The sequence below is a fragment of the Arachis hypogaea genome, chromosome 2 (assembly GCF_003086295.3).
Source record: "Arachis hypogaea cultivar Tifrunner chromosome 2, arahy.Tifrunner.gnm2.J5K5, whole genome shotgun sequence".
Lineage (NCBI taxonomy): Eukaryota > Viridiplantae > Streptophyta > Magnoliopsida > Fabales > Fabaceae > Arachis > Arachis hypogaea.
The window spans coordinates 98,944,398-99,016,486 of NC_092037.1; the positions used below are offsets into that span (position 1 = coordinate 98,944,398).

General features: G+C 30.5%; 5 protein-coding genes and 3 non-coding genes across 9 annotated transcripts; 5 read left to right on the forward strand and 3 right to left on the reverse strand.

Annotated features, from left to right (window-relative positions):
• Positions 1-4,594: 4,594 nt before the first annotated feature.
• Positions 4,595-4,698, reverse strand: LOC112764293 (small nucleolar RNA R71). Its single transcript, XR_003183084.1, has one exon. It is a non-coding gene; the product is annotated as a small nucleolar RNA R71 (small nucleolar RNA).
• A 9,273-nt stretch (positions 4,699-13,971) lies between these two features.
• On the forward strand, positions 13,972-20,000 carry LOC112755717 (nuclear transcription factor Y subunit B-8-like). 2 transcript variants are annotated; one of them, XR_003179068.2, is made up of 3 exons: positions 13,972-14,425; positions 18,884-19,304; positions 19,539-20,000. XR_003179068.2 is itself a non-coding variant. In XM_072221607.1 (2 exons), the coding sequence occupies exons 1-2, from the start codon at positions 14,046-14,048 to the stop codon at positions 19,176-19,178; spliced, it is 675 nt and encodes a 224-aa protein (XP_072077708.1). In that variant the 5' UTR covers positions 13,972-14,045; the 3' UTR covers positions 19,179-19,430. The 2 variants fall into 2 exon arrangements, 1 of the variants encoding a protein (XP_072077708.1); XM_072221607.1 differs by lacking the exon at positions 19,539-20,000 and having other exon boundaries at positions 18,884-19,430.
• A 6,426-nt stretch (positions 20,001-26,426) lies between these two features.
• Positions 26,427-33,710, reverse strand: LOC112755724 (potassium transporter 5). The gene is made up of 8 exons (XM_025803992.3): positions 33,343-33,710; positions 31,859-32,084; positions 31,209-31,460; positions 30,347-30,397; positions 29,521-29,781; positions 29,279-29,446; positions 28,181-28,435; positions 26,427-27,475 (listed from the first exon to the last, which is right to left on the reverse strand). Exons 1-8 carry the CDS (start codon positions 33,490-33,492, stop codon positions 26,583-26,585), a joined length of 2,256 nt encoding a protein of 751 aa, XP_025659777.1. The 5' UTR covers positions 33,493-33,710; the 3' UTR covers positions 26,427-26,582.
• Positions 33,711-36,546: 2,836 nt separating this feature from the next.
• Positions 36,547-36,618, forward strand: TRNAD-GUC (transfer RNA aspartic acid (anticodon GUC)). The gene has a single exon. It is a non-coding gene; the product is annotated as a tRNA-Asp (tRNA).
• A 3,368-nt stretch (positions 36,619-39,986) lies between these two features.
• LOC112755726 (glutathione S-transferase-like) lies at positions 39,987-42,170 on the forward strand. Its single transcript, XM_025804006.2, has 3 exons — positions 39,987-40,304; positions 40,875-40,923; positions 41,333-42,170. The coding sequence occupies exons 1-3, from the start codon at positions 40,155-40,157 to the stop codon at positions 41,776-41,778; spliced, it is 645 nt and encodes a 214-aa protein (XP_025659791.1). The 5' UTR covers positions 39,987-40,154; the 3' UTR covers positions 41,779-42,170.
• A 4,999-nt stretch (positions 42,171-47,169) lies between these two features.
• On the forward strand, positions 47,170-50,074 carry LOC112755737 (glutathione S-transferase). Its single transcript, XM_025804017.3, has 3 exons — positions 47,170-48,708; positions 48,942-48,990; positions 49,388-50,074. The coding sequence occupies exons 1-3, from the start codon at positions 48,559-48,561 to the stop codon at positions 49,831-49,833; spliced, it is 645 nt and encodes a 214-aa protein (XP_025659802.1). The 5' UTR covers positions 47,170-48,558; the 3' UTR covers positions 49,834-50,074.
• Positions 50,075-59,442: 9,368 nt separating this feature from the next.
• Positions 59,443-61,031, forward strand: LOC112755742 (glutathione S-transferase PARB). The gene is made up of 3 exons (XM_025804029.3): positions 59,443-59,950; positions 60,065-60,113; positions 60,467-61,031. The coding sequence occupies exons 1-3, from the start codon at positions 59,801-59,803 to the stop codon at positions 60,916-60,918; spliced, it is 651 nt and encodes a 216-aa protein (XP_025659814.1). The 5' UTR covers positions 59,443-59,800; the 3' UTR covers positions 60,919-61,031.
• Positions 61,032-62,117: 1,086 nt separating this feature from the next.
• Positions 62,118-62,188, reverse strand: TRNAG-CCC (transfer RNA glycine (anticodon CCC)). The gene has a single exon. It is a non-coding gene; the product is annotated as a tRNA-Gly (tRNA).
• Positions 62,189-72,089: the final 9,901 nt, after the last annotated feature.

Consider the following 72,089-nt stretch of genomic DNA (forward strand, 5'->3'; position numbering starts at 1 on the left):
GTTCCTTTGTACATCTGTGTTGTATTTCATGATTCTGTAGGAATCCCCTTGCAAGTTGGGTTAGCACTTAGCAGTTGAAAGCTTGGTGGGTTACCAAGTCAAGTTCAGTTTTAGAAATAGATTCTGGACTTGTCCTAGATAGGAAGGGTAGTTCCTATGGAGAATTGGTGTTTGTAATCAAAGATGATTATAGTAAAATTCTATCATTATTATGATAGAGACTGGATGTAGGCTGCACTGCACTTAGCAGCTGAACCAGGATATATCTGGGTGTAATTTTCTCTCTCTTTTACTCCATTTGTTTCTGCTGCACAGGAGATAAAACCGAAAAATATCTCGTGTCGGGTCACGAGATAAAAAGAAAAAGTCTAGTGGCTGGGTACGAGACAAAAATAAAAAAGTCTCCAGAAGTTGTTCCAAAGACCAGCAAGTGTTATTAAGTGAAAAATGGGCTAAGATTCAACCCCCCTTCTCTTAGCCACTGAAACCATCAATTTATATAAAGATAGAGGTTCATAGTGTTCGAATTGTAGGCTAAAAGGACATTGGTCAAGTTAAATCTATAGGAACCTCATTCTTGAACCAGCGAGAAAATTCTGCATGCACAATACTGCCTATCTTAAATTGCGACCTTGTTTGAGTCCGTAATCTTTGTTTTGTTTCTACCTTAAATTTACTTTATGACACAATAGAAAATTAGTCCAATTACGCAATGGGTGAAAATAGTTATGCTCGTGTTTAGGAAATACATGTGCATACTTACTCAAGAAACAGAGCGACAACCTCGCAATTGACTAGCACATGACGATGTGCCTGATGTTTTTCTATTGGAGTGAGTCCAAAATGTGAAACAGCCTCTGAAGCCTTTCCAATTTCTGGAAACATAGTTTTCCTTAAATGTTGTGTGACATTGATGAGCGGATAATTTGTACACTTTTTGGCATTGTTTTTAGTATGTTTTTAGTAGTTTTAGTTGAGTTCTTAGTATATTTTTATTAGTTTTTAGTTAAAATTCACTTTTCTGGACTTTACTATGAGTTTGTGTGTTTTTCTGTGATTTCAGGTATTTTCTGGCTGAAATTGAGGGACCTGAGCAAAAATCTGATTCAGAGACTGAAAAGGACTGCAGATGCTGTTGGATTCTGACCTCCCTGCACTCGAAGTGGATTTTCTGGAGCTACAGAAGCCCAATTGGCGCGCTCTCAACGGCTTTGGAAAGTAGACATCCTGGGCTTTCCAGCAATATATAATAGTCCATACTTTGCCCAAGATTTGATGGCCCAAACCGGCGTTCAAAGTCACCTACAGAAATTCCAGCGTTAAACGCCGGAACTGGCACCAAAATGGGAGTTAAACGCCCAAACTGGCATAAAAGCTGGCGTTTAACTCCAAGAAGAGTCTCTACACGAAAATGCTTCATTGCTCAGCCCAAGCACACACCAAGTGGGCCCGGAAGTGGATTTTTATGTCATTTACTCATCTTTGTACACCTTAGGCTACTAGTTTTCTATAAGTAGGACCTTTTACTATTGTATTTTCATCTTGGTTCTTCTGGTTCCCTCTCTGGGGCCGAAACCAATGATCACTTTTGTTCTTATGTATTTTCAACGGTGGAGTTTCTACACACCATAGATTAAGGTGTGGAGCTCTGCTGTACCTCGAGTATTAATGCAATTACTATTTGTTCTTCTATTCAATTCCACTTGTTCTTGTTCCAAGATATCACTTGTTCTTCAACTTGATGAATGTGATGATCTGTGACACTCATCATCATTCTCACCCATGAACAAGGTGACTGACAACCACCTTTGTTCTACAAGCAACCAAGGCTCTAGTGAATATCTCTTGGATTCTTTAACCGGAATCCTTGTGGTATAGGCAAGAACTGATGGCGGCATTCAAGAGAATCCGGAAGGTCTAAACCTTGTCTGTGGTATTCTGAGTAGGATTCAATGATTGAATGACTGTGACGTGCTTCAAACTCCTGAGGGCGGGGCGTTAGTGACAGACGCCAAAAGAATCACTGGATTCTACTCCGGTCTGATTGAGAACCGACAGATGGAATGCCGTGCCGTGACAGGGCATTAGGAATCGTTCCAATGAGAGGATGGGAGGTAGCCATTGACAACGGTGAAACCCTACACAAGCTTGCCATGGAAAGGAGTAGGAAGGATTGGATGAAGACAGTAGGAAAGCAGAGAGACGGAAGGGAAGGCATCTTCATTCGCTTATCTGAAGCTCTCACCAATGATATACATAAGTATCTCTATCTTTATCTTTATGCTTTATTCGTTTATCACTATACCCATTTGAGTCTGCCTGACTGAGATTTACAAGGTGACCATAGCTTGCTTCATACCACCAATCTCCGTGGGATCGACCCTTACTCGCGTAAGGTATTACTTGGACGACCCAGTGCACTTGCTGGTTAGTTGTGCGAAGTTGTAGTGATCACAATTTCGTGCACCAAGTTTTTGGCGCCGTTGCCGGGGATTGTTCTTGTGTATGGACAACTGACGGTTCATCTTGTTGCTTAGATTAGGTATTATTTTTCTTCAGAGTTCTTAAGAATGAATTCTAGTGTTTCAAGGTGATGTTCTTATCATCACCAAAGCTGATTGATCATCATCAATTTAGCTCTTGAATGCAATGTCCTGCTGAAGCTTAGCTAGCTATGTCTAATTCCTTTAGACTAAAGCTTTAGACTAACATTGCATGATTCCTGGAATTCTCATTTAGAATTTTGATACTTTTATTTTCTTTTTCACTTAATTTTCGAAAAATCCAAAAAAAAAAATTTTCAAAATCATAAATACCAAAAATATTTCTTGTCTAAGTCTAGTGTCTCATTTTAAGTTTGGTGTCAATTGCATGTTTTTGTTCTTCTTGCATTTTTCGAATTCATGCATGTGTCTTCATTAATCTTCAAGTTGTTCTTGATGATTTCTTTGTTTTGATCTTTAAATTCTATTGACTTGAGTGTTTTGTTGTTTCTCATGTGCATTATCATCTTGTTAGTGTCAGTAGTATACAAACTGCTAAGTTTGGTGTCTTGCATGCATTATTTGATTTTAGTTGCATTATTCCTTATTATTAAAAAAAAATCCAAAAATATTTTTAATTTGTGTCTTTTCAAGTCAATAATACAGAGAATTAAAGATTCAGAACATACTGCAGAGGAATCACACAGAAAAAGCTGGGCATTCAAAAATGCCCAGTGAAGAAGACAGACTGGCGTTTAAACGCCAGCCAGGGTGCCTGGCTGGGCGTTTAACGCCCAAAAGGGTAGTAGTTTGGGCGTTAAACGCCAGAATGTGCACCATTCTGGGCGTTTAACGCCAGGATGGCAAAGGGGGAAGATTTTGTTTTCAAAATCAATTTTTTCAAGTTTTCAAAGTTTTTCAAAATCGAATCTTTTTCAAATCATATCTTTTCAATCAAATGTTTTCAAAATCAATTTCTTTCCTTTTTCAAAGATACTTACTAACAATTAATGATTTGATTGAACATTTTTTGCCTTTTCTGTTGAGGAAGGTTTTATGTTTGAATCATATCTTTTCTTGTTAGGCAAGTCATTAATTTTTAAAATCATATCTTTTCAAATTGTTTTCAAATCATATCTTTTAAAATTGTTTTCAAATCATATCTTCTCAATCACATCTTTTTAAAACCATAACTTTTCAATCATATCTTTTTAATCACATCTTTTTCAAAATAAGTTTTCAATAAAATCTTTTTAACTTCTAATTTCAAATCTTTTTCAAAAATCACTTGATTTCTTTTCACTTTGAGTTTTCGAAAATTATCAATCAATTCTTCAAAAATGTTTTCAAAATATTTTAATTAATTTTCGAAAATTACTTCCCTCCTTCTCACATCCTTCTGTTTATGGACTAACACTATCCCTTAATGCAAAATTCGAACTTCATCTCCTTTGTTAAGTTCGAATTTTCTACTTCTATCTTCTACTCTTCTTTTCCTCTGACACCTAAAGGAATCTCTATACTGTGACATAGAGGATTCCACATTTTCTTGTTCTCTTCTCTTTCTTATGAGCAGGAGCAAAGACAAAGGCATTCTTGTTGAGGCTGATCCTGAACCCGAAAGGACCTTGAAGAGAAAGCTAAGAGAAGCCAAAGCACAACTCCCTTTAGAGCACCTGAACGAATTCTTCAAGGAAGAAGAAAACATGGCAGCCGAAAACAACAACAATGCCAATAATGCAAGGAAGGTGCTTGGTGACTTTACTGCACCTACTCCCGATTTCTATGGGAGAAGCATCTCTATCCCTGCCATTGGAGCAAACAACTTTGAGCTTAAGCCTCAATTAGTTTCTCTAATGCAACAGAATTGCAAGCTCCATGGACTTCCATTGGAAGATCCTCATCAGTTCTTAGCTGAATTCTTGCAAATCTGTAACACAGTCAAGACTAATGGGGTAGACCCTGAGGTCTATAGACTGATGCTATTCCCTTTTGCTGTAAGAGACAGAGCTAGAATATGGTTGGACTCTCAACCTAAAGAAAGCCTGGACTCTTGGGAAAAGCTAGTCAATGCCTTCTTGGCAAAATTCTTTCCACCTCAAAAATGGAGTAAGCTTAGAGTGGAAGTCCAAACCTTCAGACAGAAGGATGGAGAATCCCTCTATGAAGCTTGGGAAAGATACAAACAATTGATCAGAAAGTGTCCATCTGACATGCTTTCTGAATAGAGCATCATAGGTATTTTCTATGATGGTCTCTCTGAACTGTCCAAGATGTCCTTGGATAGCTCTTCTGGAGGATCTCTTCATCTGAAGAAGACGCCTACAGAGGCTCAAGAGCTAATTGAAATGGTTGCAAATAATCAATTCATGTACACTTCTGAAAGGAATCCTGTGAACAATGGGACTAGTCAGAAGAAAGGAGTTCTTGAGATTGACACTCTGAATGCCATATTGGCTCAGAACAAAATATTGACTCAACAAGTCAATATGATTTCTCAAAGCCTGTCTGGAATGCAAAATGCACCAAGCAGTACTAAGGAGGCTTCATCTGAGGAAGAAGCCTATGATCCTGAGAACCCTCCAATGGAAGAGGTGAATTACATGGGAGAACCCTATGGAAACACCTACAACCCTTCATGGAAGGATCAACAGAGACCTCAACAAGGTTTCAATAACAATAATGGTGGCAGAAACAGGTTTAGCAATAGCAAGCCTTTTCCATCATCTTCTCAGCAACAGACAGAGAATTCTAAGCAGAACCCCTCTGACTTAGCAACCATGGTCTCTGATCTAATTAAAACCACTCAAAGTTTCATGAATGAAACAAGGTCCTCCATTAGAAATTTGGAGGCACAAGTGGGACAGCTGAGTAAGAAAATCACTGAACTCCCTCCAAGTACTCTCCCAAGCAATACAGAAGAAAATCCAAAAGGAGAGTGCAAGGTCATCAATATGACCGAATTTGGAGAGGAAGGAGAGGAAGTGGACGCCACTGAGGAAAGCCTCAATGGGCGTGCACTGACCTCCACTGAGTTCCCCAATGAGGAACCATGGGAATCTGAGGCTCAAAATGAGACCACAGAGATTCCGTTGGACTTACTTCTGCCTTTCATGAGCTCTGATGAGTATTCTTCCTCTGAAGAGGATGAGTATGTCACTGAAGAGCAAGTTGCTAAATACCTTGGAGCAATCATGAAGCTAAATGACAAGTATTTGGAAATGAGACTTGGGAGAATGAACCTCCTGTGCTCACCAAAGAACTGGATGACTTGTCTAGGCAGAAACTGCCTCAAAAGAGACAGGACCCTGGAAAGTTTTCTATACCTTGTACCATAGGCACCATGACCTTCAAGAAGGCCTTGTGTGACTTAGGGTCAAGTGTAAACCTCATGCCCCTCTCTGTAATGGAGAAATTAGGGATCTTTGAGGTACAAGCTGCAAAAATCTCACTAGAGATGGCAGACAATTCACGAAAACAAGCCTATGGACTTGTAGAGGATGTTCTGGTAAAAGTTGAAGACCATTACATCCCTACTGATTTCATAGTCCTAGAAGACTGGGAAGTGCATGGATGAATCCATCATCCTTGGCAGACCCTTCCTAGCCACAGCAAAGGCTGTGATTGATGTTGATAGAGGAGAGTTGATCATTCAAGTGGATGAAGAATCCTTGGTGTTTAAGGCCCAAGGATATCCCTCTGTCACCATGGAGAGGAAGCATGAAGAGCTTCTCTCAAAACAGAGCCAAACAGAGCCCCCACAGTCAAACTCTAAGTTTGGTGTTGGGAGGCCACAACCAAACTCTAAGTTTGGTGTTGAACCCCCACATTCAAACTCTAAGTTTGGTGTTGGGAGGTTCCAACACGGTTCTGAGCATTTCTGAGGCTCCATAAGAGTCCTTTGTCAAGATAGTGACAATAAAGAAGCGCTTGTTGGGAGGCAACCCAATGTTTTATACTTAATTATTTTCTTTTGTTATTTTATCTTTTTTGTAGGTTGATGATCATAAGAAGTCACAAAAACAATGAAAAAAGCAAAAACAGAATGAAAAACAGGAAGAAAAAACAGCACACCCTGGAGGAAGATGCTGCTGGCGTTTAAACGCCAGTAAGCCTAGCAGTTGGGCGTTTAACGCCCAGTCTGGCACCATTCTGGGTGTTTAACGCCAGAAAGGGGCACCAGACTGGCGTTAAACGCCAGGAAAGGGCAAGAACCTGGCGTTAAACGCCAGGAATGGGCACCAGCCCGGCGTTTAACGCCAGAAATGGCTCAAAACGTGATTTTGAGTGCCATTTGGTGCAGGGATGACTTTTCCTTGACACCTAAGGATCTGTGGACCCCACAGGATCCCCACCAAACCCTACCACTCTCTCTTCTTCTTCACCCATTCACCAATCACCTCTACCAATCTCCCTCTCCTCCATTTCTTCTTCTTCTACTCTCTTTTTTCTTCTTTTGCTCGAGGACGAGCAAACCTTTTAAGTTTGGTGTGGTAAAAGCATTGCTTTTTGTTTTTCCATAACCATTTATGGCATCCAAAGCCGGTTCAACTGAGAAGGCATGACCTCAAGCCCATCACTAAGAAAAAAAAAGATGGAGCAAACAAGAGACCCCTCTCATCATGAGATCCCTGAGATACCTCAAGGGATGCACTTTCCTCCACAAGACTATTGGGAGCAACTAAACACCTCCCTAGGAGAATTGAGTTCCAACATGGGACAACTAAGGGTGGAGCATCAAGAACACTCCATCATCCTTCATGAGATTAGAGAAGATCAAAGAATCATGAGGGAGGAGCAACAAAAACAAGGAAGAGACATTGAGGAGCTCAAGCACTCCATAGGATCTTCAAGAGCAAGAAAGAGCCGCCATCACTAAGGTGGACCCGTTCCTTGATTTTCTTGTTATTTATTCTTCTGTTTTTCGAATTTTATGCTTATGTTTATCCATGTTTGTGTCTTGTGATCATTAGTGTCTTAGTGTCTATGCCAAAAAGTTATATGAATCCATCACCTTTCTTAAATGAAAACTGTTTTTATCACAAAAGAACAAGAAGTACAGGATTTCGAATTCATCTTTAAAACTAGCTTAATTAGTTTGATGTGGTGGCAATACCTTTTGTTTTCTGAATGTATGCTTGAACAGTGCATATGTCTTTTGAATTTGTTGTTCATGAATGTTAAAATTGTTGGCTCTTGAAAGAATGATGAAAAAGGAGACATGTTACTGAGGATCTGAAAAATCATAAAAATGATTCTTGAAGCAAGAAAAAGCAGTGAATACAAAAAAAGGGAAGGAAACGAAAAAAAAAAAGAGAGAAGGAAATAGAGTTGTGATCCAAGGCAAATAAGAGTGTGCTTAAGAACCCTGGACACCTCTAATTGGGGACTTTAGCAAAGCTGAGTCACAATCTGAAAAGGTTCACCCAATTATGTGTCTGTGGCATGTATGTATCCGGTGGTAATACTGGAAGACAGAGTGCTTTGGGCCACGGCCAAGACTCAATAAGTAGCTATGTTCAAGAATCATCATACTTAACTAGGAGAATCAATAACATTATCTGGATTCTGAGTTCCTAAAGAAGCCAATCATTCTGAATTTCGAAGGATAAAGTGAGATGCCAAAACTGTTCGGAGGCAAAAAGCTACTAGTCCCGCTCATCTAATTTGGAGCTTAGTTTCATTGATAATTTGGAGTCTATAGTATATTCTCTTCTTTTTATCTTATTTGATTTTCAGTTGCTTGAGGACAAGCAACGATTTAAGTTTGGTGTTGTGATGAGCGGATAATTTGTACACTTTTTGGCATTGTTTTTAGTATGTTTTTAGTAGTTTTAGTTGAGTTCTTAGTATATTTTTATTAGTTTTTAGTTAAAATTCACTTTTCTGGACTTTACTATGAGTTTGTGTGTTTTTCTGTGATTTCAGGTATTTTCTGGCTGAAATTGAGGGACCTGAGCAAAAATCTGATTCAGAGACTGAAAAGGACTGCAGATGCTGTTGGATTCTGACCTCCCTGCACTCGAAGTGGATTTTCTGGAGCTACAGAAGCCCAATTGGCGCGCTCTCAACGGCTTTGGAAAGTAGACATCCTGGGCTTTCCAGCAATATATAATAGTCCATACTTTGCCCAAGATTTGATGGCCCAAACCGGCGTTCAAAGTCACCTACAGAAATTCCAGCGTTAAACGCCGGAACTGGCACCAAAATGGGAGTTAAACGCCCAAACTGGCATAAAAGCTGGCGTTTAACTCCAAGAAGAGTCTCTACACGAAAATGCTTCATTGCTCAGCCCAAGCACACACCAAGTGGGCCCGGAAGTGGATTTTTATGTCATTTACTCATCTTTGTACACCTTAGGCTACTAGTTTTCTATAAGTAGGACCTTTTACTATTGTATTTTCATCTTGGTTCTTCTGGTTCCCTCTCTGGGGCCGAAACCAATGATCACTTTTGTTCTTATGTATTTTCAACGGTGGAGTTTCTACACACCATAGATTAAGGTGTGGAGCTCTGCTGTACCTCGAGTATTAATACAATTACTATTTGTTCTTCTATTCAATTCCACTTGTTCTTGTTCCAAGATATCACTTGTTCTTCAACTTGATGAATGTGATGATCTGTGACACTCATCATCATTCTCACCCATGAACAAGGTGACTGACAACCACCTTTGTTCTACAAGCAACCAAGGCTCTAGTGAATATCTCTTGGATTCTTTAACCGGAATCCTTGTGGTATAGGCAAGAACTGATGGCGGCATTCAAGAGAATCCGGAAGGTCTAAACCTTGTCTGTGGTATTCTGAGTAGGATTCAATGATTGAATGACTGTGACGTGCTTCAAACTCCTGAGGGCGGGGCGTTAGTGACAGACGCCAAAAGAATCACTGGATTCTACTCCGGTCTGATTGAGAACCGACAGATGGAATGCCGTGCCGTGACAGGGCATTAGGAATCGTTCCAATGAGAGGATGGGAGGTAGCCATTGACAACGGTGAAACCCTACACAAGCTTGCCATGGAAAGGAGTAGGAAGGATTGGATGAAGACAGTAGGAAAGCAGAGAGATGGAAGGGAAGGCATCTTCATTCGCTTATCTGAAGCTCTCACCAATGATATACATAAGTATCTCTATCTTTATCTTTATGCTTTATTCGTTTATCACTATACCCATTTGAGTCTGCCTGACTGAGATTTACAAGGTGACCATAGCTTGCTTCATACCACCAATCTCCGTGGGATCGACCCTTACTCGCGTAAGGTATTACTTGGACGACCCAGTGCACTTGCTGGTTAGTTGTGCAAAGTTGTAGTGATCACAATTTCGTGCACCAGACATCAACAGGTTGATCATCAACTCGCTCTGGTCGGTTAATTCTAGTCTCAATATTATCCAAATATCTAGAACAGAAAATCAAAATTTTCTCAGATAAAAAGCCCTCCGCAATTGAGCCTTCTGCTTGTGCCCTATTACGCACGTATTGCTTCTATCGACCTAGATACCTTTTATAAAAATAGGATATAATGCTCAGCATATATGCAAGTAAATGAATTGAATGTATTAAAGAGGTTTATTAGTGAGCTAACCTTTCTGTTGGATACATCCATCGATAATGTACCGAGCCACCAAATTTTATTTCATCAACGAGATGCACCGTAAGGTAAACCATGACAGTGAAAAAGAATGGAGGAAAAATCATTTTCATCTGACATAAAGTTTGCACAACATGATTTTAAATGTCACCAAGCTGCATAGAATTTATAGCTTTTCCACAGAACTCTCGAAAAAATGATGATAAATTTGCAATCACAGTCGACACCGGAATTGGCAATGCATTCTTCACTAAAATAAGAAGTAATTGTTCCATTATAATGTGGCAGTCGTGACTTTTCAGCCCAGACAACTTGCGTTGTTGCAAGTCAACACAACAAGCCGTATTACTAGAGTAACCATGTAGAGACACCACGTTCTGTAGAGTCTTCATGAATATATCCTTCTGTAAATTTGATATTGTGAATATTGCTAAAGGATATTTACCACCTTCGCCCAGCCACAATTCAGGCTTTACGCCCATGCTTTGTAAATTTTTGTGAGCTTTAAGATTATCCTTTGATTTTGCGCTATCGTTTAGGATAGTGAAGACCACAATATCACAAATATTTTTCTCTATATGCATTACATCAAGGTTATGACGCAACATGTGATCTTCCTAGTATGAAGATCAAAGAACGCACTCCTCTTTTTCTAGGGCGATTCATCTTAATCTGCATCTTGATCAATGCGTCTTTTTTTTTGCTGTCACTGTTGAATGCTTTCCAAATGAAACCTGTATGTTAGATTATTGTCTGAAGACATCTGTTCCAGATAACTTTTTTGGTGGATCTCTGCTTTTGACTTGCCTGTCAAATCTATTCCGATATAGTCTATATTTATGGCCCTGATCCAAAAAGCGTTGATAGCCCATATAACACCATTTTTGATTGAATGTCAGCCGCTAAACCTTAGCATCCACGTTACATGTAGGACACGCTAACCTAATGTGCGTATTTCACCCAGATAAAGTTTCGAACTCCAGAAAATCGCTGATAGTCTACATTAGTGCCGCGCGCATATCGAAAGTGTTTCTCTTGTTAGCATCATAAGTTTTAACGTCATCCCACAATTACTTTAACTCATCAACTAAGAGCTCCAAATAAACATCTATATTAGCTAAAAATAATCATAAATAGAATAATCAAAGATTATATTATATGTATATTAAAATTATTAATTAAAATTAATTATTAGTATAAAATACATATTAAAATATAAATATATATTAAAAATAATTTAAATTATATATATATATTAATAATTAATTTAATAATTAATTTTAATTTACGAATAATATTTTCTATTAATTAATTTAAGATTGTAATCTGTTCTTTTTAGGTCATAGTTTGGTAACACATGTACACATGTGCAACAATACTAGCAACGTGTGCACTATATTATCCACAAGCTCAAATAAATTAATTATTTACATATTTTATTATATATTTACTGTACTTCGAAATTATGGACAGCATTAATCGAAAGAAATTAATTATAATTATTCACACATACATTAGCAACAAAAGGAAAGTGTAGAGGTGGAGATTGGGGACCACTATCTCCATAATTGATAATTTATATGAATATATACACTTTGAGTCAAAATTTTCTTTAAGCTAAGGATCTTGGGAAGTTAATTATAATTGGCCCACGAACCCTATGATCCTTTATACGGTTATATCGAAACCTAACTCAACAACAAAGGAAATTGCCTGCCACTGTGTCCCCCTTTTCATAATTTGCCATGTCATCAATATATATCAAATTGTATTGGCTCATAGATACGTATATAATCTAGCAATTCATACTTAAATAGATACGTATATAAGTTCCAATTTTACATAGTTAGTTTCAAATACAATAATTCATTTTCAGTTTAATTTATTTTCAATTCAATTCATTTTAATTAATTATAGATGAAATAAATCAAATTTAAAATTATTTTGTTCAAAACATACTCGCCCTAAGATATTATGTGTGTGTTATCTTTATATAAAAAAATTATAATTTTTCTAACATTCTAATTAATTTAGTTTTGAACTAATCTATTTTTGAATAGAGGAATAGTTCGATGAAAGTGAAATTCTTCTCTGAGATAAGTAATGTTTTACATATAGTTGTTTTGAAACAAAAGAGAAAGAGACATTTTGGAGGAAGAAAAACATATATGTTAAAGTCCCGTATGGTTTAGAGATAAAGTTTAGATAGTTTTTAACGAGGGTTTTAGAATTGAAAAAATTATCAAAAATATCCATAAAATTTATTAATGTTGACAAAAGTACTTATAAATTAAGGAAATTAACGTTGTACTCATAAAATATAGATTACGTATGATAAAAATATTCAAATCTTAATTTTTTGTTGATATTTTAATAATAAAATTTTTAAACTACCCCACCCTCAGACTTAATCACTTTTTCAACCTTCTATAACTCAACCTGCACTTTTAAAACTCTTGCCATAGAGTCCAAAACTATTACTACAACAGACCAATTCGAAATCAATGGTGGTGATGGTGGTAGAGGATCGGATCTCAACAGGTTCAGTTATAAGTTTACAATCCATATCCAAACCAACTTAATCAAACATAAAAATTTTTAAATTCATTCATCCAATTTCAATTCACTTTAGCAAAATCAGAAGTAGAAACAGTCATCAACCATCAAAAATCAACAAAACCATTCATCCAATTTGAAATTTATTTCAGCAAAAATCAAAAACAAAATTAGCCATCAATCGGATTTTCTGTAAATCAATCTCAGCTTTCATAAAAAAGATAAGCAAATTTAAAAAAAAAATTAAAAAGTATATTTTTAGTAGCTAGTAACTAAATCAATATTGGAAAAGAAGAAAAATAAAATAAAAAATATTTTTAAAAAAATATTTTTTTTGGCTATAACATCGTCGATAGCAGAACTTCCATCCACAGTGCCGCCTTCTTTTCTTCTCCAATTTCTCTTTACCGAGCTCTCTTTCTGCATGCAGCAGCACCACGACCCCGCCCTTTCTCTTCTCAGGCGTGTGACGATGGTGTTCTCCTCAGCTGGGTCAGGCGCGCCACGATAACGTTCTCCTCAGCTAGGACGGCCACGCCACGGTAACGTTCTCCTCAGGTTGGGTCACAGGCGTGCGACAAAGGTATTGTAGTTAACTTAAGAGTGAGAGAAAGGGAGATTGGCGGTGACGGAGAAGGTGGGTGGCGGACAGCAATAAAGAAGTAGGAGGAGAGTTTTGTGATTCTGTGAAGATTTTTGAGAGAGGGAGGAGTGAGGAGAGAGAAAGAGTGAGAAGAGAGGGAGTGACGATAGGATGGGGTTAGGGTAGAGTAGTTTAACAATTTATTAAAAAATTAATAAAAAATTAAGATTTGGATACTTTTGTCGTACAGAACTCATTTTTTCATGAATACATCATTAATTTTCTTAGTTTATAAGTACTTTTGTCAGTGTTTATAAACTTCTTACATACTTTTGGTATTTTTTCTTTAGAATTTAATTAGATTAATGATTCAGCTTTAATTTGTCTCGTAAAATTTTTTTTTTAATTTGTCTTTATCTCTCGGAGGGTAGAACAATTTTTTTTAATATTATCATATAATATTATCGATCTTTAACATTATTTAATATGCTTCTATATCATTTTATTTTTATATTTATGTTATATCTCAACCATATATACCAATAACAAATATTGTTTAACTACTAATGTCAAACTATTATTTGAACCAAAGTATTGGGAGAGAATATTTTATACCCTATAAAATAATGCTGATTATACACATACACACACTTATTGAAAACTTTGCATAAGCATATGAAAGGCTCCAACTTCAATTATATATAGCTATATATATGCATACAAATTGAGTACTTGACAACCACTTAGAGCAACGTGTCTGTGTTTGAGAGGACTAAACTAAACTAAACCCCTCACACACATCTTTTAGGAAAAAAAAAAAAAGAAAAAAAATGAGTGATAACATAGTCTCATCAACACAAACCTTTAATATTAAGTACAACAATACTATCACATTTTCTTCAAGTGGAATCTCTTCTTCTTCTTCTCATCATCATAATCATCAAGATTATGGGGTTATCAAAGAGCAAGATCGGTTGCTTCCAATTGCAAATGTTGGGAGAATCATGAAGCAAATCCTTCCAACAAATGCAAAGATCTCAAAGGAAGCAAAGGAGACTATGCAAGAGTGTGTTTCTGAGTTCATAAGCTTTGTGACCGGTGAAGCTTCTGACAAGTGTCACAAGGAGAAGCGCAAGACCGTTAATGGTGATGATATTTGTTGGGCCTTGGCTACTCTAGGGTTTGATGATTATGCTGAGCCACTCAAAAGGTACTTGCATAAGTTTAGGGAATTGGAATGTGAAAAAGCTAATAATCAAAATCATAATAAGGTTATTAATACTACTAATAGAAATAATAATAATCTTATTGAAAAATATAATAGTTATGGGGGTGATGATGATGAAGACTAGAATAATAACCAAGAAAAGAAAACACTACTCCATATCTAGGACTAAAGAGAAAGGGTATCTATTTGTCACTACTCCAAGCTAAGCTTCTTGTTCTTTTTCTTACTTCATCTACTTCTCTAATTTTAATTTCTAGTAGTTTAATCTCTTTCTAACTTGTTTAATTTCATATATCATTAATCTATTAGGTGCTATATGGTGTTGTTAATGTGAGATCATGAACAATATTATGTATATTTATAAGCATGTATGAATTTCAGATCTTTTAATTTGTTAAGGGTTTGAAATATTTATTGAGTTTGATGATGGTATAGCTTGGGAATTAGATGATGAACTTAGTTGTTGAATTTTGGACTATCACAATAATAAAAAGGATGATGATTTAATATGTTTTTTTATTTCCTGTATTTTTTGGTTCATATATATTTGTGTGTCTACTACAGTAGTTTTAATTTCTGTTGTTGATGATGATATAGATCAAAATTTTTTAATTATCAATTCCTTCCAGATTTGCTTTTTGCCCTAATTTAGTAGTGGTGTACGGAAATATTACATTAAATAATCTTTCATCCATCTATCTGTAAATGAATATCATAGTTATCTTTAATTTCTTTGATATGATGTACTTTCTAATGAGTTGGTTTAGTTTTTTTGCTTCTTTGAATTTTAACCTTTTAATTTTTAATTTTAACACAGAAAGGAGGTCTAATTTGTCTAACATGTTAAATAAACAAATTAGATTAAGATTAAAAAAAAAGCTAAAAAAAATCACATTACAAGTTCTGTACGGAAAGGACATATGGCACATACTATAGACTTATTATTATTATTATTATTATTATTATTATTATTATTATTATTATTATTATTATTATTATAGTAATAAATATTTTGTTTGGACTATTTAAAACAGGATTTTAAAGTCTGTTCTAAAATATATATAATTCTTTGGTCTTATTTATTTTTGGAAAAGGGGGGGGGGGGGGGGGGATACGTACTTAGAAGTCTTTTAACCTAACTGGAAGTAATATTTTCACTTCGGTTTATAAATCATATTGTTAAATTGGCCTCTAAATAAGCATAGCTAGGAAATAAGACTTTTAAATACAGTTTTTAGTTTTTACTATATTTTTTATTTAAGAATAATACAAATTAAACTCTAAAAATTTTAATTATGGAAGTGTTTATACTATATTATAAAAGTATTTATTTTAAAAATATAAACAGAGATACTTAAATAATAATAATAATAATAATATATTTAATATGCATTCTTTTTAATCATCTACTTAAAGAAGTATATACGACCCATGAATTAACCGTATTAATAAAAGCAGTAAAATAAGTGAAATTTTAGGTCTTTTTCAAAATGAAAAATAATTAAAATATGTTGTGCTAGAATTGAAATTGAGTATAAATTTAACGTAATTTCAAAAATTAGTTCATAGATTAAAAAAGTCTCATACTTATAAATTTTTTAGAAATTTGATTTTTGAGATTAGGTTTATTGCTTGCATTTGTTCAAAGATTAATTTCTTGAGAAAATTAAAGTGCAGTTCTCTTTTTATATAATATATATATGTTATAATGCAATACATAAGAATGCCCAACTTAATTATTTTATTTTTAAACTAGCTCCTCAATTCAAAACATGCTTTTTCTTTTCTTCTTTTTTTTTTCTTTTTTTTTATTTTCAGAAACATACTTAGAACTAAGGGACTAGTCGCAGTAGTCCTTATTACAAGCCTATATAAGATGTTTTCCTTCTTTTAACCTTTTTTTTTTCACTAATAAATATCACGAAGGAAAAGAATTGGCATAATAAGTTATCACTACTGAAAAGAAAAACGCAAATAAATAAATAAGATACCGATTCAATCACTAAAAATAGTAGGTAAACCAACAAAACCGTTTATGATTTACCCTTTTTGCACTACCAACTTTATATTTTATTATAACAAATTTGTCTTCCCAATGGGACTAGTCGTATATACAGAGATATATTAAATATAACAATAAATAAAGCTATGATTAGCAAAAACAACGTTGAAGACAATATAATCCTCTATGTGATCATGCCCACGTGGCTAATGGTTTGTCTTTCTATACCTTGATGACTGCTTTTGTCGGAAATATATCATGAGTTATCTATATATAGTTATGTAGATAATAGATTATTTATAATAGAGTATATTATTTTAATTTTTGGATCAAATTTTAATTTAATTTTTAGCGTTTTAATTATTTTATTTTAATTTTAAAAGGTTTAAATATTTTATTTTAATTCTAAAAAATTTTAAACCAATTTAATATTATTAAAAATTAAATTTGATATGAACAATTAGCATATTAAAGAGTTAATAATATCTAATTTTAGTACGTAAGTAAAATTGATTTACTAACAATTATTAATATAATATTTTTAAATTATGGAGTGTTAGTAATTATTTGATAGGATTTAGGATTATTTACAAGAAGCATATTGAGAAGAAAAAGTATTATAAAATTTTTTTTATTATGTTTTCTAATACATAAAAAAAAGATGTGAGTTAATAATAATGTTATTGTTTATATCACTTATTTTGTTTATTATTTGTGTTAAATTTAATGGTAGAATAATATTAAATCTGTTTAAAAAATTTTGAGATAAAAATAAGAGTTTAATTTTGATGCATTGACAGTGTAAAATATTTTTGAATTATGCTACGTGTACATCAAAGTCAGCCACTAGTATAAAATATATGCTGAAATATAAATACACATTAAAAATAAATTAAATCACACATATATTTATACACAAATACATTAGTGACTAATTTTAGTGGCTAATTTTAGTGTACAAATAATATTTTTAAATATTTTATATAATCATATACTTAAGTTCATTTTTTTTATGACTATTTATGCGATCAATATAAAAAATAGTTGTTTTTATTGATATAATATTATATAATTATTAAATGCATAAAAAATTATTTTATATTTATTATATATTAAAATTAAACTTATAATTTTATATACTAAATTAAAATTTGTTCCAAATTAAATACCGGAATCAAAATAATAGTTGTGTTTATAATATTATCAAGTAGTTGATTAGCTGGATGCATATGTATATATATTCCTAGGTAAAGCACTCGAAAATTTTCAAAAACCCTAGCTAGTGAAATCTTGATTTGGGACCACTAATTAACTTTTTTTCTGTGTGGCTCTACCTTCCATGATGTTTTGTCGCATATTATTATGGATTTGATGAAATAAACTTTCAATAATGGCTAAGCTCGGTGAACCTGACACGTTTTAAGTAATCAAAAGAATTTGGATGTTATCTTTCCAACATGTGAGGATTATTACTCTTGGGGGCAAAAGTCCCTAAGCTAGCTAGTTGGAAGATTTTAATTAATATTTGAATAAATTAATTCTTAAAGGAGGCAATGCATTGCAAGTAGCCAGGGATTATGGCAAAATCTGTTGTTACTCACGAGAGATACTTTTTTAACGCTACTTTACATACATCATGATACAAATTCGTATCAAAGAATAGATGGAGTAAATATTTAATTCGATTTTTGTCTATTTTTATTTTTATGAAGGATAAAATAATTTTTATTTAACAAAAGGATATTTTGGTTTTTAATTTTTTTATTTTGGGATAATACGATTTTTCTGTTAAAAAATTTATTAAATAATAATAAAAATTAATTTTATGAATAATTTTATTTATATTTTGTAGAAATTTAAAAAGGTTGAGGATTGAAGTATTTTTTTTTAAATATGGATCGCTTTGTTCTTTAGAGAGAACAAAATAGAGATTTTTAGAAGTAGGATCAAGAGAAAAAATAAAATTTTTAATTATATTATAATTTTATTTATAGTAGTATAATTTTTTAATTAGACTATAAATTTAATACTAATCCTATTATTATCCTACTCTTCAAAATAACTTTATCCTCAAAATTATGAAAAAATATAAATATCGATGAAAATTGTAAAAGCTAATTACAATTAATAAAAAAATTTGTAAAAATTAAAATAATATTTTCTATGCTGCTGCTAAAAAAAGTTTACCATCACAATCTTATTGCTTAAAAAATTTTAATCCACCAATTATATAACATAATTTTGTTTATAAATTGGCTCAACTTTTGTCCCACAATAGAACCCTAACTCATTGTTAAGGTTTAGCATCTATTCCTCATTCTCATCGAGGAAGAGGAGAGGCACATTATTATTTCTCTGCCTTGGAGATACTATTGCGTCTAACCCGTAGCCACCCTTTCACAACGTGCATTAATTGCCATTTCTTTTGACCATCCCAGTCGCAGAACCCGCCACTACACCTACTTATTCGTCGTTCGAGTCTCCTCTTTGCGATCCCAGGGGAAGACCGCCGCAAGGAGAGGAGATGGCATGACCAAGATTGGAAAAACGTGCCGGAACCTTCCACCACATCTTCAAGGATCTTCGGTGCTAGTCGCTGCTGCCACTCCGTCAACTCAGGGAGTCGCGAGCATTTGCTCTCCCTTAATGGAGGTGCCGTCCTCGGTTCACTACCGAGGGTCAGCTCTGCTGGTGTTTTTTCATCGTCGCCGCTGCCTTTGTTCAGCGCATTGAAGCTTTATTGGAGCCGACTAAGACCTCCGCGTTCGAGTTAAGATGCGGTGGGTTTGGTGGTGGTTGCGGCACCCTCATTCACTGCTCGTACATCAATCTCGACACCGTCAATCACAATCGCGCTAGGTAATTTTAAATATGCCTTTGAATCTTCTACTTGTTGAATTGCTTGTGTTATCTTATCCTAAATTGTGATTGATGATACTAGAACTGGACCTTGAAATTTTGAATGAATTTCTAGATTTAAAATTATGATTGATTTATAAGTTTTGTTGATTCTTCTTGTTGCTGATGCGATTAAAATTCAAAATTGAAATATAATGATTCTCCTTATTCTCCTGTGATGTATTTTGCTTTTAGTTTGAATTTTGGACACATTCTGCGGCTGCATTCTCTGATTCTGCATCTTCATAATCTAAACCTGAAATATGAAATTGTAGAATTGTAAGTATTGAATTTTCTGCTTCTGGATATGTTGAATTATTGTTTATTGGTTGAAAATTTGATTCTAATTTGTCTTGAATTGTTAGATCTAGTTTGTCTATTGATGATTTTAGTTCTAGATAATCTGATGTTGCACAATTTGCTTCTTCTAGAATCCTCGCATTTAAGGTTGCACAAATTCTAGCGCAAATTCCTTTAATTTCTTCAAGTATCTTGGTCTGTTTTTGATAATTTGAATTCAAATATTATAAGCTAGTTTCTTCATGTATCAAGTCACTTGACCATTCGTACCCTAGTATCAAATGGGGTTGAGTTTTGTACCCTTGATCATCTAATAAAAGTGGTGTGAGAATGTTAGGAGGATTTGGATTGCCAGTATATTTCTTGAGTAAAGAAATATGAAAAACAAAGTGGATCCCAGCTGTGGTGGGCAATTCCAATTTATAAGCCAGATTTCCAATGCATGCCATGATTTTGAACGGTTTAATTCGAAATACCTCATAGATAATTTTTTATTCTTCTGCAATGCCACAAAGTGCTGGCGATACGGCTTTAGCTTACAAAATCACCCACAATGAACTTGAACTCTGATCCTCCGCCTTTTAATCTGCCTAGACCCTAGATTTTCATTCACAGTTGTCTCTTCTTTAAATTCTTTTTGAGAGATTCCAGTACTATATCGCACTGCAACAGTTGTTCCTGTAGCGCCAGTGTGTCAATAGACTTGGTATCGTACTTGAGAAGGGTTGGAGAGTCTCGGTCGAAGACCGCATTGATCGGGGACATGCCAATAGCAAAGTGGTATGAGATATTGTAACTATACGCAGCCCATGGTAGCAACTTAAACCAGTCTTTCGGGTTCTCCTACGTGTAACAGAGTAAGTACATTTCCAAGCAGCACTTAAGGACCTCCATTTGTTCGTCAGACTCTGGATGCTATGCAGAACTCCTGGCCAGTATAATTTCTAATTTTCACAGTACTATTCCCAAAATTTGCTCATGAAATGTTCACTATCTCTCGCACAAAAGCTACAACCACTTTTGGGGCCGTAAAATTGAAAGAAAGAGGAATAAGGAGCACAAATTTAGACAACCTATCAGCAACCACCAAGATAATAGAGCAGCCGTGAAATAAAGGAAGATCGATGATAAAATCCATCAACATATCATGCCAAATATGGGTTGGGATTGGAAATGGTTCCAATAGTCTAGTTAGGGTTGAGTATTATATTTTGCCTATTGACAAATAGAGAAAACGTTGACATATTCCTTAATGCATTTAGCCATATGCTTCCAAAAAAATTGGGCAGTCAGGCGAGCAAGTGTCTTCTAATAATCCCTATGTCCCCCAATAATGGAATCGTGACTCTCATGAAGCAAGTGTGTAATCAAAGGTGAAGCAGCTGGTATAATAAGCCTATCATCTCAGTACCATAAGCTGTGACACATTTGAAGTCTACTCGAATTCTATTCAGCTTCTAAAAACTCAATTTCAACCTAAAACGTTTAAAACTCCTGTTGAAGTAATGGCAGCAGGCTGCTTGTCACCGAAGTGAGTTCCATGAAGGCCCAGGATAACCCATCTGCACCTTTATTATCATACCCTCTCCTATACTCAATGGAGAAGTCATAGTCCAACAACTTTGCTAACCACGTCTGCTGTTCTGAGGTTTGAATGGTCTAACCTTGCAATTCTTTGAGGCTCTATGGTCAGTTTGGATAACAAATTTATGGCCGAGTAAATAGTGACGAATTTGGTGATAGCAGCAAGGATGGCTTGCATCTCCCTAGTTAGAAAAGTAAGTGATAGAGTGACCCTGCTGGTTAAGGAAGGCACCAGTCCCCATTCCCGACGCATCCGTCTCTAGGATAAAAGGTTTAGGCCAAAAAAGAAATAACAACGTTTACAAGTCCCACGTGGTCTCTGTCCAACCATGTCATCAATTTGTCTTCGAAACATATTTCAAGGACGATCGTTATTAAGTTCAAGAACAAATTTAGAGCAATTTTAAATATAGGGACGAGTTTGAAATTCGATTGGGAGCATGTGTCAAGGCAGTTTTCAGTTGACTAAAAGCTGCCATGGTTTGCTCTGACCAAATAAAATTCTCCTTTTTAAGGAGGTCGGTCAAGGGTGCAGCCAAGAATGTGAAGTGCTTGATAAACTTTCGGTAATAGCTAGTCAACCACAAAAATGTGTGGAGTGGCTTGAGGGAAGTAGGAATAGGCCACTGTTTTATAGCTTGAATCTTGGAGTCATCCACGCTAACTTTCTATCTGGATACCACAAGACCTAAGTAATCAACTCTTGTTTGTCCAAAAGAGCACTTTGATAATTAGCATATAAGGCATTGTCCCTCAAAATATTCAACACATGCATCAAATGAGTTAAATGAAATGAGAATGCCAATTTGGGCTATAAATTAGCATACCATCAAAGAATACTAAAACAAGTTCATCAAACTCAGAAAAGGTGGCAAGGGTGTTTGTCAACCCGAATGGCATCATCAACCATTCGTATAAACCTTGATGTGTGCAAAACGCCGTCTTGAAGCAATCCTCAGGTTTCACATGAATTTGGTGATAATCGGACCTTAAGTCCAACTTAGAAAAATATTGCACGCCGAAAAGTTCATCTAATAGCTCATCCATTATGGGCATTGGGAAAGAATCTTTGACTGTGACAGCATTCAAGGCCCGATAGTTCGTACAAAACTGTAAAGAGCCATCTTTTTCTTCACCAATAACACCGGAGAGAAAAAGGGGCTAGTGCTCGGATGTATAATGCCTTTTGTCAATATTTCATTCACAATTCACTCGATTTCTGATTTCTGGCTATGTGGATATCGATATTGTTTCACCTTGACTGGCGCTGAGTTAGGCACTAGGGGAATAGCATGGTCTTGAGCTTGCGACAAAGATAAACCCCTAGGAATTTGGAACACCGCGTTGTAGGTGTGCAACAAACTGACCAATTTTGGGTTCATATTGGATGGTAAATCGAAAGGCAGCGGTAATTCATTCTCCAAAGATTGGAGTTAAAGTGTATAAAGGACAACAATTTAGTGTGTGTGTGTGTGTTGCAACCTTTTCAATTGATGAAATTGGGCTTGAGTTGGTGTGTGCCTTGTCTTCCCTTGCAAGGTCACTAGCTTGTTACCATCCAAGAATGTGATAAACTTTCGCTTGTAGTTCACCAAGTAAGTGTCAGGTGTTTCTAACCATATATCACCGAGAACTAATTCTTCATTTGCAATTGGTAAGACAAAGATTGATGAAAATGGTGTGGTCTTGGATTGTAACCAGAACATTTCTGACTTTGCCTTCACATTGAAGTAGTTGTACACTCCTTACTTGGACTTTGAACTGTGTACACTACCATTGCTAAGCGCTGAGTCAAAGCCGGATGGATGAAATTGTCCGAGCCCTCACCATCTATAAGTATCCGGAATTTTTTGCCATTCTTTGTCTGCTTGAAATGGATGGAACGCCTCCCGAAAATGTCCGCAAGTTCATTATAGAAAAGGTGGAGGGGTTTAGCATTGTCTACTATAGAAGGTTGCTTGAGTTAAGCATTCTCTTCTTCGGCCACCTTCTCACTCGGAAGTTCCTCCAAAGATTGTATAAGGAAGTAATGTTTGGCTGAACATTGATGCTCCGATGAGAGAGAGTTTCCTTAAATTTTCAAGCTTATTTGATGTGGGTAATAGAGGTGGAGTTAAAGTTTGGGAGGTGGATTTAGTAGATGTTAGGAGGAAATTGGGTTTAGCAGGTTGCATGGTGTTAGCTTTGTCTTGTGGGATTGAGTACGGGACATTTGGGCTCCACCATCTATGGAAATTAGGAACAAATTATTCTTCAAATAATCTCACTAAGGACATTGCCTGCATTAAGGACGTGGAACAATAGGACTTAACTTCTCTCTTGAGATCCGGAATCAATGCACCAATAAAATAATCTAAGAGCAATGTGTTATTCATACCATAAACTATAGCAGCCAAATCATTGAAAAAATCAAAGTAATTTTTTATAGATGAAGACTATTTCAATTTTAGCAATTCTTTCCTAGGATTCTCAAATTGTAAGGGTGCGGTGGAAAGAATGAGCCAGTCAGATACCTGATCGAATCGCTCCGAAATTTGAAATTAAGCCAACACTTTTCCTCTAAGCTGACAGCCACTAAATCTATATTTTCTTCCTCTAGGATGTCACAAATCCGAAAGAACCTTTCCGCCTAAAAAAATCCACTGAGAACATCCTCAGTGCCTAAAAATGCGAAAAATTGACCTTCATATAACGCGGCGGAACAAAGATCGACGCTTCTCCTAGTGATTGTCGGATTATTCGGCTAAACGGTTGATAGCCGCCTACATACATCGATTGCATTCTCGTGTTCTCAGCCATTCTCTCAATGAAATACTAATTCATATCAAAGAATAGTAGTGAATTAGATAAAAATTCAGAAAGAATAGAATAAAGATCTCTAGAATTAAGGCTAAGAGAAAAAATAGAGTTTCTAATTATATCATACATATTCCACATTATTACATCATACTCTTATTTTATAGTATAATTCTCTAATTGTGCTATAAGCTCAATACTAATCCTATCACATTATTACTACATAAATAAAGCTTACATATGTATTACACTTTTGATTTAGATAGTATGAGGTCTAGCAAAAATATTTGGTAATCAAAATAAATTAGCCAAAAATTATTAGAATTTATCTTATTTAATATTTATTAGTTGTTAAATTGGTGAGTATTATTCAACCCTCTCTAAATTAGAGGATGAATTATCCCTTTTGACATTTCTTATTATTAACTGAAATAAAATTAATTGACTTATCATGATTAACTTTAACTTTAATCAAACCTAAATTTTATTAATTTAATTAATTAATCATGATGTAACTTTTTTGTGAATTATAAAAATTATTAAAAAAATTTAATTTTATAATTTTTTATTTTTTCTCAAATAATACATTTATTAATCAATTTCAATCGCAAAAATAAAAAAATCTCAAATGACAAAGAATAAATAAAATAAAATTCAAGAGGCACAAAAAATTTAAAATTTTCAAAATTTTCTCTCTCTTGGTTTCTTAAATTTTTTGAAAAAATAATAAAATATAAAATAAAACTTCTCCAATATTTTTATAATTTGTACAAAAGTTATACCTAATTAATTAGGTTAACAAAATTTAGGTTAGATTAAAAAAATTATACCATAGTTAAAAATCATTAGAGAAGTTTTATTTTATTTTTTTCAAAAAATTTAAAAAATTAAAAGAGAGAAAATTTTGAAAATTGCAAATTTTGTGTACCTCTTGAATTTTTTATTTATTCTTTGTCTTTCGAGATTTTTTATATTTTGTTATTGAAATAGATTAATAAATTTATAATTTGTGAAAAATAAAAAATAAAAAATTAATTTTTTTAATAATATTTATAATTTGCAAAAAATGAAATTACATCATGATGAATTAATTAAATTAACAAAATTTAGGTTAGATGAAAAGTTTAAATTAATCATGATAAGTCAATTTATTTCATTTTATTTAATAATAAAAAGATATATCACAAGAAATAATTTACCCTCTAATTTAGAGAGAGTTGGATAGAATTTATTTTATTATAATAATTAATAAATATTAAATAAGATAATTTTTTATTTTTTTGTCTCCTTAATATTACTAGTATTCTAAATAAAATTATAACAGTAATAAATAAAAATATATCTCTACGAATACTTTACTCATCTAAACCAATATTATTTTTCTTTCTAATTTTTCTCTTTTTTTTTAAGGTTTTTTTTTATTTTTTATTTTTTATTTTTTTGAATATAGTTCGTTCCAAGTGCATATGTAATAAGGTAAATCTATATTTTAGAAAAATTATCTCAACAAAGAAAAAGATAGAGTAGTGTGTAAAATTATTTATTCCAAAATTAAAATATATGTTGTTAGATAAAAATATGTGAATGATTATATATCTTATATATTTATTTGTAAAAATTTGTTTATTTTCGAATTTGCATGATTTTATATTAGATTTTTTATTTATCTTATGTTAAAAAATTTTATTTTAATTAAAGTCAACAAAAAAGAAATTTTAAATATTTTAATCATAAATACTCTGAAGTATATCATAAAATACTTAATCCAATGTTCAAAAACTTAATTAGCTTGCTTGGCTCATTTTCATTTAATCTTCGCTTAATTATAAAGAGGAAAGTTCATACCCAAAATATTACACAAGCCTATATATATATATATATATATATATATATATATATATATATATATATATATATATATATATATATATATATTTCAATTTTTAATTAATAATATTTGGATAAAGTAAAACACATAAAAAGAAGAATATTAGAAGACAAATAAAATTTATTGTTGTGGGCCATTATTTAGTTTAATGTTTAAAAACATGGGTTAAAAAAATATTTTTAAATTACTAAATTAAAAGAATTGGGTTGATGATTAAAAGTTGTTAAAGATATAATCAGTATATTGCATTCTTTTATTAGCTTAAATTTTTAGAATAAGTAGTTTTATGATACAATATCAAAATTTTATGTTTGAAAAGTTTAGAGTTCGATCATTTATAATGAACTCTAAAAGAGAAAAAAATAGCATAAGACAAATAAAAAAAACTTATACAAAAATCAAACAAACTCAAAAATATTCTTATTTAAGAAAAAATATTAAAAATATATAATCATTAATATATCTTCTCTTATCAACATAAATTTTTAAAATAAGTAATTTTATAGCAAAAATAATAACCAAAAACAATAATTCTACTCGTGCTTAAATATTTATCCAAATAAAAATAATACATACAATTATTTATACAAACAAACAAACAAAAATAGTTGTCATAGGTCTCTCTTTCCACCTATTATTATTCTTATTTGAGCACTTAATTTCTATCATATTTAAAGTTCATATGTCATTCCCACTTTAACCTTACGCTCATGAGGAATATCAAACACTTTGTCACCTTGCTTCAAGTTCTTTTTCAAGAAATTGTAAGCATAATTTATCAAAATCTTCTTCCCTATGCCACTTCCTTTGCTTGCAACAACTTCACTCTCACCAATCAAATGAACAATTCCAGCTTCCAACCCTTTCTCAATTTCCTCAACAATAATAGTCTCTTCACCACCACCATCACTCATTCTCTCCTCTTCAACCTTTTGAGATGAATCAAGAACCCTAGCTTCACCAACAAATGACTTCAACCTTCTAACTAACAAATCCTCTAACGGCTCTTTCTTGTCGCGGACATCCGTATATCCATATCTCACAACACATCTAAATATCTTAAGTTCGTCGTGTTCAACACGACGAAAAATGAACCTCTCCTCCATTGAAATCTTGCTAATTGGCAACGATTTGATCGAGATAAACACCACAACGGAATGCAAGGCCGGAATATTCGACACATAATGCTTGAAAATTGGTGGAATTCCTTGAACAAGCTCCGAGTAGAAGATGGCAAATCCGGGAATTCTATGCAACCTTTTTTCATTAGCAATAATTTCCTTAAGCCTTTGAGGAGAAATCTTATGATCCAACTCATAATAGTACTTTTTTCTATACACATCATTCCAAATGTACATTATGGACATTAGGAACAATGCAAATGCAAGTGGAAGATACCCTCCATCCTTGAATTTGTATAGCACTGAGCTTAAGTATAGAAGCTCCACAGAACCAATGATAAGAACATAGCTTATGATTAATAGTAAGTTAGTCTTCCATATCATGATCATGACTAGAACAAGCAATGCTGAAGTTAGTGTCATTACAAAAACCACTGCTATTCCTGCACATCACAATATTTTTGTCCAATCAAAAATTGAAAAATTGCTAATATAATATATAGTAGTAGATAATCAATTTCATTAATATTAATATAATTTTATCTAATTAATGAACATTGATCCTTGTTTCATTCCTTCTAAAATTATGGCAATTTCACAAAGTTTTTTTGTTGACTAACTCTTAACAAAAACACTAATATAATGAGATATATGATTTTAGAAAAAACTATTATCAGAAAAAGTTATTAGCTATATATTATGAAAAAAATTTTAAGTGTATCAGTATAGTAATGTTTCAATGATTTTTAATTGTTGATCTTAATTATATATGAATATTTATAATTAAAATCAACGATTAAAAATTACTGAAACACCAATATTCTGGTGTATTTAAAAACTTTCCTATATATTATAATGGGAATTTTTTTTTTTAATGTAGTTAGCCTCTAATGTATCACTCTTTTTTAGATATTAATATTATGAAACTCATTTCTACCTCTTATACCCACGTCCATCTATCAAAATGTGCCTTAAAAATATCTATATTCTTGTAAGTTATCCTTTGTTACCTTCTCCGATCAATGTAGGATTTTACACAATACAACATATAATTTTTCCTAGCTAACACTCATAAATAATTATGGCGATATATATAAATAACGAAGTTTAATTTAGAATGTATATATATAAGAGATTTATTTGGTTACCATAAGCATTGCCAATTTTGGTGGTGGTTTTGAATCCAGCAGTGACGGCAACACAGGCAATCATGAGTATGAAATTGATTTCGGGAACGTAAACTTGTCCTTCATACTTGGCTGATGTATGTACAACTTTGACACGAGGAAAACATCCAAGTGCTAAGGATTGTTGTATGATTGAGAATGTTCCTGAGATCATCGCTTGAGATGCTATGATTGCTGCTGCCACAGCAACAACAAACATTGGCCAGTATAGTTTATCTGAAACAACCACTCATACATCGTTAATTTGATTACTTGTTATGTTGTTACATACACACAAGAAAATCAACATTTTAGGATTAATTATATTATTAATAAACATTACTTCATATCATTCTAACAAGGATTTAGTTTATATGCAAATATTAGTTATAGATATTTTATACCGATATTTTGTATAGTTATAAAATTTAATTATTTTCTACGTTTTATATAATTTTAAAATTTTTAATTAAATTTTTATAACCAAAAAAAAAAGTTATGTTGATGGCTTAAAGTTAAATTTTGAGATTAGATTGAAAAAAATTCAGTTAAGTAATGTTTGTTTTTGACAATGGAAATGAGATTAGAAGATTGAAATTTAGTATTGTGTCTGTTGATAAGAGATTATAGCTAAAATTTTAGTTTTAAAATATAAAATTTTAGTACTTTAAAAAAGTAAAAATACAAAAAATTAAAATTTAAAAAAAAAAACTAAAATTTTAATATTTTTTAATAATTAAAAATATTTTAATAAATATTTTTATCTCACATCTATATTTATCTTAAATTAAATAGAGTATTAATTAAGACATAATTAAATTTTGTATATTTACACTAAATATCACATAAAAACTTTAATCTTAGTCTTTCAGTCTTTTACTCGGCCTCTCTTTATTTTTCAATCTCAGTTTTAACCTCTATTTTAAACACAATTTGAAAGAACTAATATTTCTTATCAAATATCAAAAAATTTTGTTTAATTTTAAATCTTAAATTTCGAACTTTAAATTAAAAAAAAAGACTAAAAAAATAATTTTATAACATATATGTACTTCTTTGAATGAGAATTATATAGATTACGTGGTATGGACTTGTAGAAAGTATCAGAAACAAGATCATTGTGTTTGCGAAGGAATGAAGCTTGTCCAGTATAGGCCAGAATGAGTGCAGGATATGTCACAGAGCACATGCTTATTTGTATAGATCTCACTGTGAAATGTCCAACATCCGCAAATAGTGCTTCAGTTCCTGCAATTTACTCATTTAAGATTAAATTATTAAAATTATATAAATATATACAAATATATAATGACTAATTTAACCTGTTATTGCTAGAACGATGCCACCAAGAGAGATCCAAGCATCCTTCTTGTTCCTCCGAAAGTAGTATACAATGTATGCTGGATTTAGTGCTTTGATAACAATGGGATCATACTTGATGAAATTGTAGACACCGATGCCTCCAATGAACAAAAACCAAACACATATAATGGGGGCAAAACTGTACCCAACTTTATCTGTTCCAAACCTTTGAACCATGAATAGGCATATCAAGATTCCTATCGATATCCCAACAACCCGCTCTACATTCACAACCGACAAATATATATAATTTTATTATTATTATTCTCAAAATAAAACAAATAAAGGTTATAAAATCGCTGGACCATGTTCATATATATAGATAACGATCACAAGAATTACTTAACTATAATTCAGTAATAAAATAATGAACCAAAATAAGGTGATAGAAATCTAATGAAATAAATATATAGTATCATATTATAAGGCTTTTTAATAGGTAAACATTTTTAATAAAATAAAAATTCGTCTTTTATGAAGTCCTTGTCTTATTATTTAACATTCACATCCACCAAAAAGGCAGAAACAAAGCAACTCTGAGGCCTGCATTTTTGTCCATAAAAGAAAAAAGAAAAAAAAAAGATGTATATAGTTTTGAAATAACATAGCTAGTGTAAAGGAAAAATTTGAAGTATACCTGGAATATCCATGTTCCAATTGTTTTACCCGTTAATTTTAATTAATATATATTTATATATTTTTTATAATTCAGATTAACAATTAAAATAACTAGAACACCAATATTTCAGGTAGACTAGAAACTTTTCCAGGAGTATATATACTTACCGTCAGTTATTTTTGAAGTAGCTTCCTTGAGCCCTCCCACAGCAGATAAAACTGCAATCGGATGAATTCATTAATTTATTTCTTTCAATAAAATTTTTAATATTTAGGACTATATAGATACTGTTCATATAAAACGAAAAATATAATCAAATAAACAACATTATATATTTAAGTGATATACATTTTCTCTCTCCAAAAGATCATAAACATCTATTTCTTAAAAACTAGTTTTCTTCTAGATCATTTTTTCATCAAAGATCAGGATAATATTTATCACCTGGCCTGATGTTCTATAATTGATTTTATCACTATTTAATTTCTAAAGAGAAGAGGAATTGGTAGTAGCAATAAAATTATTAGAATAATTTTTAAAAGAGTTAAACTATATATATGGAGATAATATAGTCAAAGTCTTTTAATTTTAAATCTTAAATATTAAATTTTAAATCTTAAATTAAAATTCTAAATTCTAATTCTTCTAAAAAATAGACTTAATAATATAATTTTATAATTAAAAATATTCACTAATATTGACTAAATTAATTTTTTATTTATTCCGTTCTGTTTAGAAATAAACAAATTAAAGTTATCCCTATATAGATAGTAATTTTTTATTTTATTTTCTTTTTTAAACTATCTTCCTAATCTATATGTACAAATGAAAAGTTGATTTCGTCCAAAAATTATAGTATTCTTATATAGAAATAGTTTCAAATAATTGTCTATTTGGACAAACCAAAAACACTAAACTTTTTGTACCATTTTATAAAAAATGGGGTGTTATTTAAAACCCAAAAAAAAAAAATTAATACCAAAACAAAGGAAGAAAGAAAATAAGATATAGAGAATGATTATTAATAACCAGAGATGCAAGGAGTGAGTACACCATCTCCAATGACCATGGAGGTACCAAGCATGGTGACTAGCAACAAGAAGAGCTTTGCAAAGTAACTGTTCTCAAGTTTTGACTTAACCATTGAAGCTCTCTTTGTGGTGCTATTTTCAGGCAAATCTAACTGATAATTAGAAACTTCTGCATCTTCAATTTGTTGATTTGGAGTAAGACTAACTTTGGCATAGCGGCATATTAGAGAGTACAAAGCAAAAGTCCCTCCTAATAATAATAATAATAATTAAATCAAATCATGACCAAATTAAAACAAATTATATAACCATGTATCATTATGTATACATATTGATTTATTTTATATTATTTTTGAGGTAATTAAAGTAAAATTAAAAGTAAATCTATAACATCATCCTTATTAAAATAATGCAGGACAAATTTGTCTAGCATCATAATAATAGAAAATGACATATTAATCTTCTAGTATATAAATTTTGTATAAAATAAATTAATAAATAGCTTGCATCTTTTCTTTTCCAAAAAGTGATTAATGCATTAAATTTATCATTTTTTTTAAATTTTAAATCTTTTTTTTTTGTCAAGTTTAAAATTAAATCTTTTTAACATTAAATTCTTTGGTTTTTATTAAGATGATGATGACCTACCATCGCCATTGTCGTTTGCCTTTAAGACAATGAGGACATATTTGATAAGAGGAATGAGGGTAATAGTGTAAAGGATGATAGAAAGAACACCCAAAATATCATCATTGTGCTTTATGCCATCAGTGAAAGTGCTTGAATAAACATACAATGGTGATGTTCCTATGTCTCCATACACAATTCCTATGCTTTGAAACGCTAGATGCATAATCATGGACATCGATGGCCCCTGAAAATTATGTATCATTATTAATATACATTTACAATAACCAGCCACCTTTTATCACAAAATGTGAAATTAAATTATAAAGGAAAATTGAAATAATTAATATTATTGGCAATTGAATTGCCACGCACGACTATATGTTCATCACAATTATTTCTAGTCAAAAGTATATAGAGAACTAAATTTAGATTACCTAATATCAACAATTTTTTTAATTTCATTTTATAAGAGTTTAAAGTTCAAAATTTAAGATTTAGAATAAAAAAATTATAATAATATAAAAAAAAATAAAACTATCAAATGGACTAATCTGATTCGCTTAGATCTGATCTACCTAAGTTTGTAATTATGCATGCTGATTCATTTATTTTTTGTTTGTTTACAATTCTTAATTTTTAATTTCTACCCGTTTACGACCAGCTTGACAAGTTTCAGACCGGACAGTTTATGTTTTAATAAATAATAAAAAAAAAGAATAAAACATCTGATTTTAGGGGAAAAAATTGGACAAAAAAGACCACTTCTAGATATAAAAAAAAAAACTTAAAAAGCTAGCGTTTTTCTTAGAAAATGGATAATGTTTTCTGGGTCAGGTCAATGGATTTTAAAAGATAGAAGTACTAATCTTTTAAATTAAAATGCAGAAAAAAAAAACCTAGTCACACATTTAATTTTGCGATTGACCTTATATATTTTTGGGTTAATTAAGTTCAACTCATTTAACTCAAATTAAAGTCTAAACAAATATAATTTTAAAAATAAAATCCACTCATTTAAACAACTAATAAATCGACTAATTCAATGAATTTGATATATTTTGACTGTCCTAAAAAAAGAGGTAATGAAAAATAAATTTTAAAAAGTGGTGTAAATTTATAGTTATCAAAAGTTAGTTCTCTTAAATGAAATCTAATTAGCGTGAGCCTAGAAATCGAATAAAAGGCTTTTCTTTTCTTAAATAAATAAATAAATAATTTATATGATAATTTATGGACTGGATCCTCCTCAGTCCTCATCATGTTTGAAATTAAGGATTATCCCAAAAAAAAAAAAAAAAAAACTGAGAGAAAAACTAATCAATATTAGAATCTGAAAGTTTATTAAATGGCGAAAAGAATTATATGAGAACTTAGATGTGAGAGATAAAATAAGAGCGAGTAACTCACTTATTATATTAAACAAAAAAAATACAAAAACTAACTCCTGATAAATATTCAATATTGTATGCAATTAGATTCATCTAATTTCAAGCTAAACGTACTTTAGAGTGAGCAGAGGAATTTGAGAAGATGCGAGATTCCATGTCTAGAGAGTCATGTCTTCTTAATATCTTATTCTTTCCAGTGAGGCCATCGCCATGATGATCAGAATCCTGATGAATAGCATGGTTTTGCTCTTCTTCTGAAGCCATATATTAGTGTGATTTGGTTATACGATTATTATTATTATTACTGGGCACTTAAATTTTCCAAGGAGCTATTTATATTTGGCATAGAACCGAGTGAAATTTTGTTTGAGTATCTAAACTACTGTTCTTGACTAAGTGAGTGTTTTGAATTTGAATTCTCTATGAAGGAAAGAGGAAAGAAATCCCACTACAAAAATTAAAGGTTTATGTGAGTGTTTTATGAAATGAGACAGAATAGGCAATTAGTTATTAATAAGATAACGCGTCAAATGCGTGTGAGCTTAACTTAATTAAAAAATTATATAAATATAAATTATTCAATAATAAATTTGGACTTGTTTCTCTTAAGTATCTTGGAAAATAGAAATGTTCTATATATATATATATATATATGGAAGTATGGAACATTCCTGGTTTCAAGGCATTTATATTTTTGTTATTACTTGGTCAATAATATATTTTGCATATACGCACATAGGAAGCCTCTTATAATTAATTTAGCTCTGTTTAAAGCAGATTATGTTGCAATCATAATGAATTCTCTTTGCTATGCATGGTATTATATATATCATTAGGATTTTACAAGCAACTTATGTTGATCACTTGTCGCTTAAACAAATGTTAAAGTTCAAATTTTATTGTGTATACAATTATATATTGTTTAGATTAAATAAAACTCAAATTTATAATGAATTAATTTTTAATTTATTAAATTAGAAGGTATTATAAAAAATTATAAAATTATTAGAATTTAATTATTTTGTGTCTTAAAAACACATTTTAAAAAGATAATAATAAAGTTTTTAATTTATTTAATATATTAAAAATATAAAAATATCTTTTAATTTTAATAACTTTTAATAAAGTATTTTTTATGATATTTTTAAAATATACTTTTAAAATACGTATTAGCTAGATCTTTATAATTATTATGAAATTAAAGTTTCATAAGTAAAATGGAAATTCTCCTCCTAGTGATCGGTGCATGAATATGGGAGTTTGTTAAGTTATTATTATTATTATTATTTCTGCTTTAATTTCTTATTCTTTTGGACAATCTTCAAAAGAAATTGGCGGTTCATCATCAGATAGATGTGGCAATTGTCAAGACATACGTACATATATATCTGCCACCTCAATCTCAGATTTAATAGTCTTCATTTATTTGACTGCATTTTTAGAGTTATATAGATATATATCATCACAACATATAGTTTATTATTTTTGACAAACTAGATTATTTTTATTTATCGTTTATTTTCCTAAAATATAATATACATGAACATAATTTTTTTTATATCTTTATATTTATATTTTGCTATTATTATTAACTAATATATATAGCCACTAACGTATCCCTATTTTATTTATTAATTAAATATGTACAGAAATAATAAAAATAGGATTAATTGATGTGATTGCAATTTATAACTTAATTAAGAGGTTTTGTGTTTAGGTTTTAAAAATAACAAAATAAAATATTTTTTATTAATTATATACAAATAAAATATTAAAAAAAAACACCTTGTTATATTCTCAGGATAGATATTTATAACTTTATTGATTTTGCCTTATCAAAATTATTATATATATATATTACATTATGTGTGAGCTTAACTCAATCTTAAAATTTAATTTATGGGATGAAAAATTACTCATATTTAATTTATAAATTGTCTAAAATTTTTATTTTTAAAAAATATAGAATTTATAATATATTTCTTTCACGTGTAAAAATAATTTTCTGAAATGTGAACATATATTTACAAGTAGAAAATCTAACAATATTTGATATGATATATAAACTCTAATAATACTATATCTTAAATTTATTTTTTTTTAAATTAAACTAATAAGAAATACATAAATAATTATGTCTCTTAGTTTATTACTCTTCCTGGAGTTTGGATGTTTTGATTGCATTATTGATATATAAATATAATTGCAAATGCTTAACATACTTTATGTTGTTATCATAGGTATCATATACAGATGAGGTAACTTTCCAACTTTCTGATTATGTAAAAAACAATGCAAGACTTGTCTTCATATTCTGAGTATTGTGTGGAGCAGGTAATATATAAGGATGATCATAATTCATTTGTAGTGACTAGTGAATATAAATAACTACGCTGACATGGAACAATTTATACCCGCGCGTCTGATTTTGTTTAACTTATATATAGAAAACTTTTAGTCACATGTAATATACTTCGGCCAGAATTAAAGTTTTGTCTCCTTATATAATAATTATTACAATGCTAAATGGAGTTTTCTGTCTGGATTTATCGTTTGGATCGACTAGAGCAAAGTGTTTTATTTTAATAAGGCAGAGGAGACTTTGATTATTACTTTTGAATAAACTAATTTTAGTTGGGTGAAAATTGCAGAAAATGTTACATTTATTTGTTGTGGTATTTTCAAATCTTTGCGTAATAATGTATTATAATAATAATTTGCATTAGTTTTTGAACTAATTTCTGTGTATAATATATTGATTTGACATATTAATTTATTAAAATTTAAGTTTTTTGTTTAGGTTTTATATAACTGAAATTTATTAAAACTCTTATAAATTTAATAGACTCTCAATATTTTCATGAAAACGACAATAATAAGTTTTATTTGGACATTTTGAAATTTTAGAGCAGCAAATAAGCTATCATATATAGAATTAAGAATCCAAATCGCAACAAGTTAATGTATTAAATCAACACGTCATTAGCAAAAATTAGCTCAAAGACTAATACAAATTACAATTACAAATTTTAGGGTTCAATTTAAATTCATTAAAATTTTAAGAGTCAAATTGAGTTCAATCTCAAATTTTTGAAGACAAATAAATATTAACTCCATTTTTTGTATATATTTTCTTAAGATATTAGGACACATATCTTTTTTATTTTTTATTAAAAATTTTAATACAAAAATTTAAAAGTGCATAGCAAGATATATATATATATATAAAAATATGGTACATATAATATTATTTACAAATCAAAATTAAGTATTAGTTATTATAAATATAAAAATAATTACTGAGACAAGGAACATCAAGTCGTTGTAGTATAGTGGTGAGTATTCCCGCCTGTCACGCGGGTGACCCGGGTTCGATCCCCGGCAACGGCGTCGTATTTTTATTTTTATTTTTTGGTTGACCTTTAATTATTTTTTATTTTGAAATGCTTTTTCCGTTCTATTCAGTCGGCCCAAATGAACCCATTTCATTTTAAATTGATCTCTACTCTATTTCTTAGCCCAATAAGAAGATACCTTACTTTAATATTCGGCTTCACCTAAAAACAAGAAGTTTGGTCTGTTGTTAAGCGAACCTACCTTAAACTGCAAGATATTGTGTATGTTCCCAAAAAAAAAAAAAATACAAGAAATTGTAGTGTTTAATTTTTATGTATTAGTTTTGTATAAATTATTTATTTCTATACATGAAAATAAAAAATTGATCGTATATACTAAAAATATATATATATATACAAAAAAATTACACAAAAATTAGTACTAATACAAACATAATGTTTGGTGATAAACTCGAACGAGAAGCAGCTTAGAAGTGTTAGGGTAGGGACTAGGGACCTTGTGTGATGGCCATAAGACTTGTGATTGATGCGATGACACCCACAAGAAGACGAGAGAGGCTAATATCATCATTGCTGTTGCCATTGAATAATGAAGAGGACGATCACGCGTTCACGACATTACATAATTAGACCAGAAGTGTGAAGAGATTCATGTAGAGAATAGAGATGCATACAGCTGTCAATGTAAATTTTAATGGCCTTAGAAATTGGTTGTTAATTTTTATTAGATATATAATTATTTATATATCTTTTTTATTTGTTTATTTTTTAAAAGAAGTTAAATGGTATTAGAATTTTTATGTTTCATTCATAATTATTTGGATTAAGAGAATATAAAAAGAAAGAAAATAATAAAATATATGTTTTTTTTGTTGTTTGAATGAGAAAGAAAAATTAAGTAAACAAAAAGTGAAATCCACCAAAAATTTTTTCTTAAAGATGAGATCAAAATAAAGAAAAAATATGTAAATAATAGTAAATTACTAATTCAACATTTTATTAATAAAAAATAAAAAATCTAAGGGTATTAATAATTTTTTTATTATAATTATTTTTTATTTTTTTATCCAAATTTTATTTATTTATTTATTTATTTTTTCTTTATCTAAAAACAAAACATATAACAATCTATTTTTTTTTTATTTTTCTCTCTTATTTTATTTTTTTATTTTTTTTTTACTTTTCATCGTCTATCTAAACAAGGTGTCAAAAAAATCTAAAAAAATCTTGTGTAAAAAAATATATTACATATATAATTATTTATGTATGTGTATTTTTTTATTAAATTATTTTTTTAAAAAAATAATATGACTGACAATTTTAAAGATTTTTTAATTTAAATTAAATAATTATATAATTTACTGATATACATAAACGGTAGAATAATTACCTAAACAAACAATATATCATATTTTGAATATTATGAGTCCAATATAATTATAGGTGTATTTCTGGTACCAAAACCTCTTGGGCTATGACGCATAAAGAATCTGACGTATTTAAGATGTATCTAGAATATATTTTGGAGGCCAAAAAATGGGTATTGAACATTCGAGATATGTTCAAAAGTTGATTTGGGTCTCAGTACTTTAAATATGGTCAAAATAAAAATTAGAATTATAATCTAGATTGACTTTCGAAAGAAATTAGGATCACAATTTAGATTAGCTTTTGAACACATATCAAATGCTCTGTACCATTTTTTTTGGCTTACAACATGTTCCGAATCCACCTTAAATAGGTCAGATTTTTTATGCGTCATAGTTTAAAATCTTAGTATCTGAAGTACGTCTATATTCACATTAAATTTATAATACTCGAGATATAATACATTATTTATTTAAATAATTATTTTATAATTTATATATATCAATAAAATATATAATTGTTTAATTTAAATAAAAAATCCGTTCAATAAATACACTAAAGAGAAAAGAAGCTGGATTTTTATAAACAAATTAAGATGGGTAGATGTCCTAATTTACAACAATCATCATTTCAAGATATATTAACTTTAGAGGAGTATCAGGGGATTACCAGATTTTGTGAATTGTGATCATCAATTAATTATCAATAATGTATTTAATGATATGAGATTTTATCTAATAATAAAAATTTATTTATTTTTATTTTGTTGACTAAGTGTTAACTAAGTGCTGGCCTGCTGATTTCCTAAACTTTTTCTTAAGATTATTAGATCTTGAGGAGTCATTGGTTCAGAGAATCGCGTTAGCTCCTTATTCTTTTTGTTTTAAAGTTTAGTAAAAGCACACATGTTCAGGTTATAAATTAAAATATTTTTATTAAAAATATAAAAAATTTAAAATTTTAATATATTTATTTTATATTTATTAAATAAAAATATTTAAAAAATTTTATTAATAACAAATTTAACATATGTTTTTAGATTCTATGTTAATTAGTTAAATCTTTATTTTAATATAAACTACTATTAATTTAAGTAAACAATATATATTAAAAAAATCATGTACAGAATATATATTAACTTTTAATATGTTACCTTGTCTAAATAAATCATTTTTTTATAAAGAGAATAAAAAAGATTGTTGGGAATGAAAAGATTCGTTAACATACCACATGAGCATAGTATATACTAATTAATAATAACGCACTGCATTGGGTAGTGGAAGGATGGACTCATGTCATGACTCATGACTCACATGAAGCAAAAATAAAGATAATCTTTTACACACACACACATATATACATATATATATATATATATATATATATATATATATATATATATATATATATATATATTGTTGTCTGCCTTTTGGTCTTGTTTTTGCTGTAAGGAGTCAAAGTATAAATGATTTTACATAGAGTTAATATCTCATCTGTTTTCTCACAATTATTTTGAAAAGACAACGAAAATTAAAAAAAAAATACTCAATTCGATTTTTGATATTTTTTTTAGTTCTGATTAGTAATATTGACTTTTCTTGACACAAGAGTTAATTTGTTCCATAAAAATAAAATTTAAGAATCAGATTGATATTTTTTTTATTAAAAATTTCGTTGTCTTTTAAGGTAAATATAGGAGCTGATTTGGATTTTTCTCTTTTATATAGATGACTTCGATATAAACAATGCTTGGAAGTGGTATATTTCTCAGTATTTTTAAGCTCAAAATTTGATTACAAAATGAATAATGTTAAAACTTAAAAGGGATAATTATATTTTCTACATAATTTCAAATATTAAAATACGATTAGCTTTAAGATAAATAATTAAACAAAAAAATAGTTCGTTGTTGAATGTACTCAATCAACCACCAATTTGTGCTACCAAATCCAATGATATAAGTAAATAATTTTCCACGTGCAAAAAAACAAACTCATGACTTTTTTATCTAACTCAACAAATCCCATATCTTCCACAAAATAAATAAATAAATATAAAATCATCAACAAAAAAATCCATCACAAGTAGTCGCATTATATAAAGAACACAAATCGTCATAGGCCTAATTTCATCTATAACATAACATTCTCTTAAAAGATACCCTTTATTTGCTTCTACTTACAAATACACTAATAAGAGGCTATGGCAGCAATGAAACTCCATGGAAATCCTATGTCACCAAACTCCATGCGAGTGGCTGCTGTCTTGTATGAGAAAGAGCTTGATTTTGAGTTTGTTACTATTGACATGAAGAATGGTGAACATAAAAAGGAGCATTTTCTTTCTCTAAATGTAAGCATCACCACAATCACAATTATATTATCATTCTTTTGGTATAATAAATTATTTACTATAATAAATTATAGGAAAAATCTACGGGACCAGCAGTTTTGTTGAATTTTGGCCAGCATGTAACCAGTAGAGGAAGGTGAGCTATTAGATGAAATCTCACACCAATCTCACACCATCAAATCATCATTGATGGCTAGTTGATGGCTAACAATTACAAAAATTGCTGCCCCTAGCATTGCTCTAAATTATATTATCATTCTTCTGGTAGTTGACAAAAGCATCACTTTATTATAATAAATTATTTATACAACTAACTTGGTTGTTTGAGTGATGATTAGTTCTTTTGTTCCGTTAAACAAATAAAGTTTAGATTTGTAACCCATTAGTTATTAGCATGCTGGGTTGGGAGATACAAAAAAAAATGTATACTATCAAAATTTTAAATTTTCAGTTAAAATCGTCTGGTCTATTGAGATTTAAAGCTTGAACAAATATGCTAAAATTTTATTTTTACTAGATCATAGTTTAATGATATGCATTCTTGCTCTTCCCTATATATGATGGATGCAGCCATTTGGTCAAGTTCCAGCATTTGAAGATGGAGACTTGAAGCTATTTGGTAAGAAATATCAAATATTAAATCTTCTAACACAAAGTTGTGATTAAACTTTAATTATAACAATCATTTTGGTCTTACTAAACTATTTTTCATCATGATAAAATTGAGGAACTATTGTTATAGTCTAATACTAGAATCAAACTCATTAAAACATTAAGAGTATGTTTAATCTGGATAAAATAAAAATAAAATAAAAAATTTTAAAAATAATTTAATTTTACTCATGGATATTATATTATCCCAATCTTAACCCTCCCCCCGAGGAAATACCAAAAATACCCTTAAATGGTAAATTTTACTAGCTCCAAAATTTGTTCCTTAATTATATATCCACATAAACCTAATTAAATCCTTGTTATATATAATTAATCATTGAAATTAAAATAACCAAATAGAGATATATATGCAGAATCAAGGGCAATAACAAAATACATTGCACATGAATATGCTGATAAGGGGACTCAGCTAATAGTAACCAATGATTCAAAGAAGATGGCTATAATCACTGTATGGCTTGAAGTTGAAGCTCAACAATATGATCAAGTAGCTCCAAAGCTTATATGGGAGCTTCATGTTAAGCCACTCTTTGGCATCCCAACAGACCCAAAAGTTGTTGAAGAGAATGAATCAAAGCTTAGTAGTGTTCTTGGAATCTACGAGAAGAGGCTCTCTGAATCAAAGTACTTGGGTGGTGAATGTTTCACTTTGGCTGATCTTCATCACCTTCCAACCCTTCATTTCTTGATGTTAACACAGGTGAAGAAGCTGTTTGAGCCTCTGCCACGTGTCAGTGCTTGGGTGGCTGATATTACAGCTAGACCAGCTTGGTCTAAGGTCACTGACATGCTCAATTAATTAGTTAATTAATTTGAGTTGTTAGTGTTGTTTGATTTGGGTATGTTTCTCTGAGAATAAAGTTTGTGTGTGACCAAAATAATTTAGTGCTAGAAAGTCCTATATATGTTGCTCGGATTCTCAATTTCTGTTGAGAAGATTGGACATTATGGGGTTTTGTGATTCATGTACCAAGTTTTGGATTAACTTTTGTTGATCCTCTGCTTTAAAATCTGTTGTTGTTAAAGGGATTGAAAGAAATTGAAAAGAAAATAGTTATTATTTTTTCTTTGATTGAATAAAAAAGTAAAAAAAAAAAATGAACGAATGGTGAAAAAAAGTAGGCGAGATTTGTTTAATTTTTTTCCTTTAACATTCGATAGAAAATGGAAGGAAAAAGCATTTGGTATTAATATTTTAATAGTATCTTCTATTTTTTAATATATTATTTTAATTGGGTTGGTGTAAAGGTTAGGGAGTTGGATACTTTTGATTTCAAATTTCGGTATACAGAAAAGGTGAAGAATAGGAATGTGATTGGAATAATTGTGGATAAGCAGTGGAAGAAGAACGTAGTGGATGTCAAGAGGGTAGGAGATCGGATCATCTTTATCAAACTTGTGGTGGAGGGAGGTGCTTTCCATGTGATTAGCGCCTATGCACCGCAAGTGGATTCGGACGAACAACACAAGATAAGGTTTTGGGAAGATCTAGAGAGTTTGGTTCAAGACATACCTTTGGGAGATAAGATTTTCTTAGGAGGAGATTTAAATGGCCATGTTGGGAGAGACGTGACTGGATATGAGAGTATTCATGGAGGCCATGATTTTGGGATGATCAATCCCGAGGGTAAAATTATTTTGAACTTTTCCTCAACCTTTGATCTTCTCATCGCAAATACATGTTTTAAAAAGAGAGACGAACATCTTATAACCTATAAGAGTGGCATGACAAGCTCTCAAATCGACTTCTTCTTGTTGAGGAGAGTCGACCGGAAATTTTGCATTAACTGTAAAATTATCCCGGGAGAGAGTTTGACAACACAACATAGGGTGCTCGTCATAGATTTTCGCGTTGAGTAAAAGTTGAGGAAAAGACATCATACGAAGAACCCAAGGACGAGGTGGTGGCGGATGAAAGGTGAGAAACAAAGAAGCTTCCTAAGACGGGTAGGAGAAGAGGCAAAGTGGGATGGGAATGGAAGCGCAGAAGAGATGTGGAGGGAGATGGCAGAAGTTATTAGAAGAACAGCAAAAGAAAGTTTTGGTAAATCTAAAGAAATAGGACCAAGAGACAAGGAGTCCTGGTGGTGGAATGCGAGTATACAAGAAAAGATAAAGATAAAAAGAGAATGCTTTAAAGAGTGGTCTTTATGCCGCAATGCAGATAAATGGGAAAAATATAAGGCGGCTAAGAAAGAGATAAAAGTGGCTGTAAGTGAAGTAAGAACAAGAGCATATGAGGGTCTCTATCAGTCTTTGGGCACGAAAGAATGAAAAAAAGGTATATATAGAATCGCAAAGAGCTGGGAAAGAAGAATGAGAGATTTGGATCAGGTTAAGTGCATAAAAGATAAGAATGGAGAGGTGGTGGCTCAAGAGGAGAAGATTAATGAAAGGTGGAAGAGCTACTTCTACGAGTTATTTAATGAGGGACAGAAGACTCTTCCGAGCCTTGGTCGATTATGCACAAGGGAAGAAGATCAAAATTTTGACTACTATTAAAGGATTCGAGACTTCGAGGTAAAAGAGGCCCTAAAGCAGATGAAAAATGGCAGGGCAGTAGGACCTGATAATATCCCGATTGAGGTTTGGAAGGGTCTTAGAAAAAAAGGCATCAACTGGTTAACCAAGCTTTTTAATGAGATTTTAAGGTCAAAGAAGATGCCTGATGAGTGGAGAAAGAGCACCTTGGTACCTATCTACAAGAATAAGGGGGATATACAAAGCTGCGGAAACTATAGAGGGATTAAACTTATGAGTCATACTATGAAGTTATGGGAAAGGGTGATAGAACGGAGGTTGAGGAAAGAGACACAAGTAACAGAGAACCAATTTTGATTTATGCCAGGAAGATCTACCACTGAAGCGATATACCTATTAAGAAGGATGATGGAAAGGTATCGTAGTAATAAAAGGGATATACATATGGTGTTTATTGATTTGGAAAAAGCGCATGATAGGGTACCAAGGGAGGTCTTATGGAAGGTTTTAGAAAAGATGAGAGTAAGGATCGCATATATTCGGATAATTAAAGACATGTATGATGGGCCACAACTAGTGTGAAGACTCAAAGTGGTGTGACAGAGGAATTCCATATTGGTATAGGATTACACCAGTAATCATCCTTAAGTCCATACTTTTTCACATTAGTCTTGGAAGTACTCACAGAGCACATCCAAGAGCCTGTGCCATGGTGCATGCTTTTTGCCGATAATATCGTTCTTATGGGAGAGTCAAGGGAAGACCTAAATAAGAAGTTGGAGTTATGGAGAGAAGCTTTAGAAGTGTATGGTCTGCTCATAAGCCGTAGCAAGACGAAATATATGGAATGTAAGTTCAGTCTGAGAAGGGAAAACCCCAATATAGAGGTGAAGATTAGAGAAAACATCTTACGAAAAGTTAAAAGTTTTAAATATCTTAGGTGCATCATATAGGATAATGGAGAGATTGAACATGATGTAAATCGTAGGATCCAAGCAGGTTGGTCAAAATGGCGGAGTGCATCTGGTTTTATATGCGACAAAAAAGTGCCTTTAAAACTTAAAGGTAAATTCTATCGCACCGCTATAAAACCGGCTATGCTGTATGGTACGGAGTGTTGGGCGGCTAAAGGGGAACACGAATATAAGCTGAGTGTGACAGAGATGAAGATGTTGAGATGGATGAGTGGTCATACGCGATTGGATAAAATAAGGAATGAAGATATAAGGGAGAGAGTTGGAGTAGCACCCATTGTAGAAAAGATGGTTGAATCGCGTCTCAAGTGGTTTGGACATGTGAGAAGAAGACCGATAGAGCATCCAGTCAGCAGGGTGGATGAGATGGAAGATGGACAAAGGGCGAAAGACAGAGGAAGACCTAAAAAGACAATCAATGAGGTGATCAAACGAGATCTACATGTAAACGGTCTCTCTGTAGACATGATACATGACAGAGCACAATGACATCATTTGATTCATGTAGCCGACCACACTTAGTAAGACAAGACTTTATTGTTGTTGTTGTTTGTATTTTAAACTATATAAAGATAAAGTTATCTTTTCATAATATTATATACTATTTTTTTTCTTTCATTCAAACATATAAAAAAAATTTACTCAATTTTTTTTTAATTTCTACTTTCCTTTCTCTTTATCTGTTTACTTTCAACCAAATAAAGTCGAATTATAAAAAGAAAAAAATTGATGTAGAAATGCATTTTTAGGAATAACCAGAACCTATATATAACTATCGTTATCAGCATCTTATCTGTCCTAATGTAAATTTTAATGGCCTTAGAAATTAGTCATTAATTTTTGTTAAATATATAAAAAATATAGGTAGACAACGAAAATATTAAACAATGTGAACAACAGATATATCAGATGTTCATTTTACTAGATGTATAGATGGTTATTCTAATATTAAAATTTAGGTAGATAATTTAAAAATGTAATGTATTTTTGTTTGATTGGTAGTTGTTTATGTTGTTCAAGAAAGTCATTAATTATTTAACATAATTCTTATTTAATTTATATATTTTTTATTTTTTATTCAATTAATTTTTGAAAATTTTTTAAATAATATTAAAATTTGTATGATTTATTTAGACAAATTCAAAAGAAATTTTGTATAAAAAAATATATACATATATAATTATTATGTATTTTTTATTTAAATTTAAAAAAAAGGGTACGAAAAACCGTTTTAATCAATAAGTACACCAAAGAAAAGCAGCTGGATTTTTATAACTAAATTAAGATGAGTAGATAGATGTCCTAATTTACAACAACAATCATCACTTCAAGCTAAATTAGCTTTATTAGATAGAGGAGGCCTTGCCTTAGACATAAACCGCACTCGCTCCTTACTTTTTTTGTTTTAACTTTTAACATAACTACTATTAAGTAAACAATATATATTAAAAAAAATCATATACAAAATATATATTGACTTTTAATATCTAACTTTAATTTGTCTAAATTAATCATTTTTTCAAAAAGAGAATATAAAAGAATAGTTGTTGGATAGGAAAAGATTCATTAACCTACGACATGAGCATAGTATATATATTTTAGGGTAAAGTATTAAATTGGTCTCCTATATTTGGGTGTAATTCTGTTTTAGTTCTTAAGGTTTAAAGTGTCATATTTGAATCCAAAAAAGTTTCATTTAGCATCAATTTAGTCCCACAGTGAGGTCAAACTTAAATAATTAACGGAATGTCCTACGTAACAACAATACAAGAACAAAATTGATAATCTGGAGAACAAGTACAAGTTCCAGAGGTACAAAATAAACTGTTGATACATCAATACATTTATTTATTATTTTTCTTATAATATAAATAAAATATTTTCTATAAAACTAAAGAGAATAATAAAAAAACGTATTGATGCATTAACGGTTGATTTTGTGTATCTGGAGCTTAGTTTGAACTTATTCTCCAGTTTACCTATTTTGTTCTTGTACTGTTGTTACGTAGAACATTTCGTTAATTATTTAACTTTGACCTCATTTGGAACTAAATTGATGCTAAATAAAACTTTTTTGGATTTAAATATGACACTTTAAACCTTAAGAATCAAAACAGAATTACGCCTAAATATAAGGAATCAATTTAGTACTTTACCCTATATTTTAATTATAGTGGAGGCTTAATTTAAGTGACAAATTTTTGTACTTTTTAATATGTTATACTTAGATTCAAAATTTGGCCTAGATCAAATAATAAAATCCTTTAATATTGGATATATGATGAGTATATAATGTGAGAGTGTTCATGATATAATATTTAGAATTGAGAATTGTCGATCTGATCAATATATATATATATATATATATATATATATATATATATATATATATATATATATATATATTAATAATAACGCACTGCATTCCATAGTGGACGAGTCTTGAATAAAGAAGTAAAAGAAATAGCAGGGAAACAATGGACTCATGTCATGACTCATGAACCTACATACACAGACAAAATAAAAATAATTTTGTTAGGTAAATAATAATAAGTGGGAACAATGTAAACAAGATGTTATATTTTAGATTCACTACATAAAAAAATCCCAATAAAATTATTTATTTTTATTTTTAATTTGAGTTTTTTTGTTATCTATTTTTACTTTCACATACGTTAAATTTTATTTTATTGTTGTCGTCTCTCTCGTCACACTGTCACTGTCAATAAAAATCAATAAAAAATATCTATCAAAAAGAAAAAATATCCGTAATCCTATATTGAAAAAACATCTATGTACAATAAAAAATATCCAATTATACAAAAAACATCCAAAATTCATCGGAAAAAAGTCTAAACCACAATGAAAAGAAAAAAGAATAACGACGGCAAAGAGAGGACGACAATGCAAGGAAAGACACATGTGGCACGATGCAAGAACACGGGAGAAGGGCGCGAGACAGCAACAGCGACGCCTCTTGAGATCATGAGACAGTAGCGGCAGGTGGCTCGACTCCGCAGCAACGCCGCCAAAAAAGAGTGGTGTGACAACCACGGCTATGCCGTGAGCAATCACGTCGCTTGCCTCCTACAACATCGACGTTATAAAAAGAAAAAGTGAGATAACATCAACAATCGGCGACGGCACACTACCGAGGGGAGGGGTTTAGCGGCAGAGGGGGACGACTGTCAAACTGAAAGATGGTGTGAGTAGCGAAAGTGTAAGAAAATTGAGATAAAATAAAAATGTGGTATTATGATATATTAAAAGGAGATTATGCTCATTTTCAAATTCAAAAATTGATTACACTAATTAATTAAAATTTTGACTTTATTTTGATAATTAATTCAAAATTAATTAATTTTTTAGGTTTTTTATGTTGTCCCTTTATACTCTCTCAAATAAAAATTAGCTTTTTCAAATATATATATTTATATTGTTGTCCGCCTTTTAATTTGGTCTTGTTTTTGCCGTAGCCCATAAGGAATCAAAGTATAAATGATTTTATATTTATGACTTCGATATAAACAATGCATTGGAAGTAGCATATGCTTAAGTTTTGTATACTTGCTTGACTAAAATTTCAAAAGTAAAAAACCGTAGGTCATTTTGATTAATAATGATATGTAAATACTTTTTTAGAAGTGTTTACGGAGTTGAGAAATGAAAATATGATATGTATAAATTTTTGTAGAATTGGTTCAAATTTTGACTACGAAATGAATAATGTTAACACTTAAAAGGGCTAATTTTATTTTCTACATAATTTCAAATATTAAAATACGGTTAGCTTTTAAGATAAATAATTAAAGAAATAAGTAGTTGTTAAATAAATGTACTCAACCACCAATTTGTGCTACCAAATCCAATATTATAAGTAAATAATTTTCCATATGCAAAGAAACAAACTCATTGACTTTTTAGTTTTTATCTAACTCATCAACAAATCCCATATCTTCGATAAAATAAGTAAATAAATATAAAATCCTCAACAAAAGAAATCCATCACAAGTAGCCGATTATATAAAGAACACAAATCATTATAGGCCTAATTTCATGTATAACATAACTTTCTCTTAAAAGATACCCTTTAATTGCTTCTACTTACACACTAATAAGAAGCTATGGCTGCAATGAAACTCCATGGAAACCCTATGTCACCAGCCTCCATGCGAGTTGCTGCTGTCTTGTATGAGAAAGAGCTTGATTTTGAGTTTGTTACTATTGACATGAGGAATAGTGAACATAAAAAGGAGCCTTTTCTTTCTCTCAATGTAAGCATCACCACAAGATTATCATTCTTTTGCTGTTTGTTTGTTTTTTTCTTTCTTTCTTTTTTTTTTATTTATTTTTTAATTATCTACTTAGATTGTTGAGTAACAAGATCTACTTAGATTTAAAGTGTGAATATAGTCAATTTATCCATTATGTGCTAAAATCATATTTTTTACCATATCTATTGTTTAATGATATTCATTCTTGCTTTCCCTATATATGATGGATGCAGCCATTTGGTCAAGTTCCAGCATTTGAAGATGGAGACTTGAAGCTCTTCGGTAAGAAATACCAAATATGAAATCTTCTAACACAATTTTTATTTAACTTTAATTATAACAGTCATTTTGGTCTTATTAAGTTTTTATAGTCCAATCCTATAATCAAACTCCTTAAAACACCAAGGGAGTGTTTGTTTTCATATACTAAAAGTGAGATTTAGATTAGAGAATTGAAATTGAGTATTGTATTTAATGATAAGAGACTAAAATTAAAATTTCAGTTTCAAAACACAAAATTTCAATCTATCTCTTCATTATCCAAACATGCATGCCCTCAAATGGTAAATTTTACAAGCCCCAAACTATTGTTCCTTAATTATCCACATAAATCTAATTTAACCTTTGATGCATAGTTAATCATTGAAATTAAAATAACCAAATTGCGATATATATGCAGAATCAAGGGCAATTACAAAATACATTGCACATGAATATGCTGAGAAGGGGACTCAGCTAATAGTAACGAATGATTCAAAGAAGATGGCTATAATCACTGTATGGCTTGAAGTTGAAGCTCAACAATATGATCAAGCAGCTTCAAAACTTCTATGGGAGCTTCATTTTAAGCCACTCTTTGGCATCCCAACAGACCCAAAAGCTGTTGAAGAGAATGAATCAAAGCTTAGTAGTGTTCTTGGAATCTATGAGAAGAGGCTCTCTGAGACAAAGTACTTGGCTGGTGAATGTTTCACTTTGGCTGATCTTCATCACCTTCCAACCCTTCATTTGTTGATGTTAACGCAGGTGAAGAAGCTGTTTGAGCCTCTGCCACGTGTCAGTGCTTGGGTGGCTGATATTACGGCTAGGCCAGCTTGGTCTAAGGTCACTGCCATGCTCAATTAATTAGTTGATTAATTTGAGTTGTTAGTGTTGTTTGATTTGGGTATGTTTCTCTTAGAATAAAGTTTGTGTGTGACCAAAATAATTTAGTGCTAGAAAGTCTTATATGTTGCCTCGGATTCTCAATTTGTGTTGAGAAGATTGGACATTATGGGATTTTGTGATTCATGTACCAAGTTTTGGATTAACTTGTCTTGATCCTCTGCTTTAAATAAAGTTAGTTCTAGTTTTTTTTTTTTTTAAATACTTATAAATTTTACAATCTACAATCTCCATTAGGTCTTTATTACCTCATCGGTCCAAATACATTTTTTTTAAAAACATAATTGAGTTTTCAGATATCTGAATCAAATCATATTCTACCAAATTTAGTTAAGATTTTATCTAAATCCTCCCTTAAATTCACAAAAAATTTAAATATTAAATGGAACACCTACTTTAAAGTGAGCCATTTTTTTCTTAATATTTATATCGGGCCTGCTACACATACAAGCAATAAGGCCTTACAAGTGTTACAAGTCCCCAGCCCACAAACATTCTAGATGCGCACTAATTAGATTGAATGGAGCGTAACATTCACGCGCTCCCACTCAAACGGTTACGCTTCGCTTCGAGTAAACCACCCCTTAATGGCAGACTCTTCCACTTCTTCCACTTCTCAAAGCAATTCAAAGAAAACGCAACCCTTCCATTTTCGAGCAAAATTCGAAACTCAAGATATACAACTCGTCGTTAACTTTCGAAACCTCCATCAACACACCATAAAACTCTCGATCAAGAATCTCCAGAGAAAACAAAGCTATAATACTCAAGATACGTTACATTACGATTCCTGTATATTTTCCAGATTTCGAACTAGGTTTTACTGTTCTTCTACGTTGTTGTACATTTTACTGTTCTTCTTACTCTACGTCTCATTTTACAGTTTATAATGTTCTAGGTTTTACTGTTATTCTTGCTTCTATGTTACACTGTTCTTCTTCGTTCTTGTAGGTGTTACTGTTCTTGTTGTTCTAGATCTTCTGGTAACTGATTTTTGGGAGTATATTCCGTAGATTGGTGGGTGTATATGGCATAAAATGTAGGGTGTATATTTCTGAACTGATATACTATAATAGTCAGCACTTGCTTATATTTGCTTGTCCATGGGTGTATATTGCTTGACATTGTAATGTTGTTTGATATTGATGTATGTTTGAGTGATACCTGACTGATATATATGGGTGTATCTGAATCATATCTATGGGTGTATCTTACGGTTATCAATGGGTGTATCTGACTCATATATATGGGTGTATCTTACTGATATCTTTGGGTGTATGTCACAGCCCAAAATGAGCCACGACTGGCGCTCAGGGAAATAGTCCTCTGGCAAGCCTAACAGATTCAAATATAAAATAAATAAAAATGTTACAAATATTTTGAATAAATTTACAGTTTCTAGAATGAATAAATACAGATTTTAAACAAAAATAAAATAAATAAATATAGAGGGATCCTGCCTGTGACATATGGAGCAGATAATGCCTAAGAACTCAACAAAGAACAGATACCCATTGTAGATCATTACCCTTGAATAGAAATGCTCACATAACCAAATATTTATTCCTGAAAAATATTTTTTAGAAAACGGAGTGAGTTTTGCAACTCAGTGACTAGACAGTACATCTATAATTCACATGAAACCATCTAAACATTATTATGAAAATAGTTTTAGTTAGAAATAATAATTTATATGAATAAGTGAATCAATAAGGGAATCCTCATACAGAAATCAAATCAAATAGTCCACACTTGGGCGGCTCCACCTCTAAAGGTAGTCCTTTCCTCTAGTGTGTCCGTACGGAATAACAGATCCAACGTGTGACCTACACGTTAGGCTAGCAACGCCCCTGCTAGCTGAGGTCTGAGCCAGATGCATCTAGGTTAACGTCATAACTGCCGTTAACTACGGTTTTCTAATACGAGCCTCCCAAACCAATTCAAAACATATAATTTCAAAACATATAGTTTCAAATACAACCAATCTTTGATCTTTCAAATATATACAGTATCAAATCAAATCAATAATACTTTCTAATCAAAAATATTTTTTAATCATATGAAATATCGAGTATACTTTACAAATTCAGAGCATATAAGTGAATATCCATAATACTTTAATGTTACAAAAACACATTCAAATAAAATCGAATATTCTCAGATAATACAAAACTTCATCAAACATGTATACAGTCTCATGTGCAAATTAAAAATCTGAATTTCACAAAAATGAATATTTAGTTCTAATAAATCCATTATTAAAATCAAATTCAAGTCCTTGGTTGATAACTTATAAGTATAATCATAAATTTAAGCAGCACATATCAAAATAATTATAGATGTAAAGCCAAATAATTATAAATGTAAAGCCTACTCACAACTTGATCCCAAGGGACCGAAGAGACCAAACCCGAAGTGCCGAATTAAAATGTGAGAAAAGATGGAATAGAATGGAACAAAAGAACGCCGAATTTGGACCGAGCCAATGGCAACAACTTCAATTCAAACAGTAGCAATGACTACGTCACAGATGTAATCTCGACAATAGCAGCAGCATCGCTACTACTTCTAGCCCGTAACAAACAACAGCAAAAGCAAATTAATCAAGAATAATAGCACGAAAATGGAGCAAGACAGTAGGATAGATAAAAGTGAAATAGGAATAGAAAGAGATGTCAAGTACAAGCAAAAATGGGGTTTGTTTTTACCAAGGTAAAGGTATAACAGTGGTGGCTCTTGGCGGCAACAATTTCGACGACTTCGGTAGCAACATTCATGGCCATATAGACTCTGACAACCAATGGAAAATTAAAAGCAGAAGCAGAATAGGACAATCCCTTCTCCGGTGACCTCTTCCACCTGCAACGGAGGCAATCGCATGACAGTGAAAGAACAGACGGCTGGCTCTGTGTCGCGGTGGTGGAAGGCAGCAGCATTTCTGCGACGAGCTCCAACAGAGCTCCCTTTCTCTCTTTCTCTCTCCCCCGTTCGTGCCCTCCTTTTCTGCCCCTGTTTGACGACGACGATGACCTCAGCTGGGACGGCGACGGTCTCGATCAACGGCAGCGGCGCTACTCGAAGGTCCATGGACGGCGATGACAGAAGCAAGGCACGACAGTGACGCTTGGAAATGCCAGCGACAGACGCGGTGGGGTGCAGTATTGATGGAACGGCGATGAGGCAGTAGCTTGGCGTCAACGTGCGTGACAGCGGTGCTTTCTTACTCTTCTTCCCCACTTCTGCGTCTGAGTGTTGTCCGTGAGTGAGAGTGGCGGATGAAATAAGGGTTAGGTTTCCCCTTTGGTTTCTGTTCTCTTCCCTTTCTCTCTTTCTTTTTCTTGTTTGTAGGTGTATGTGTTGTAAAGAAATTAGGGCAAAATTGGGGATTTTGGATTAGGGTTAAGGTTGGAAAAAGAGGGATAAGGATAGTTTAGGGATTTTGATAAAATTTGAGGGTAGGGTAGTAATAAAAAAAATTTGGAATGTTACATTCTACCCTCTTTACAAAAATTTTTGTTCTCGAAAATTGATACAATATGAAAATGTTACATGATTTTAGCCTTTTGCCAAACATGAGAAAGAAATATAATCGGGCACAAATGGTTACAAGATAGGTTTGTGTTAAAAGGAGGTGGTTAACATTCACACTCTCTTGTTCCCTTAATACGTCGACCACATATGGCGCTTTTAACTTTGTTCTTCACTCCCAAAGTACATTCGAAAATCAAATATCAGGACTAACTTTTTCACTTGTACCAAAATTCCCTTAACTTGCTCCTCATAATACTCCTACTTCATAATCTGCTTGACGTCACACACTTACAAGTTTTACCTTCCGGTCTACGAACCATGTCCGAAAACTAGCATATCGCTTACTATATCTAAGGATTACACATTAACCAATAGAATCTCGAGTTACTCAAAGGGATACAAAGCTTAGGAAGAGAAGAACAAGTATCACAGATGAGATTCATAAGAATTCAAAAGGATGTGTAGGATCACAATTAAACAAGAATGTACAAAAACAATGAAATGTGCCAAAAGAGAGTCAAACCACATCTTAACAAGGAAATCTAAACCGAGGAACTTCGATGGAAGCAATAAAAGAAGGATGGAGTATTAAATCGAAACAAATTCAAGCTGAATAAAAAGAGCAACTAGCTCAGACAAGATGACCACTAAAGTCAATGGCAATGTTCACGAAGGTTTAAGAGAATGATTAGGAACCCAATCAAGCAGGATATGCATAAGAAAAAGGACAAAATCAACAACAGAAAAAGCAAAGTAAAACATAAAAATATGACAACACAATTTAGAATCGCCAACTTGACAGTCATAAAAATTGAAAACAGTGTCACAAAAATCAATATACTTCCTTTCCCGTTCTATAGAAACCTTCAACGAAGTGCCTTTAGATGATTATCATGACCTTGGATATTAAGTAACTATGTCATTAATAGATAGATTATGTAAAACATGACGGAAGAATATAAGCAATCATCTCATTATCCTCTAAGCTAACATTTACATGTACATCTAACTTATTATCATTGTAAAATACACTCAAATATTTTCATATGATCACACCGTTATGACTTAATTTAAAAATAAAGCACATATAAGATAATGAAAATAAAACTAAAATTTGACGTGATTGCAATTAACTTAAACTAACATTAGTTATAATAACTTATTCTTTTTATTTTGTCTAAATCTTTAAACGTAATTTAGCTTTCAATATAATTCAAGCACATAGCAAAAGAATTTTATGAAATTGAAGTAATAAGACTAGAGTTTTATTTAAAACTGGTTTCATTTCGAAATTCAAAATGGAGAATTTTCAATAGAGGAAATAAGTTGCTGTTGTGTTGAACATCCTGCAGAAAATTCAGATTTGACATCTATAATTAAAAATTTCACCATAAATCATAAATTTAATGAAAAATCTCAAATTCACCAGTCCAGCTCCTTATATTCCCAAGCCTAATCCAGACTTAGTCCCATACAATTCCGATCATCACAAAATTAGTTATAGATTTTCAAAGTTTTTAACTTTGTTTAAAATAATGCAAAAATTGGATTTTATAATTCAACTTTGAAAAATCATTAACTAATTTTTCCAGTTAATACGAAACATTCAAAATTGAATATTAATAACTATACTTATTGTAGTTCGCTTAGCTTTTAGTCTCGTATCATTCCAATCACTATTAAGTTACTGGTTCACTTTCAAAGTCGCCGTTTTATTTCAAAACTCAGATTTTCAGCAAGTAGTTTAGTATTTCAAAATTAACCCTTTTAATACCTCTCAAAATCAATTCCAAATCAACCATCAGTCAAGTTCACCATCATTACAATATATCAATCAACCAGCTTAACGGCAATCAATCCAATGTAATCCACAAAAAAATTTAGAATTCCCAGTAATTATTGGTCAAACAATTCACGATTCACATAATCAATCAATATCACTAAATCAACAATTCCAATCACATTTTTCACGGTCACAATTCAGCCTTCAATTAATCAATCAATTACTCACAATAATTAAACCTATTTGCAGTTATTCAATAAATTTTATGGGCATTCTAAAATTAAAATCATTTAAAATTAAACCCCCTACATATGCTACAATTCAAGGTTTAAACCAAAAGATTGTTAACTTGCACAAGATAAAGTAACTTCAAGGAAAATGCTTTTTCATATCATAAATTTGGAACTAGGAAACAGCTGAAAATCAGTAAACGGATTAGGAACTTGTGAGTAATGGGTCTTCAATGAAAATCCAAACAAGCAAAGCATTGCAGAAATGCGAAGGTAAAACTTATTGATTAAAAGTTTAAAACAAAGGCCTATAAAGGAAGGAAGCTTGAACATTCAAAACACTTTCTCATGAAATAAATAATGTTACAGTATTAAAAAAATCAAACAAATAAAATGCACAAAAAGAGAGAACTAACCAACAAGTATAAGTTCAAAACTTTTGAAAGGTATTGAAAACAATGTTCAATTCGGGTGTTGAAAAACAACAAATAATCTTAGATTTTAGAACATGATTGAAAAACAAATGAAGGAGGAAAGAAAGACCCTTCTTCAGAATTCAATGCAATATTTAGCACACAATAAACTAAATTGGTTTGAGTTGTTTTTCACAAGGTAAGGGTATTAATCCAAAGCAGCATTAACCAGCAGGAAACAAAAAAGGAAAAAAAAGAAAGCATATTTTTTTGAAAAAGTGATTACTACATAGAAAATTCTATTCACAAAAATTCATGCCCCCTAATTTACATGCTATTTTAAGTCATTTTACCATGAAAAATACGAAATACTGTCAGTAACTGAACAGAAACAAAATGAGTCAAAAATTGAAATCAAAAAAATTTTAGAATCAAAGGAATCCTAAGATTGAAAAAGGAAGAACTTGAAGATTCCCATAAGAAATAGTGCCCTTGAAAGAAACGCCACGTTCAACAAACAAGGCTATAGCAGAACAAATTATCAAACAAGAAAAGTTCAATCAAACTTTCAGATTGAAAAAGATCTTCAATTCAACTAACAGATCATAAAAAATTTTTGCCACACCTAAACCGAGAATATTATAATTCCAGTCTAGCAAACAAGAATAACACTCCATGCATATATTCGTCACGTAATTCTTCTACCTGAGCAACCGAATAACAGTTTTTTAAAATTATTGATTCGAAAGAAAGAATCATGAGTGGTTCAAAATTATGTTAACTTCAAAGATCATCAACATAAGAAGAACAAACTTGTTTTATTGATATCCAAAACAAAGCATCTCATTCAGCAGCTAAGTGAATCCTCAATCCACAAATCCAAATACTGTTCTATGAGTGGAATAAGATAATAATTCACAGCATGAACATATCGAATCTTCTAGATAATAGATGAAATCTTGAAATCAGAAACCATAGAAAACAACATGAAGATGAAGAAGATTAAAGCAAATATTCACAAAGACGAGAAAGAGTAGAACTAGCTATAAGGCAGGAATCACGAACCGGACCACTATAGAGTGGAGTATGCTTCGCGGATACTATTCAGTGAAATGAATAAAGAGAGAGATCAAGCAATTAGAGCGAGTAATGCAATAAGACTGTCGAAGCCATCTTTCGTATTATTGAGTCCGTTTTGTCAGATAAATTCTACTGATATAGAAACTGCGTAATCCAACTGCTATCTAGTTTGTACAATGAACAAATGCTGTAAAAATTTGCCATTTATAAACAACTTCTATTGAATGAAATTTTTTTCTATAGTTAAACTGTCTGTGCTGTATTCAAAAGCTGTATTACAGGTGGTAAAATATGAAAGAAAACATCAAGGCAGATCTAAACACAAATTATAAACTTTTACACCCAACAGAAGTTTAATATACACCCAAGATTGCTTAAAATATACACCCAAACTGTCTGTGCTGTTAAACTGTCTGTGCTGTATTCAAAATGTATGAATTACAGGTACTAAAATATGAAGAAAAACATCAAATCAAATATACACCCATAACCTGCGATTTTTTACACCCAAATAAAGTTGAATATACACCCTAAAATCTATCCCCCTGATGTTTTGAGACTAAAACCCTGAACCCTAAACACTTAAAACCTAAACCCTTACCCCTAACTTGTAAACCCTAAAACCCTAAACCCTAATATTATATATATGTATCTATATGTAAAATGTGAATTCACAAAAATACACCCAAAAGAACGTTGCTTTTACACCCATATTCTGTAAAACTATACACCCAAAGAGTTATCCCTTGCTACTGGTACCCTGAACTGATAATTCATAACATGTCCTTGATATTGGCTGGAATTTGAATGCACCACTGATGCAGCATCAAACAAGTTTATCTGAATATAACACTCACATATTAGCTAAACTATTAACGAGAAAAATAAACTCAATCGCCACAAATTTAAAGAACATTACTCTTACCTCACTTAAAACTTTCGTTTTCTTCTTCTTTGTGGCATTTGCAATCTGTTTGTCCAACTTTGAACCTAACCTATTTTTTGGACGTCCTCTTGTTCGAATCCTTGGCGGGTTTTGAAGCTCGTTAACGGATTCCAAGTTGGCGTCTTCGTGGGATAAAGAAGATGTCCCCTTCCTTTTGGTTTTTAATGATTCCATCTCAGCCATGACGTTATCGTATGCACGGTGCATAATTGCAGTCAGCTCCTCCGATTCGGATGCAAATTCGCAAATATTTTTCGAATGAAAAACCAGTTGGTCGAACCTCTTGCTTCTTGGCTCCATCAGTGGCTCGTCGTGGCTGCTCTTGATGTGTGTGTGTGTCGCCTCTTTACCTTCTTGCTCCATCGTTCCAGTATATATCTAGGTGACACTTGGCTTACTTGTTCAAAGCTTAACACGCTTAGTGCGTGACAGCACAGTATCCCTCTCGACTCGAATAATAAGCATTGGCATTTTACCTCGGCTGCAACTAAGTCGTAAGTAACCACAAACTTGTTGAATATTGAGCTGAAAACTTGTTCTCCGACTTCGTATATTGAATAGCCTAGAGCGGAATTCGTTAATCTGGTGATGCAATTCGCCTTTCCTCTGAATTGCGCTTGGACTTCCCTAAACTTTTGATGAGTGTACACATCTTGAAACTGAGCTTCAATGGAGGATTTGGTTGCACACGGTATGACCGTATGAAAATCTGCAGCATCTGATTCTCTCTCTGCTTGCTCCCTGCTTTTGAGGCAATTATCGTATTGTTTGACGAACTGAATAAGCGAGCTGTTCCGGGTGATAAACTTGTTAAAAAATGAATGCATGCTCTCGCTCCTTTGTGTGCTTCTCATTCCTGCCCAGAAGTGGTGATCTAGATAGATAGGAACCCATATATGACGGTCTTCATACAGATCTGCAGAATACACCCAAACACAGACTATAAATACACCCGATAAAACATGCAATTTACACCTCTGCTGCAGATTTTAAACAAACATTACCTGAAAGTCACTTGTTGTCCACAAGACCAAAATTGACGAGCAGGGGAAGAAACCAGGGAAAACTTCGCGAGAAGAAGAACGAGCAAATCTGCAAATAACGAAAACGAAAAAGGAAACAAATCTTTTAAATTTGGTAGTTAGATATACGCGAGATCCCTATATAGCGCGTGTATACAACGTAACCCTTGGAGCGCGTTTTAGGATTTTATTTGTTAATGAACTTGTAAACCATACAAGTCATTAGGGCTTGTATGCAGAGCTTTTCTGTATTTATATTTCTTAAAATTTGATTTATTTGATCGTCAAAATCGTTCAAAAATATTACGTCCAACTCATGAATTACGACTAATTAAAAATCTCTATCTCCTCTCAAACATTAACTACAAGTAGTTATTATAGATAGTTCAAATATTAAATATATATGTTCCTAAATTTTATATATATAACTCGACAAAAATTTACTATATACCCAAAAACAATAATTATTTGTATATTTATATTTATCAATTTAAATTTTTAGAAAATATTTTTCTTGAGTAGTACACAAGCCTCTATAAATAACAATCTAGAATCTAATTAGTCCGTCCTAATCACTGTTGTTGAAAACTTGCTTGGATTTTTTAGGTTGTTATAAATATTAGGAGCCACATAATTAATTTCATAGCAAAATGTCCATCAAATGCCTCAACCAATGGACTTACTATAATGTCTTTGGTTCACACTTCACAAACACTCTGGTCAAATTCTCAAATGTGTAAAAGTTTTTTTGGTCTAACTTGTTATAAAAGAAAAGAAAATTAGGTGTAAACTGGAAAATGGGTTTCCCACTTAATTATATTAAATTATATATATGGAAATAAATCTGAGGCGTAATTTCATATAACATATACTCTTAAAACATATAAGTTACCATAACAGAAACAGAGCAAAGCAGAGCATCTATGGCAACAATGAAGGTTCATGGAAACCCTTTTTCAATGGCAGCCATGCGAGTCACTGCTGTCTTGTATGAAAAAGATCTTGATTTTCAGTTTATTAATATTGACATGAAGAACGGTGAACACAAAAAGGAACCCTTCATTTCCCTTAATGTAAGTGCCTCCACAAAAAGGAACTCAAATTCATTCTATATCTTGCCATGAAAATTTACTTTTATTTTTACACTAATTTCTGTTTTTAATTTTTTCCTCCTATGATGGATGTAGCCATTTGGTCAAGTTCCTGCATTTGAAGACGGAGACTTAAAGCTCTTTGGTAAGTAAGAAGTATCAAATATTACATCAAACATAAATTTCTAAACATTTAATTGTATCAAATTTATGCTCGACAATAACCAATTTGGATTGGTCGAGTGGTTAACCTCTTTGTCTACTTAAATAAGGAACGGGATCCAAAATCCTGCTTTATCTATACAGCAATTCATTGACCAGCAACAAATTCTTAAATAATGCTCATATTCATGTTGATCTGTCAAGTTAGAAGAGAAATGAAAATTAAAAAACAAAAAAGAATTGAACTAGAACTAGATCACACAGTTAATAAATCTTTGTTGTATGATAATTGAAAGTTGAAGCTAATGATTTTTTTTTTTTTGGGTTCATATACAGAATCAAGGGCAATAACAAAATACATTGCAGATGCATATGCTGAAAAGGGTACTGAACTAATAATAAAGAATGATCCAAAGAAGATGGCAATAATTGGGTTATGGCTTGAAGTTGAAGCTCATCAATATGAACAACCAGCTGCAAAGCTTGCAAGAGAGCTTCATTTCATGCCACTTTTCTTTGGCATCCCATCAAATCCAAAAGTTGTTGAAGAGAATGAAGCTAAGCTTAGTGTTGTTCTTGGAATCTATGAGAAGAGGCTCTCTGAATCAAAGTACTTGGCTGGTGAATCTTTCACTTTGGCTGATCTTCATCACCTTCCAACCCTTCATTTCTTGATGATGACGCCGGCCAAGAAGTTGTTCGAGCCGCTGCCACGTGTCAGCGCTTGGGTGGCTGATATCTCAGCTAGGCCAGCTTGGTTAAAAGTCATTGCCATGCTCAAAAATTAAGTAAAAGATTAATCGGGAAGACACTAAATTAGGGTTTGTTTTGTTTGTGAAAATAATATCATCATATTTTCTGTTATCGAAAATAAAAGTATCAAAGATTATGTTATCTCAAATTTAAGTCTTACATCAATTAAAGTGCAATATATTATTGATATTTTAGTATGTTGTCTTAAAAGTTCGGCCAAAATCAGTTATAAATTTTTTTTTGGTAATTTAATTTATTCTCAATTTCTATTATTTGAATTTTTATGGTATATTTTTATATGATACAAAATTGGATTTTATTTAAAGGTTTTTTTGTCAATGAATTGTTATATAAATAATGTAAAATTCAAACTCTCAATATCTACATAAACGAATGAATAAATTAATAATTTAATTGTTATTGACTCTAACTCTCCATACTTATATAATTTTTAAATGTTTAAGTCCTATAAAATAAATGGTTAAATTTTTTTTCTAAGAATAATTTTTTCTAAAAATTGTTAAAGTAAAGAAACATTGTGAATATCTAAGGATGTGTGGGAGAAATTTATGTAAGGATTTGTATAGATATCTTTTTTTTCTTTTATGCTATTTTTTTTTATTTTTAGGATTTATCAAGATGAAAAGATTAAATTTTAGGCTTTTTGAATATAAAACTCTATACCATATCATGAAATTATTCATCGCAAAAATTTAAACTAATAAAAAAAATAATATTAATAATTATATCTTTGACAATAAAAAAAATCCAACTCCATCGTAAGTAACCTCATTTTGTATGCATTTCAATCAAGTCCTATTATTTCAGGTTGGTCACTAAAAATTAATAGTTGATGAGTAGTATTGAATAATCCTATCCTTTCACCCTCACAGTCTCACCCATGTTTTCATATGGTACTTGTCAATGATAGGATATGCGCACCCAATTTGTTACAAATCATGCAGCTAGGGGAATAGACAAAAGAATGAAATTAGTTTTTTTCTTTTTAATTATTCACAGAAATATGAGTTGTTCAAGTCATCATCAAAGTTGGATGGAAAATAAATGTGCCATAAAGTCTAGACATAATAAGGGCCACCTAATTTGTCAAAATAGGGAAACACTACAGACTAATTGAGGTGAGTTTTAGATTTTAGTACAAGCCTACAACTAGAAGGCTCTTTCTTTAAACCAGGATCCTCACAAAAACATTACTAAAAGGCAGAAAAATTAATGCGCATCCGGGGAATCGAACCCCGGTCAGTACCGTGGGAGGGTACTATGATACCACTACACCAGATGCGCTTCCTTGATGCAGTGGTTACAATAAATATTTATAGATGTTTAATATTGAATAATTAAATCTCATTTAAGATGATGTCCACATAAAAAGATTAGCAAGAGAATACCAAGATTAAAATGGGTCCATAGTTTATAGAGAGCTAATGTCATGGCAATAAAATACCATTTGATTTTATGCTCACCTTATTTAGTTGATGTAACCTCTAACTATATATAATAGTGTTCAATTGTTTATGCGAAAGAGAGATAAGATTTGATAAGATTTGAAACTTCTTTTTTTGGTTGGTATTAATATTTAAATTCTGTTGTCAAGAATTTGATTAATTTTGCTTCAAGAATTGGCTGTCCCTTAGCAAGCGTTTCTTTTTTTTCTCCCCTGTGATTAAAACTTGAGATTAATGCTGAGAAAGGAACAAATTTGATTAGTACTTTAGCAAGGTTTATTCATTTTTCTTTTAATAAAATTTATTTTATTATTTCTTCTGTTGGTCAAGTATTAAAGACTTTTAGTTTGAGTTTTCAATGGTTAAGGAAATCAATTCGTTTTAATGGTTTTTTTTGTTTGGGTGATATATATGAAAACATATATTGGGCCTAGATCCAAAATTCTGTAGACTGTACAATTAAATAATCGAGGGGTAATCAACTTGGATTATTTATTGAATGATACGATGAGCTTACTCATCTGCTTAAACAAAAGATTTGATAAGATTTAAAACTTTTTTTTTATTGGTATTAATATTTAAATTCTGTTGTCAAGAATTTGATTAATTTTGCTTCAAGAATTGGCTGTTCCTTAGCAAGCGTTTCTTTTTTTTCTCCACTGTGATTAAAACTTGAGATTAATGCTGAGAAAGGAACAAATTTAATTAGTACTTTAGCAAGGTTTATTCATTTTTCTTTTAATAAAATTTATTTTATTATTTCTTCTGTTGGTCAAGTATTAAAGACTTTTAGTTTGAGTTTTCAATGGTTAAGGAAATCAATTCGTTTTTATGGTTTTTTTGTTTGGGTGATATATATGAAAACGTATATTGGGTCTAGGTCCAAAATTCTGTAGACTGTACAATTAAATAATTGAAGGGTAATCAACTTGGATTATTTATTGAATGATACGATGAGCTTACTCATCTGCTTAAACAAAAGATTTGATAAGATTTAAAACTTCTTTTTTTTATTGATATTAATATTTAAATTCTGTTGTCAAGAATTTGATTAATTTTGCTTCAAGAATTGGCTGTTCCTTAGCAAGCGTTTCTTTTTTTTTTCTCCACTGTGATTAAAACTTGAGATTAATGCTGAGAAAGGAACAAATTTGATTAGTACTTTAGCAAGGTTATTCATTTTTCTTTTAATAAAATTTATTTTATTATTTCTTCTGTTGGTCAAGTATTAAAGACTTTTAGTTTGAGTTTTCAATGGTTAAGGAAATCAATTCGTTTTTATGTTTTTTTTTTGTTTGGGTGATATGAAAACGTATATTGGGCCTAGGTCCAAAATTCTATAGATTGTACAATTAAATAATCGAGGGGTAATCAACTTGGATTATTTGTTGAATGATACGATCAGCTCAATCATCTGCTTAAACAAGTGTTGGAAGTTCAAATATCGTCTTGTATATGTAGCAATTTATCGGTTAGTGACAGAACTTAAATGGAATTCAGATCCGCGATAAATTAGTTATTGACTTGTCAGGCTGGGAAATAATTGGTCTTATATCCCACTAGTTTGCTCAAGTAACTGTTGGGATTCAAGTCCTGTCTTCTCCATGCAATAACTTATTGACCAATGACAAATTTTTATATGAGATTCGATTCGAGACAAATTAGTCATTGACTTGCTAGATTGAAGAATACCACGAACAAAAAAAAAAAAAATCAATGTGTGAAAATTAAAAAAATTAGTTAAAACTCTTATTTTTTTGCTCTGTGTATAAAATAATTTATTGGCTAATGATAAATTTTTAGAACTCAGATTTATGATAAATTAATCTTTAATCTCTTAGACTAAAGAAAAACATGGAAAACAAAAAAAAATTCTTTAATTTTTTAATCTTATCTAGAAAAACGATAAAAAGAAACGATCAGTGCAAGCTTGAATATATTAGGGTATGCTAGCTATAGTATCCACACTATATCTTTTCAACTAAAGCATATATTCTCTGAATTTGCTTTTTGCTTTTCCCCCAATCCCTTTATGTAGGTGGAGCATTATGCTTTTTTTAAAAAAATTAAAGTTCTCATTTATTTATTTATGTGGAGCACATAAGTTGTTCCTCTTGACATTTGAGAACTTATCTAATAACTTTTGCACTTTTGTTTTGATTCCACAGCCCTGAAAGGAGACACATTCTACTGTATGTGAACATATCATTGAAAAATGAAAAATAATGGGTTTATTAGTTTCATCTCATTTTTGGAATATCTTAGTTGGTATTCTCTAAAGAGAAAAAAGTTTCATGTTAGTTGTTTACGTTAAGAATCTAAATCTTATCTTAAATTATATGCATTTCAGTGTAAAGGAATATAAGTATATAGCAGCATCTTCTTATTATTTCCACCATTATTAGCTATAGTGCTATACACTTTCAAATAATAATTTAGTGATATTCAAGCTAACTTATGCATAATGAGAACACAAAAATTTGTAATTTAGAAATTCAATTCATAAATATACTTTTAAAATTTAAGTGGATCTTTGATTCCATGTTTCTGAAGAAATTGATGATTCTTAATGAATTTGTTTTTTAGGATTTTGGTTTAAATTTAAAATCATTTTAAAGTGAGGTAGTTTTATGTTTGAAAATGTATTCAATTTTTTTTTTAACTATGAAACAAAAGCAACTATATATTTCCTGATTTGTTCATATGAAGTTTAGCAGATAAAATAAATTTTGAAAATAAACTTCCCTAAACAATTTTTTTTTCAAAAAATCATTATTTCGATCACTTCATTAGGATTTTGGCCGGTCTCCCACCAAAATTAATAAGAACAATAATATAAAGAAATTTTTTTCCCTAAAATAATAGATATATTATGAGACATAAATGAATATTTAGAAAACAAAATCTATGAGCATATAATAATTAATTAAATTGCTTATTTAATTTGTATACATAGGTCGAATTGCATTAATCCAGTGGAGTGATCACTTTTATACTCGAGTTATATCCTTTTTTTTTTCCACAATATTTTTTAGATAAATAAGTTAAAAACTAACTCATCATAGATTATAACTCCATTTAAAAATTTATCGTTGGCCAATAAATTGCAAGGTAGAATTTAAATATATTAGACAATTACTTAAGTAGATTAGAAGACTAACCACTAAACTAATTTAAATTAGTTTGTGGAGTAAAGTTATATCTAGAAAAGTTTTGAAATGAAGGATGGTGGCTAAAAGGTTTTAACTTACAGATTATTAGGTGGATTTTTTTTATTTATAAAGATATAAAATCAATAATTTAAGTAATTATTTGTATGAGTTTTATAGACTGCCTTTTAAAAAAACAAATAGGTCTTATATATATAATTAAAGATCTTACATAATCTTTTTTAAATTATTGGGGCTGACCGAGTAAAATAATTGAGAATTATTACACTTAAAAAAATAGGAATTTATTAAAGAGAAGATAAAGCTCGTTTAGCACTTATCAAGATATCAGTTGTCCCACCATATATAGTTTCCTCTCTTTATATGAGGAGACTCACACATAATTAATCCCATATTTTTATAAGTAAATAATTAATCCCATAAATTTAAGTTATATTACAAAAGATGTCTACTACTACATTTGATAGTTGGCCTTAACCTAACAATAAAACTTATCTTTCACAATATAATTCTATATATGGTCCTATGTAAAAAAATAAAACTTTCACATAATTAACATTAACTTGATACTTTATTTAATAGATGGGAGTCATTCAGATAAAGACGCCTAAAACATTTTTTAGAGATATTTTTTCAATAATTAAAATTTAACATATATAATCGATTAAATTATATTATTTTTGTCAAAATTAAGCAAGACAAATTGATTTAACCGAAAAAATAGTCTGGTCTAAATTAATATTATTTTTTTTATAAAAATGACTATAATACTCTTATTATAGAGAATGATTAAAATACTCTTATTATTATTATTATTATTATTATATATATATGTATATATATATTAATTTTAAAAATTCTAAATCTTAACCCTAAGATAAAAAAAACATTTTATTATAGAGAATGATTAAAATACTCTTATTATATATATATATATATATATATATATATATATATATTAATTTTAAAAATTCTAAATCTTAACCCTAAGATAAAAAAACAAAAGGCTAAAATTTAGGATTCTCAAAATTAATATATATAATAGAAATGTAGTCATTTTTTATAAAAAATAATATTAGTTTAGACTAGTTCAAGATTTGATTCACCATTTTTCGGTCAAATCAATTTATCTAACTTAATTTTGACAAAAATAACACAATTTAATTAATTATATGTGTTAAATTTTAATTATTAAAAAATATTTTTATAAAAAACATTTTCAACGTCTTTATCTGAGTAGCTCTCTTAACAAATATTATCAAGTTAGAAGAATAAAAATGGAATCCAATCACATAATAAACAAACTCTAGTTACACGTATATATGTCCCCATGATTTCTATTTATTTATTTATATATTTGTTTGTTTTTTGGTGGTTTATCACCCCATAATTTAATGAGCATTATTAGGCATGAGTTGAGTTCACTCTGTCATCCAAAAACATAAAGAATCTTGAGGTCCCTTTGATAAAGACATAGAAGTGGCCCAGCAAGCATTTGGATTCTAGCTACTTTATAAATATTAACAATTAACATCCTCTCTAAGTTCTTAATAATTAAGTACAATTATTCTACTATCTTTAAATAAAAAATTGCATTTTAATAAATATTTCTAAAAAAATATTTATATGGGTATGGGCACAGTGATAGAGACATATTAGATATAAATCAATCAAGAACTCGAGTTAAACAAATAAGTTTCCTACACTATATTTAGTAAATGATTTAAAATAAAAATAAAGAGAAATATTTAAAAAATACAAATATATTTGGTGAAGAAAATAAATATAAAAACAAATAAAATTTCTTCATTTAACTACAAAATGAAAGTAATAACTAATAACAAAATCACAACTTTTATATCTCATTTTTATATATCTTTTTTTAAATATCTTTTTCTGTCTAAATATATCTATCAAATATATAACATGAAAGAAATTCTTTTTTTAATAATAATATAAATAAATAATTGATAATTTCCCTTAGAAAATTAAGGAGAAAAAAATAACATATATATATATATATATATATATATATATATATATATATATATATATATATATATATATATATATATTCCATCATTTGGGAATAATGCACTAAGGCATGAAAAAGCTCTATATATATCCCAACTAGCCTCAACCAAATTTCTAATATCTTAGCCTTACACACACATTATTATTAGTTATTACTTATTAGGACTTAGCTAGAGTAGTGTCCACATACACAAAAATATAATACTTAATAATTTGGATGAAGGATCATCACCACCACCACCACCATCATCACCACCATGTGATGAATGGTGAAATCCCTCATCATGAAGGGAGTGATTTGATGAGAAGTAGAGAGAAACTCCACCATAATAATATTAGGGTGGATAATAACAAGGAGGTAGATACTAATAACACTAATAATGGTTCTTCTTCTTCTTATTCCTCCAACCTTCTTCAAGGTAATAGGCTTATTATGATGAAGAAGTTTAACAAAACTACTGAGAGATCAAGGAGATCTTCTTTTTGGAACCACCGTGCTGAAGATCCCATTAGAACTTTGATGTTCTTGGGCTCCTCAAATCACACATAATTCACCATGAAATTATATATATTCCCCTTAACTATAGGGGTAACAATAACGGAGTGAAAATTTTCATGGAAGATTTTTCTGTGTAAAAATTACACACATGATTATATTCTTCTATGAAAATTTCTCCTACTATTATCCCAAATAAACATAACCCTAAATCTCTAAATCAAACTATTATGGCCTAAAACTTTGCTATTATTAATTTTCACATATATACATAGTGGTGTATATATATATATATATGTATATATGCATGGAAGTGATGTAAAAAATATGAAGGTCCTTCTAGGTTTATACATATGTATTTGTATCTAGATATGTAAGTTATATATTAAGTTTCTTCTTGTATGATTTGTTATTTGGGAAGTTTGTTTGCTCTCTCTGATCATATCTCTAACATATCTCGATGGGATTTAATTACATGAATTTTTGACGTATATATAAACTTTAATTATTTAATCGTTTGAATATGAATAAAGGATGAGAAAAGAAACTTCAAAAGTGGATGATCTCTTCTCTACTAAGAAGAAGGAGAAGGAAAATTAACTCTAGTACTCTACATATGTGATTAAATTTAAGAATATAACAATCCAAAATTTCATCGATAGAACAATATAATAAAACCTTCGAAGAATTTAGAGGAAGAATACAGTCATCAATTATTGTGATATTATTGTCACGCATGATGATAATATAACACGAAAATAATAATAATTTAATTTTCATTGTAATATCATCATTTTTTTGTAAGTATAGAGTAACCAACACTATACTTATCGAAAAAAAATTAAACGGATAAAAAGTTTGAAAATTATATGTTTAATACATCATTTCAGTAAGAATTATTTTGGTAGAAGGGAGAGATTTGTCTATAGAATTACGTAGATATGTTATAGAAATTTTGATATCTTATAGAAATTTTGATACCATACCACAAAAATATATATATATATATATATATATATATATATATATATATATATATATATTTTGGTTTCCTATGGTATCCAATTCCGACGATTTAAAGACTAATTCGTCGCGGATCTGAATTTCATTTCTGCTGGCCGTGCCAATGGTTGCTGGATCGACTAACAAACATTTAATTTTTTACAACTATTGCACTAACAAACAGTAATTTTATGGTTTAAAATTTTTAAATTTGGACTTCCTTCTGCATGCATCTGTGACCAATTAAAAAACAAGCTTGTTATAGTCCAAAATTTTTGTTAGGCCATAAAAAAGTTGTCATGATCAACCAAAATTGTTGGCTACTATGGAGTATTGACTCGTCCAAAAAATAAAATAAAAAAGGTTTATATCCTTAGTTGGTCATCGAGCAAAAATATTAAAATTTATATGGACAAAAACATCAAACAAAATTCCAAGCCGAAAGTGAGAATAAAAAAAAAAAAAAAACTGAAGCCATATTGTTCCATTCTATATAACACCACATACATGATTAATTACTTTATTCCCCTTTTTTAGTCCATAATTTTTGCATATTATTCTGACATACTTCTTGATTTATGATATTTATATTATCTATTTTTCTCTTAAGATAATATATACATACATGGTCACTACAAAAAACGAATAAAACGTAAGAGAATCGTAGCCTGTGTTTTTACCACATTTTACTATATATCTTTCAACAAGGAATCAATTTTTAATTACTTAACAATAGTTAATTTTTTATTTTAGAATTTTATTTACAATTAATTTTTGGAGGATTTAGAATTTAGAATTTAGAATTTATGATTCAAGTTTAAAAATTTAAAATTTAAAATAAAAAATAATTTAAAAAAATTAGTTAATATTAATTTAAAAAAGTGTTTCTAATTTAACTCTATAGTCTATATCTTTATATTGATTCATGAATTAAGCCATTAGAAATTATCAGCACTTGCTCGTGTATTTCTACAACATTCTAACCAATTTTTAGTCCAATAATATATGCTAACATATTTTCAGCAAATAAAGTCCTATTTCATTATACACATACAAGTATCTTCTTTATCCCAAGCTTGCATCAAATAAATTCAGCAATTTGTACTAATAATAATTCCGATCCTCAAAGAGCTATAATATGTTCAATATAATTTATTGCGGACAAGTTTAATATATACATTTTGATCGAAAGCATGCACAATTTTTTTTCCATTTTTTTCTTATATATAGCCGGTGAACCTATGAAGCACAGACATTTTGTTGAGTTGCTATGTTTGAGTGTCAGAACACATTTCGAGTACGACACTCATTGACACTTGTCCGACACGTGTGTCTAGTGTATTCAACTGTGTCTTAATAAAAAATAAAAAATTCTTCTTCTGACACGTTTGGACACATCTAAATACTATCACGTGTCAGTGTGTCCAGTCTTATATATTCCTTAACATATATTCTTGAAATAAATTTAGATATAGTATATATTATTATTTATTAAAATAAAAAATATTTTAAATACTTAATATAATTAAAATAAGACACTAAAAATAATTTAAAAAATTAATTTATATTTTAATATTAATAAAATATCAAAATTAAATATCATTATAATTTATCTAAAAAATACTTTATATTTTATATGTATGCCCGTTCTCGTATCTTATAAGATTTTAAAATTTACGTATCGATGCGTCCTGTGTCGTGTCGTATTTCATATTCGTGTCAGTGTCCATGCATTACATAGTGGACCACATCTGACTAATAAGTTCTTTTTTATTTTCTCCACATGTAACAAACCTTATCCAAAACTATGAGCATTATATATTAGAGAGAAGACTTATCTAGCTAGCAACTATTAATGAAGTTATCAAAATTAAAGTACTAATATACAATATATATATATATATATATATATATATATATATATATATATATATATATATATATATATATATATATATATATATATTTGTTAGTTGTCTTTCTAACTCCCATGAACTTTGGCTTTAATCATTTCCAGAAAGAATCTAAAGCTTTTTTCCTTTATGGAAAGTTGTTTAGAAAAGTTTGATGTGCAATAAGGTTCCCATATGCAAAATCATACTTTCATGGTTGACACAATAGACCCTAAAATTAAACTTTAAATTTTAATAATCAAACCCTTATGCTCCCTATCTTGTTAATTATGTCATATATTTTATCACGTTTAGATTTTATTAATATAATCTTTCACTTTAATACTAAAAATCTAGAGTTTTCATCATTTTTTGATCATTAAATCAAATCATGTTGTTAGGGGTGACGATGTTAGACATTCGTATTCATTTTTTATATTCATAACATAACTAAAACTTCTTTAATTAAATGTTTTAAAAGTTCAATTTTCGTCTTGAGTAAATTTTTTTTTTAAATTTTAGGTCAATTACTATTTCAACCATTCAACCTTCTTAAATTGCCTTTAAATTAGTGAGATATTAATCTCTCTCTCTCTCTCTCTCTCTCTCTCTCTCTCTCTCTCTCTCTCTCTCTCTCTCTCTCTCTCTCTCTCTCTCTCTCTCTCTCTCTCTCTCTCTCTCTCTCTCTCTCTCTCTCTCTCTCTCTCTCTCTCTCTCTTATATATATATATATATATATATATATATATATATATATATATATATATATATATATATATATATATATATATATATATATATATATTCATCAAGTTGTGATTTTTTTTATAATATCGCTAATATTAGTGAGACATTAATCTATACATATATATTCATCAAGTTGTGAATTTTTTTTATAATATCGCTAACAAATAAATAAATAAATAAATAAATAACATTTATATATTATATATGCTAACCAGCTATAGTTTAAATGACATAATCTTCTCGTACTCATCTAAAAGATTGCGAATTCAAGTCTCACTTCTAATTTTAAAAAAATATATATTTATATATGATATATACTTCAATTATATTTGATCAATAAGTATATTGAATTCCAAGAAATAAAATACAAACTAAGTAGCCTCTAGAGATTGTAGTGCA

Bases quoted from the DNA above. Each gene is read 5' to 3' on its own strand.
- LOC112755726 (XM_025804006.2), top strand. From the start codon at position 40,155: ATGGCAGCAATGAAACTCCATGGAAATCCTATGTCACCAAACTCCATG. The intron at 40,305-40,874 runs GTAAGCATCACC...TGATGGATGCAG, and splicing joins AGCATTTTCTTTCTCTAAAT to CCATTTGGTCAAGTTCCAGC. The intron at 40,924-41,332 runs GTAAGAAATATC...ATATATATGCAG, and splicing joins TGGAGACTTGAAGCTATTTG to AATCAAGGGCAATAACAAAA.
- LOC112755717 (XM_072221607.1), top strand. From the start codon at position 14,046: ATGAGTGATAACATAGTCTCATCAACACAAACCTTTAATATTAAGTAC. The intron at 14,426-18,883 runs GTACTTGCATAA...TGACCATCCCAG, and splicing joins TATGCTGAGCCACTCAAAAG to TCGCAGAACCCGCCACTACA.
- LOC112755724 (XM_025803992.3), bottom strand. From the start codon at position 33,492: ATGGCTTCAGAAGAAGAGCAAAACCATGCTATTCATCAGGATTCTGAT. The intron at 31,461-31,858 runs GTAGGTCATCAT...TATTATTATTAG, and splicing joins GGCAAACGACAATGGCGATG to GAGGGACTTTTGCTTTGTAC. The intron at 27,476-28,180 runs GTAACCAAATAA...TGTGATGTGCAG, and splicing joins CAAAATTGGCAATGCTTATG to GAATAGCAGTGGTTTTTGTA.
- LOC112755742 (XM_025804029.3), top strand. From the start codon at position 59,801: ATGGCAACAATGAAGGTTCATGGAAACCCTTTTTCAATGGCAGCCATG. The intron at 59,951-60,064 runs GTAAGTGCCTCC...TGATGGATGTAG, and splicing joins AACCCTTCATTTCCCTTAAT to CCATTTGGTCAAGTTCCTGC. The intron at 60,114-60,466 runs GTAAGTAAGAAG...GTTCATATACAG, and splicing joins CGGAGACTTAAAGCTCTTTG to AATCAAGGGCAATAACAAAA.
- LOC112755737 (XM_025804017.3), top strand. From the start codon at position 48,559: ATGGCTGCAATGAAACTCCATGGAAACCCTATGTCACCAGCCTCCATG. The intron at 48,709-48,941 runs GTAAGCATCACC...TGATGGATGCAG, and splicing joins AGCCTTTTCTTTCTCTCAAT to CCATTTGGTCAAGTTCCAGC. The intron at 48,991-49,387 runs GTAAGAAATACC...ATATATATGCAG, and splicing joins TGGAGACTTGAAGCTCTTCG to AATCAAGGGCAATTACAAAA.